The 72,089-nt window shown below is 40.8% G+C and overlaps 1 protein-coding gene across 1 annotated transcript; it reads right to left on the minus strand.

Moving 5' to 3' along the window:
- Positions 1–15,211: 15,211 nt before the first annotated feature.
- LOC147450144 (uncharacterized) lies at positions 15,212–54,200 on the minus strand. Its single transcript, XM_086520419.1, has 3 exons — positions 53,849–54,200; positions 53,493–53,719; positions 15,212–15,238 (listed from the first exon to the last, which is right to left on the minus strand). Exons 1-3 carry the CDS (start codon positions 54,198–54,200, stop codon positions 15,212–15,214), a joined length of 606 nt encoding a protein of 201 aa, XP_086376545.1.
- Positions 54,201–72,089: the final 17,889 nt, after the last annotated feature.

Genomic DNA, 72,089 nt, shown 5'->3' on the forward strand with positions numbered 1-72,089 from the left:
TGATCATTAAACCGTTTACTTCCAGGTTTCAGAATTCCGATCCAGTAAATGCCGATGGACCAGATTCCGATCAACCAACATCCGATGAACCACACTAGATGACTGCATATTGAATTATGTTTATGTGAATTGAATCTCCACTCATCAAAACCTTGCCAAGCACTCCTCTTGCCTTCCTTCATGACTTGTTCTCTGTTGAAACCCTTATCAATATCACTTCTAATACCATAGTCACCTGATAGCAATGCTTGTTGACTCTGAAAATCTGTTAATTCAACTGCCTCACACAAAGCAGCTTCTACCACTTTTGGTGTGAACCAGTCAAGGTGAGGTGGTTTACCTTGAAATTTCTTTAACCTGAATCCATTAACTAGTTTGTCCACTCTAGTTCCAAACACATCAGCAACTATAAATGTGCCTTGGCCTAAATCTTCAACAATCTGATAAGGACCCTTATACCTCAAAGTCGATTTCCCTGGGAATGGACCAAGCCTAGAATTATACAGCATCACCCAATCTCCCACTTTAAACAGTTTGAACTTGACATTCATAGCTACCTAGGCTTGTCTTATCCTCTGGATAATCTCAGTGATGTAAGAACTCACCAGACTGTCCTCTTCTAGCTGCATCAAATACTTACTTCTATGATTTACTGACAATGCACGAGACATTTTCTCAGCAGAAATTCTCAAGCTAGGTACCACAAATTCCATAGGTACTACAGCTTCCGACCCATAGACCAACCTGAATGGTGTCATCCCTGTGGTGACTTTGAAAGCAATTCTGAATGACCACAGAGCTGAATCCAACTTCAGGTCCCAATCCTTATGATCATCCTGCACAATATTTTTCAGAATTTTAACCAGAATTTTGTTGCTACTCTCTACCTGTCCATTGGCCTAGGGATGATATGGGGTAGACATCTTGTGTAATAGCATATGAGTTTTAGTCAGCTCATGTATGACCTCATTCAAAAAATGTGTCCCCCTATCACTCACCAACTCAACTGGACACCCAAATCTTCTCATAATGTTATGATACAAAAACTTTGCCACATGGGCTACTTTGTTATCCTTCAGTGCCACAGCTTCCACCCACTTAGTACAATAATCTGTAGCAACCAAAATGTACCTGTTCCCAATAGAGCTAGTAGGCTTCACTGGTCCTACAAAGTCCATACCCCATTTTTGAAAAGGTTCCAGGGGTAGAATAGGATGATCTGACATCCTGTCCCTATTGTCTGGTTGACCAAGCTTTTGACGCACCACACATCTTTTGGCATACTCATGTGCATCTTTTAACAAAGTAGGCCACCACAAACTTGCTTGCAAAATTTTCTTTCTTGTAATGTCTCCTGAAAAATGTCCACAAGCTTGTCCATAATGAGCTTCCTGTAGAACTGCTGACTGTTCAAATTTTGGAACACACCTTCTTATCACTTGATCAATACCCTTCTTGTATAATGCTCCTGCAATCACCAAAAATGGTCTGCTTTTCAATGCAAATTTCTTCCTTTGATCAGGTGAAAACTCTCCTGGCATAACCCCATCAGTTAGGTACACCACCATCTGATCATCCCAAGAATCTAGAACTTCCTGCTGAACTGAAAATAAACATGCATCAGGTAACTGATCATCCTGGAGATTCCCCTGTTTCCAGTCTGCTCAAATAATCTGCCATAGCACGGTCTTTCCCAGGATTATGAATAATCACAAACTCAAATTTATGCAAAAGCAACATCCACCTTGCTAATCTCCCTGTAAGCATAGGCTTCTTGACCAAGTACAACAAATCTTGGTGATCAACATGAAACATCACCCTGTTACTGAGTAAGTAATGCCTGAACTTATTCAATGAATATACCACGCCCAAATCTTCTCTCTCAGTCACAGTGTAATTCTTTTCTACTGGTGTCAACATCGTACTTGCATAATACAATGGTCTATACCATCCCCTGACCTTTTCCTGCATCAACACAACTCCAATTGCAATATACGATGCATCAACAAAAACATGAAAAGGCAATGTCCAATCAGGAGGCTGCAGTATTGGTGCTACTGATAGCATTTTCTTTAACATTTGAAAGGCTATCTCCTGTGGTTCATCCCATTTAAAGGCAACATCTTTCTTTGTAAGATGAGTCAAAGGTGCACATATATTAGCCAAATATCTAATATACATTGAGTGACACTTCACCCAGCCCACAAACCTGTTGAGCTCCTTCACATTCTGAGGTGATTTGGCTTCCTGAATTGCTTCAATCTTTTTGGCATCAATGGCCATCCCATCAGCAGATACTACATGTCCCAATAAAATACCACTCCTGACTGCAAGTACACTTTTATATGGATTCAAGGCCATGTGAAACAGTCTGCATCTTTCCAAACATAAATTCAAGTGAACCAAATGCTGATCCTTCTTTCCATACTGAAAAGTCATCTATAAAAACCCTCATAAAATCCTCAAGATAAGGTTCAAATGTCTTATGAGCCACAAAGTTGAAGGAAGGTGGACCATTATTCAAACCAAAACTCATCACTGTATACGCAATGACGGGAGCAAAGCGAGCCCCGAACCCCGACGGCCTCTAAAACACCAGGGACCGAATGGCGCACCTCGAGCCTATCATGGTAAAGAAAACAGGGGGCACCACCTAGCTTCAGCGGCTAGGACGCAAACAACACACCACCATAACAAAGTTTTCATCCAAGAGAGATGGATGCTTGGGAGTAATGATGAAGAGGAAAGGGAATGAGATCAAGTGAGAGAGAGAGAGAGAGAGAGAGAGAGAGAGAGAGAGAGAGAGAGAGAGTGAGGGAGGGGGTATAGCGGCTTAGTACTTAGGCACCACAAAAGGATGGCGAATCCGCACACCCTTCACACATACACAAGCTCACTCCAAAACACAAGACTAGGTGGAGATTCCGCACCTCACATGGGCAAAACATTGCAAGAAAACATACTCACAAAACCTCAAGCTTTATTTAGAGAATTAGGCGATGAAATGGGGAGCATAGGGTAGGGGAATGAGAAGGGAGAGAGTGGTAGAGCACATGGCGGATAGGTGGGAGTTGATGGCGAAGACTCGCACGAGGATTATGGCCATCATCCTTCATTTAGTTGCCCTTCATCTTCCATAGCCAAGGGTGTAGAGGTCATGCTCAAGACAAGCATGGTGATTGCGGTGATGGTGATGGTGTGGGTGTGTGTGTGTGCACTAGGCACACACAGTGCATAGTGTGTTCTTTGGTGATGTTGTGTGTGTATTTAGTGTGATGGTGACCCCTCTTTATATAGGGGAGGAGGGGGGAGAAATTCTAGAATTTAGAAATGAAGAAATCATTATCTACATAGGCCATGTGACTGTGGGCCCCACTTGTCTGGCTGTGTGTATATGTGCCAGAACAGCAGTCTCATGAGAGAGAGACTAAGAGAGAGAGATGGGTGGATGAAAAAAAGTGAGAGGTGACATGGAGAATAAAGTAATTACAAGAGGGGAGAGAGGGGAGTGTGTTCAGAGGTGAATCTGTGTGCAGATGTGTGTGAACACAAGAAAAATCAGGTAACCACCGGGTGGGGATGGGTCTGTGGGCACCTTTTTTAGTGAAACTGAGTGTGTGTGAGTGTGGGGGAGGTTATTTAGCTACAAGACAAGAGACATGGAGCCCTTTAGAGAGGGAGGGGGGTATTTGGGTCATGGGATATGATAGGAGAGAGAAAGAGGGGGTGGGGTATACTATTTTGGAAGATAGGGTAAGTTGCATGTGAGTTATAATGCATTATTGGTGAGATGTGGGGTAGCTTGAGGGGAGAGAGAAAGGAGAAAGGACAAGGGGAAGAGAGAGGGGGTTGACCTTTTGAGTGGACGAGAGGAAAAGGGGCACACGGCGGGGCAACAGTGAAGAAAAAAGGAGGCAAGGTGGGGATGGGCTACTTTTTTCTTACTTTTTCTTACTTTTTCCAATGCCTTTTATCACTCCCTCCCTAAGAGGGGGTTTTCATGGGGTGGGGACGAGAGAAGAGGGGTATGGGAGCTTGGCTTGTGAAAAGCCCCCATCATTAGCCCTCCCCTTTTGGCTAGAGGCATTCATGTCTCTAGCTCATCTGTTTGATCATTATCGTCGGAGGTGGCGGCTGATGGTGTGTCCTCATCTGGAATGTCAATTGGTGGAGCCTGGTCAAATCGAAGAAAATAAGGTTTAAGTCGCCAACCATTTACCCTGGTTTTATGAAGTTTTCCATCAGCCTCCATAAGCTGGTAGCTTCCATTGGCATAATTTTTCCTGACGATGAAAGGACCTTCCCATCGGAGTAGGAGTTTCTTATCCTTGCGCGTGTCGAAGCGATTGTCGTAGTGGAGCACCAACATTCCTTTCTTCAATTCTTTTTTCCGGAGATGCTCGTTAAAGCTAAGCCGTCTATGCTCTGCTTGTGCTGCATAATAATTTATTGCTTCTTCTCTGTCCAGCTGCAGTCTTTCCAAGTTGATGATGTGATCTCTCAAATGCATGTTGGGCTGTTGAAGATGGCTTGCCATTACTCTGAGACTTTGTAGTTGCACTTCAATGGGCAAGATTGCTTCCTTACCAAATACTAGATGATACGGTGTGAATCCCAAGGATGTACGAAATGAAGTTCTGTAGGCCCATAAAGCTGGTAGTAGATACTTATCCCAGTTTCCAGGATGATTGTTTACCTGCTTGGTAATAATTTTAGAAACCATTCCATTTACCTTTTCAACTAGGCCATTACATTGAGGGTAATATGGTGAAGAGTGCTTCCTTGTAATGCCCAGTTTCTGCATTAATTCTCCTACCAAGTCTGCTCTGAAACCTGGCCCTCTATCAGAGATGATCTCTAAAGGTTTGCCAAACCTACAACATATGTGCTCGTAGATAAATTTAGATACCTCTACCGCTGTGATTCTAGTGGTGGCTGTAGCCTCTGCCCATCTAGTCATGTAGTCGACCCCATGATAATGTAGAATTTTCCTGAGTTGGCCCTAGGTAATGGCCCAATGGCATCGATACCCCATTTTTCAAATGGGCCATATGAGAGAATAGGTGTCTGTGGTTCAAGCATAAGTGACCTAGTGCCGGCCTTTTGACACAACTTACATGTTTTACACCAGTGGTGTACATCACGGTTGAGGCTAGGCCATATGAAGCCTGCTTGTAAGATTTTCCTACTTGTTATGTCTAGGGCGAAGTGACCACCACAAACCCCGTCGTGACAGCTAGCAATTACTCCCGTGATTTCCTGAGAGAGAGGGACCTTCCTGAGTATTTGGTCCTTACCCTTACAGTACAAACCGTCATTGAGGAGTCGATACCTTGTGGCCTTCCGCGTCAGCCATTGCTTCTGTCCCTTTGTTAAATCTGATGGGCATTCCCCTGTTTCCAAAAAATGCATGATGTCAGGCAAGGCATCACTTCCTTGAAATAGAGGGAGCTTTAGTTTTATTGCTCCAACCACCACTTCCTGTAGTCTTTCACTTGCTAGGGCATCTGCTTCTTGGTTTTGAGCCCTTGGGATATGGTGTATTTGAACTTCTTCAAACTTACCCAACAAGGTTTTTACACCACTTGAGTGAGTCCTTAAACTAAGATTCTTGCATGTCCATGCTCCATTTACTTGCCTTACCAGAAGTAGAGCATCCCCAAATACATTAAGGCGTTGTACACCTTGTGAGACGCACCATTGTAGACCCTTGGTTAGTGCTGCATACTCAGCTTCAATGTTAGAATGTGAATCTAACAATTGGCCCAACGAAAATACCTTTGTCCGTTTGTCATCAAAGACCACTATGCCTACAGCTGTTTTGTCGGACGCTTGCTTGTAGGGTCCATCAAAGTAGAGAGAGTATGCTCCTTCTACCATCGGTGGTACTGGAGGTAATCGGACTTCTCCTTCCTTAGATTGCTTCTCCTTCCCTTCAAAGACTTGGTAGGTCATGAGTCCCCCAAACTTGCCCTTGTCGTTCTTTCTACCTGTACCGTGTAGTCAAACTCTTGCAGACGAACTAGCCATTTAGTAATTCTAGCAGACACATCCATGTGTTGTACAACATAGGGAAATATTTCATCCGTGGTTAGAATCACAAATTGCTTAGGCAGCAAATATGACCTAAACTTTGTAGTTGCAAAACTAAGAGCTAGGACTAAGTGTTCCACATGGGTGAAACCTTTCTCTCCTGCTGTCATCATTCGACTAGAGAAGTAGATTGGCCTCATGAAAGATGTCGTCGTATCCTTTTGGAGTAGCACAGCCCCCAATGAGTCATCACCAACACTTGAGGTGACATAGAATTTTTCATCCCACTTAGGTGGTGAGATAGTTGGCAGAGTGGCTAAGACCTCCTTTACCTTGTTGTAGTGATGTTCGCTTTCCTTGTCCCAAGTGAAAGTTGATCTTTGAGTGAGTTGTTGCAGTGGTAGAACAAGTTGTGATAGTAGATGTATGAATCTACTTAAGTACCTCACCTTCTGTAGAAAAGAGACCAGTTGACGTGCGGTCGTTGGTGAAGGTAGGGCTATGAGTGCGGACACCTTACTTGGGTCGGCGTTGATACCTCTTGCTGAAATTTCATGGCTTAGTAGAATGACTTTACTCTCCCCAATGTGACATTTATCCACATTTAATTGCCCACCTAGGCTCTGCAACCTGGCCAAACCTTCAGTTACCTTTTCTAAATGTGAAATACGGGAGCTATATATACAAAAATCATCAATGAACACTCTTATGGATGTTCTAAAGAATGGTTGAAAAACATATGTGACATATCTTTGGAATGTGGCAGGTGCATTTGTGAGACCAAATGGCATAACCTTGTATGCAAAACAAACCCATGGCGTGATAAAAGTGGTTTTTAGCTGATCTTCCAGGGCTATGCATATTTGAAAGTATCCAGAATAACCATCACAGACGGTATAGCATTCAAAACTCGCTACTTCATTCAGAATTTCATCCAAGAAAGGGAGAGGAAAGTGGTCTCTCTTTGTAGCTGCATTTAGTGGTTTGTAGTCAACACAGACCCTCCACTTACCATTCTTTTTAGGTGTCACCACTACGGGTGACACCCATTCTGAGTTTTCTACAGGATAGATGCATCCCGCCTCCAACAGTTTCCTTACCTCAGCCAAGAGTGCCTTTTCTTGTATGACCCCCAGTCGTCGTAGCTTTTGCACAACTGGTTTTACCCCTTCCTTCAGCTTAATATGATGTTCCACCACTGTAATGCCTGTGATTCTTTCATAGTTGTCAATGAACAGGTTAGGAAATCCCATCAACTTTGCAAAAAACTATCTTTCTCCTCAAGTGTTAATTCCGTAGACAACATACCCTTCAACCTACTTCCTCCTAGGCCAGGTGATTTGCTCTCCTCTTCATTGGGTTGCCCTTTTGGTGATGGATCACCAGTTGTGCTTACCCTTTGTGGATCCTTCATAATGATACCCATCACATCAATGGAATTGTCACTTTCTTCGGTGGATGTGGTCTCCTCCTCAGAACTGGAAGATTCGCTAGTGGTTTCATCTGCCGATGTTTCCATATTCATTTGCTTCTGCTTGCCAATCCTCATGTTGTAGTAGATTGTCTCCCCTTTCTTACCGGTCATGCGTAGAAGGCCAGTACCCCAGTCCTGTTTTGCCTTCATGGCCATCAACCATGGCCTTCCCAAAATTAGTGGATAGCCCTCCCCCTTAGTAGGCATTACAAAAACATCTACCTCTACCTCAGTGTTGAAAGCTTTGATTTTCATGGCACTTACCACACCCACACACTTTACTTTTGCGTGTTTGCCATCTTTGCCTTGCATGGAGAGAGCCTGTCAACCTCGAGCCCTAATCGAAGCATCATAGCTTCACTCATTACACAGATTTGTGCACCTCCATCAATGTAGGTGTTTCCAACCCTCTTTCCTTTTATGTTTACGTCGACAATTGGAAGGATGTCATCCATGTTGCATCCCGAAATTTCTCCGGCTACCTTTGTTTTGGAGCGTCTTGTACTTACCATTTTAGACCATTGTCGCCTTACTTTTGGTGCAAGATGTAGCAGCTGTGGCCATGTAATCTTCGGTCCTTGCTCTGCCACATCCAATGTTAGATCATAGGGCTTAGAACTTTCCCCTAGCTAGAAGTCGGTGATGCCCAATTTCCGTCGTGGCCTGGATGGCCTCTTGCTAGTTTCTCCTCTCATGCTTCTCTCATCATCTGATTGTGTAGCTTTCTCCCTCCTAGCTCTTTTCACAGTCATGGCTTCAAGTGGTTCTAAAAAGGTTACCTTCTCCTTACCCTTGTCCCTCTCCTTTGCTCTGGGTGGATCCACTACTATGGCTTTTCCTTTCTCTTCTAGCCTTATGATGTTTACAGGGCGATCAGGTGGTGGGGTTGGTGGAAGAGGTGGGATGGATGCTTGTAGTGGTCTCTGGGGTGGACGTAGAATTTGTGTTGGTGGGGGTGGTGCTCGGGGTGGGGGTGTTCTTTCTCTAGGGGGTGACAATTGGTTCCTCCTACCTCCTCTATTATAGTTTTGTCGTGGTTTGGGACAGTAGTACATACCGTGACCGTCTTCTCCGTAGTTGTAGCAATGATACTCCCTGTTTTGTCGTCATGCTCTTCCAGGGTCTTGATCTCTTTCTTGACTCCTCCCTTGTTGTATTAAGTGGACAGACAAATTTTGCAGTTGGTCAGTAATATGGGCCAACATATCTTGTTGGTCATCTCTTACCCCAAGAGCCGGTGGTGGTGGTGGAATGGTGGTTGTCGTAGTTGCTGGTCGACGCGATGTTTCTAATTCTGTTGACTCGGTTTCTTTGGCTTTCATTCGCAGCTTCTTGTCTTTAAGGCGAGCAATCTCAACGGCTAACTCGTACGTAGCCGGGAATCTACCTTTCACCTTCTCCTTGAGAAGAGGCCATAAGCCATGCGTGAACCGATCGTTTTTTAGAAAATCGGGTGCAGCTTCCCCCCTAGCCAGTGACTCAACCCACCATTCCCACAAATCCACAAATTTGGACTCATAGGTGGCATATTCTAAAAGACCCTCCTGCTTCAAGTCTCTCAACTTGTCCCACAAATTTTCTGAAGTGGTACCTCCCCCAAAGCGCCTCTTAAAAGCGGTTTTTAAGGGTTCCCAATCATCCTTGGTTTCTTGTGGAAGTGCATTGTACCATGATCTAGCTTCTAGCTTCATGAGATGCTTAAAGATTCTAACTCGGGATTCATCCGTATCTTTGTTGCTCACTACACATGCTACTTCAAAGTCATCTAGGAAGTCTGTTACCAAATCCTCCCCCTTCTTTCCTTTAAATGTTGGAAATGCTACGCTTGCCATGATTACTGAGAGAGAGCTAGAAAGACACACTGCTTAACTTGCAAAAGTTTTTTTCTTCTTTACAAGGAGGCGTGTATACCCTCTTATACTAGGACATAGATTAAAACTTCAAACGGTACATTGCCTTGTACCAAAGGTAAGACAAATGGTTGATCTGATGCCAGAACCTCCAAAAACCGCTCCCCACCCGGCATGGTGTCAATGACGTGCTGGTAGTGAGCCTTCAAATCCAGTATTACCTTGATTGAGCGTACACGTGTTGGTATGTGTGATCTGTCTTGAGGTAGGTTGTACTGATTCATGTGAAGCTTAGAGGTGCTTAGTCACTGTCCAAGCTTGTGGGAGAGGGTGGTGTTCTTTCCTGAAACAAACTCAGTAGATCCCTAGTTTCTCTAGTGAGAGTGTGAGACAATGCTTCCGTTATCTGTGCTGCAGCATCAGGTGCGACTTGAAAACTGACTATGATAATTACCTCGGTGACTTGAGTTACCCGATTCTCAAAGTAGAATAGTGTTGATTCTTTATTGTGTAGAGCTCCTTCCATTTTGTTGTTGTGGGTTGGTTGTAGGTTGCGGACATGGTTTCGACTTTCTCCTTCTTCTTCTTGGCACTTGGCCTATGTATATCCACTGGGTTTGGCGTGTTGGTTGACTCTCCCAGTGCAAATCGATTACCGTTACGCCTGGCACTTGAGCTTCGATGGAGATGCGGAGTTCGTCTAGTTGTGCTTGGAGCTCTTCTTCTTCTGTCGTCCAATTAGCAAATCCTGCTAGCCATTCATCCATTCACAATAGTTTAAGGGTTTCAGTCTTGTAAACTGAAGGGTTTCATGAAAAGATCCTCAGTGGGGGCACCAAATGACGGGAGCAAAGCGAACCCAGAACCCCGACCGCCTCTAAAACACCGGGGACCGAATGGCGCGCCTCGAGCCTGTCATGGTAAAGAAAACAGGAGGCACCACCTAGCTTCAGCGGCTAGGACGCAAACAACACACCACCATAACAAAGTTTTCATCCAAGAGAGATGGATGCTTGGGAGTAATGATGAAGAGGAAAGGGAATGAGAGAGAGAGAGAGAGAGAGAGAGAGAGAGAGAGAGAGAGAGAGAGAGAGAGAGAGAGAGAGAGAGAGAGAGGGAGGGGGTATAGCGGCTTAGTACTTAGGCACCACAAAAGGATGGCGAATCCGCACACCCTTCACACATACACAAGCTCACTCCAAAACACAAGACTAGGTGGAGATTCCGCACACCTCACATGGGAAAAACATTGCAAGAAAACATACTCACAAAACCTCAAGCTTTATTTAGAGAATTAGGCGATGAAATGGGGAGCATAGGGTAGGGGAATGAGAAGGGAGAGAGTGGTAGAGCACATGGCGGATAGGTGGGAGTTGATGGCGAAGACTCGCACGAGGATTATGGCCATCATCCTTCATTTAGTTGCCCTTCATCTTCCATAGCCAAGGGTGTAGAGGTCATGCTCAAGACAAGCATGGTGATTGCGGTGATGGTGATGGTGTGGGTGTGTGTGTGTGTGTGCACTAGGCACACACAGTGCATAGTGTGTTCTTTGGTGATGTTGTGTGTGTATTTAGTGTGATGGTGACCCCTCTTTATATAGGGGAGGAGGGGGGAGAAATTCTAGAATTTAGAAATGAAGAAATCATTATCTACATAGGCCATGTGACTGTGGGGCCCACTTGTCTGGCTGTGTGTATATGTGCCAGAACAGCAGTCTCATGAGAGAGAGAGACTAAGAGAGAGAGATGGGTGGATGAAAAAAAGTGAGAGGTGACATGGAGAATAAAGTAATTACAAGAGGGGAGAGAAGGGAGTGTGTTCAGAGGTGAATCTGTGTGCAGATGTGTGTGAACACAAGAAAAATCAGGTAACCACCGGGTGGGGATGGGTCTGTGGGCACCTTTTTTAGTGAAACTGAGTGTGTGTGAGTGTGGGGGAGGTTATTTAGCTACAATACAAGAGACATGGCGCCCTTTAGAGAGACAGGGGGGTATTTGGGTCATGGGATATGATAGGAGAGAGAAAGAGGGGGTGGGGTATACTATTTTGGAAGATAGGGTAAGTTGCATGTGAGTTAGGGTGCATTATTGGTGAGTTATAATGCATTATTGGTGAGATGTGGGGTAGCTTGAGGGGAGAGAGAAAGGAGAAAGGACAAGGGGAAGAGAGAGGGGGTTGACCTTTTGAGTGGACGAGAGGAAAAGGGGCACACGGCGGGGCAACAGTGAAGAAAAAAGGAGGCAAGGTGGGGATGGGCTACCCCGCAGGCATGAGGTGGCCTATTTTACCTTTCTTATATATTTACATAATCATACTTTTTTTTTTTCTTACTTTTTCCAATGCCTTTTATCACTCCCTCCCTAAGAGGGGGTTTTCATCGGGTGGGGACGAGAGAAGAGGGGTATGGGAGCTTGGCTTGTGAAAAGCCCCCATCAGCAAATGCTCCCCACTCAGTGATGAAGGTTGTCTTGTGTTGGTCTTCTAGATCTACCTTAATCTAATTGTAACCTGAAAAACCATCAAGAAAGCTATACATCTCATGTCCAACTACTGCATCCAACAAAGCATCACAAAATGGCATAGGGAATGGATCAGTAATAGTTGCAGCATTTAACTTCCTGTAATCCACACACACCCTCAACTTCCCATTCTTCTTTGGCACAAAAATAATTGGTGACAACTATGACACTTCATTAACTGGCTTGATGAATCCAACTGCCAATAACTTATCTATTTTCTGCTTTACTTGCTTTGCAAAATTGGGGTTCATTCTGTATCTCTGTTGTATGATTGGTTTACCATCCTCTCTGAGATTAATGTGATGTTGATGTAGTTTAGGATCAATGCCCTTTACCTGTGAATAATCCCAAGCAAATACATCTTTATACTCCTGCAATAGCTGAATCAAACCTTTCAAAAATTCCCCTTCAGCATGGATGCTAATTCTGACCATCTTGGGATCTTCTTCAGTTCCCAAATGAAACTCTCTAACTTCATCCTCTTTTACTCTGTTGGAGGTACCAAACCTTTTATCATAGATTTTTTCAGCCATTACCCTTGCTTCCTTCTCCTCTTGATCAATTTGCTCTTTCTGAGGCACCTCGGAATGCCGATCCATCATCTGCAACACTTCTGATCCAGCAATCTCCTGGCCTAGAACTATTTCTACTTCTTCCTCACTTTGATCTTCAACCTTCTGTATTATCCCTTCTACATCAACCTCAAAGAGAGGCACAATAGTGGGATTAGCTCTCAAAAATTCCTCCTCTTCATCATCTTCCACTGCATTTGCCAAGTTATGGTCTGAGCACATAATGGTTTAGTCTTTGGAGGGATTTGTTTTCTTCCCTGCATTGATATAGTTACTGACTGCTTCCCCTTTTTCATCATGACAACATTTTCTCCCCAATCCTGCTTAACTCTAGCTTGTCTAAACCAGGGTCTTCCCAACAGCATCTTGTAGGAAGAATTTGAATCCTTCATTCTAAGTACCACAAAGTTCACAAAGAAAACCATACCTGCAATTTCAATTGCTTGCTGCTTGAGAATGCCTAAAGGATGGACTCTCCTCTGGTCTACCATCTTCACTTGAAATGGTGCTGGAGCTAATGTTCCTCCTAACTTCAATCTTCTATAAACCTCCTTAGGAAGTATATTCACCCCTGATTCTCCATCCAAAAGCACCTCTTGAAATAGAATGCCTTGAAACATTACTGCCACCACAGGTACTACAAAATCCACATCTGCTGGATCAATCTGCTGCAGCATTACTTCAGGATTTTGGTTTGCCAACACTTGGTCTTGCTGACCCTGAAGCTTCTTCAACAATTTCTCTTTAAAGGCTGGAACTATACATAATAATTGATCTAATGACAATTGCAAGGGAGAGTTCACCAGCACCTCAAACCAATCTTTGTCTTCTTTTGTTGGCATCAAACCTAGCTTGTCAGGCTTATGCTGCTTCTTGGATACCTCCAACTCTTCATTCTTCTCTTCTGCATATTGAACCTGCTCTCTCTGCACTTTTTCATGAACCTTATCTTTCACATCTTTCTGCTCTCTCCAATTAATTGGTCCCTTAGCTTTTGCTCTTGTGACTGCCAATGCTTCAACTTCTTCCACCTGACCACATTGGTAACAATCACAATACCATCCTTCTTCATGTTCCTTATGCTCAGCTTGATGTACTATGACTGGCTCTGGTTCCTGCTGCTCCTGAATGTCCACCAAAATAACATTGGCCTGAGCTGGTTGATGATGCTATGGTTGCTGCTGCACTCCCTGTTGGTCTGCCTGACCAGGCCTCACAATGGGCATCCCTCTTTCTCCCCTGTGTCTAACCCATAATTCACAATTAAGACCAACCCAATGGTCTAGTGATCCACAATAGACACAAGGAATCACTCTATCTCCTCTTCTCTGATTATTGTTTTTCTCTCTCCAAGGAGGTCTTGGAGGTCTCGGTGGTCTATAAAATGGTTGTCTTTCTCTAAATGGAGCTACCTGATTTGCTGCAGCTTCACCTCTACCTCTTCCTGTATTTGGCTGCTCTCTATTCCTGGGGTTAATAAACCAACACCTAGAGGTGGCATGTCCTTCTTTGTCACATATTTCACAATACAAATTAGCTTTGGGTGCCAACACTGAATAACCAATGCTCTTTAATTTACTCACCAATTCCCCTTCTTGAGTTGCTTTATCCTTTTTGGACTTCTTCTTTGTGCTTTTCTTCTTCTTCTTTGACTTTTCTTCAACATCACTTGACTCAGTGTCATCATCTAAATCAGCATCTTCATCAGTTTCATGGGCATCAGTGGAGTCTGACTGATCATCAGAATCCTCATCCTCTTTGGACCTGCTCTTCATTTTGGGTCTGCCAAGTCTTTTCTTGACTCTAACTGCTGCATCAACTAGTGCAGCAAAACCTGTACCTATATCCACACTTGCCACAACATTCTTTAAATCTTTCCTCAAACCTGTCAAAAAATATCCTGCCAACATCTCATCAGTGGGTCTCTCATTGCCCTGAAGTCTCTCAACCAAAACTCTCAACTTTTGAGCAAAATCTTTTACCACCATATCCCTTTGTCTGATCACCCTGAGTTTCTTCAAAATGTCTATAGGAGTCTTCTCCTTTCTGAATATCTGTAAAAAAGCTTCTTTCAAATCATTATAGGTAGCAAAATGAGCTATACCATATTGGTTAAACCAACTCATGGCTTTGCCTTCTAATGTAGCTATAAGTTGCTCCATATTTGTTTGGTCATTATGCAAGGCCTGATAACCACTAGCCTGCCACTTTGTTTCAAACTGGGCAGCATGACAATCTGCATCTTCTTTGAACTTTCCTCTAAATTTGGCTGCTTTCACTGTAGGGTTTGGATGTGCCAAGGGAGGATTTCTGGGTGGTCTCCTAGGTCTTTGCCTGGTAGCCCCCTGTAGTGGGTCGAATTGAAGCCTTCTTCTTGTCCCTGCAAGTCTTCTTGTCAAGGCAAGTGCTCCAACAAATTGCCTCACGTGCCTCCCATATGCTCTCACAGAACCCTCAGCCCCTTGGTTCAATAACTCCTGTTCACTGTCACCGAAATCCTCCTCTCCATCAGAGGCATCATCATAATGAAAAGGATCAATATCAGGGTTTTCTGCTCGTGCCCATGCCCTCGTATAATAAACTCTGGCTACTCTCCTCTCTTGTTGTAACATACATGATTCTCCACAGATTCACAATAGCAGGATCGCCAAAGTGTTGGGGTTCTTCAACACAAACAGAACTAAAGTGTTGACAACATGTCACACACACTAAAGATAGAGTAAAAACAAAGGCAAATACATTCAACTCATCAGCATTTCATCATTCATCAACTTCCGACACAACAGACTGCAGAACAAGCATGAAGCATAGAGCAAGAGACTACAAAGTTGATTCATCTTGGTCCACAGATAACTTCCATTTCAACCCCAAAATTACATTCTCGTGTGAACCAACATGACCTTTAAATAGGAACTTCTAGCAGTTATAGCAGTTACATCCGATTGACCAAAATCCGACTAAGTGTTGATTGATCAAAATCCGACTTGTCAAAGTCCGACTGACTAAGTGTTGATTGACTAAGACATAAGTACAGTAATGGTCTGGTGTAGGGTCAACAGCTTCTAACACTCCCCCCCTCCTTGTTCATGTCATCCCCGACATGGTTGTTGAGCTGCTTCTTCATCTTAGGCTTTCTCTCATCTTGAGCAGTGACTCATATCTTGCATGTTGAGCTAGTAGCATCAGGGCCAAATATATCTGTGCTGATTGTGAAGAAGCCGATGTAGAAAGCTTCTTCAAAGGCATGGAGGTGATAGGATGGCAAAAACATGATCCTTTTATACAATGCATGTATCACCTCCTTGGAAGGATGACTAGACACATCATATGCACATCTGTATGTATCTTGAAAGAAGAAGATATTGCCTGTCGCCTGGCCTGGTTTGAATGTCTCGAAGACTGCCAAAAGTGTTTTGCAAATCTTTCTCATCATAATGCAAGATAGGGCAGGCGAGCCAGTGAACAATTTGATGGCGCCCGTTAGGGTTTTCACCATGTACTGAACACATATTCTCTCGCCTGCCTTCAAGCCTGGCAGCTTCGAGTAATTTAGCCAAGTAGGTTGGCTTCTTTGCAATAGCTCATGGGCCTTCCATGTCCGCATCCTTGGTAGAGGGCAGAAACTTAGGTTATCTTTGATGACTTTAGGTGCCTCTACCAGATGGACTAGATACTGTGGATACTTTGTTAGCCATGCCTTTCTCCACCTGGGTTGAGAGTCGACTATCAACTTTACCCCTTCTGGCTTGGAGATGTCTGCTTTGTACAGTGGCACTGTTGGCTCCTCTCTAATTCTCTTGTTGATTGTGGCAGCTTCATATTTCATCGGATATGGGAGAGAGGGCTGTAGCCATTCACGCCGAAGGTTGCTGGCATCTATCTTCTGAATAGTCATTGCTTTAAAGACCCTCTGCTCCCATTCCAAAGCTTCTCTGGCTGTGTCTTTGACTGCTGCTTCTATTGCCTTTTGCAGCTTCTCTTCTTCTTCTTGTGTCAAATCTTGTGGCTCTTGAGAGGGTCCTACAAGGATTTCCTCTTGCATGGTGGTGTCCACTGGATCTGCCACATTCTCTATGTCTATTCCCCGGGGAGGTCACCTAATAAAAATGTAACCTATCATGTGAGTTCAATAGAAGGGTATTTAAAGTTCTTGAAACTTACAAAAATATATATATAGAAGGGCATTATTTTTTCAAATTTGAAAAAAACTTACATATATTTAAAGAAAAGGCTATATTATATTCCTAAAAAAATTCACATATAAGCGGTTTTACAAACATGTCTTGAATGCACGTGATATGGTAGTTTTACACATAGTGAACCCCCCGAGGTCTATTCCCTCCATGGCTACTGGGCCAATGCTAAATTGTTGCTCTTCTATTTGCTGCCGGCCTTTTAGCTCTTCTATCTGTTTTTGAAATGTCTTCTTTTGTGCTTCAACTTGCTCTCCCATATTCACAAGGTCGTTCAAATTGGCATTTATCTTTTCCGCCTCCTCGAGCTTTGTCTTCATGGTTTCTAGCTCATTCTACATTGCTTTGTGCTCTTCTTCCATGCGGGTTTGCATGACCATTGACCCCTCGGCCATCACCAGCCTCTGCTGTTTTTCTAAGGTTAACTCCTTTTGGAGCTCTTTCATTTGTTCTTCATAAAGCTCCGTCTCTGAAGTGGTGTGAGTCGAGCTAGCAGCTCCGACTCTGGCAGGATATGCCCGTAGCCGTTGGATGGTTTGATCTTTGACTTTAATCTGGTCTTTTAGCTCAATGACCCTCATCCTGGCTAGCTTCCTACTCTATCTCTGCCTTCTCTTTGGCATTCCTCATGAATTCCACTTCCTTGGATTCTTCACCAAGTTGTAGGGTTAGGTTGTCCCTTTCCCTTTCTGCATCTGTCAATGACTTGCTGAGTTTTCCGTATTCTTCTTCAGCTCTTTGAAGTATCTGAGCTGCTGCCTGATTCTCTCGTTCCATATCCTGGCATCTTTGTAATGTCATGGCCAGACAAGCTTGCAGCTCTTCTTCTTTCTCTATATGCTCTTGGTTCTGTCTTTGTAGTGTGTCTACTTCGGATTTGATAAAAACTTCATTGGCTTTGAGATTAGCAACCTCACTTTCCATGGCCAATGATTTTTCCCTAAGCCTGGTTAGTGTGTGCATCACCACATCCCAATCATTGGTGGGTGGCTGTAGGTCCACTGTATCACTGGCCATCTCTTTTAGTTCCACTATCCGCAGGCTCTGCATCTGTTCTTTGGGCCTTGTGCTTGCCAAGTCAAATGCTACTATGGCTACCTCTTCTCTTGAGTATCCCGTAGCTAGTAGATCACAAAATGTGCTAAACCTTCTTTCCTCTGGATCTATCTTTTCCTCTTTCTGTTCATCTTCTTTTTGCTGCTCTTGGTCTTGGCTCTTTTCTTGCTGAAAATCTTCTTGTTCCTCCTCCTTTTGTTGGGTTTGTGGAGGGCTACGAGAAGGTGGTGATGGCGGTGGGCTGGACTCCGGGCTTGACGGTGGAGTTGGTGGCTTCTTTTTGAAGTCCCGGTCCGCCTTGGTCTTCCGCTCTCTTTCCTGGCCTTCCTACTCTTCTAGCAGTTGCCGTCGTACTGCATCCACTTCTTCTTCTGTAAATGGGATGTTAGGGATGTTTTCTGCTGTAGCATCCAAAATCTCAAAATTCTTAATGTAATCTTCAAATCTATCTTTGTGCACTCTTCGGGATGATCGCGACATGGCTTCCAAGGAAGGCTTCCATAACTCACTCAAATCTCCCTTGAGTGCTCTTTCGGCTCTGAAGCTTTCCATTAATCTTTTGAGCCATGCCGCATTTGTGATTTTGTCTCTTTGACCGGAACTTGTACAGTTTCCTTCTTTCCCTTCTTCAACTCAAGCTACTCCTCTTGCACGATCTCTAACCGGTGCTTCAATATTGTGGCAACTCTGGGTGCTTTGGGCTGTTCATCCTCTTTATCTTACTTGAGCCTTAGCCAGTCATTCTGTGATGGAGGGTGAGGCCATCTTCCCTTGGCGTGCAATGCCCCATAAACCACTTTTGTTATTAGCTCACCCGGCACAATGTAGGTTGGGTTCTTGTTTCCCATCTTCACAAGATTGTCATGGATGTAGGTAGCATAGTTGATCACCTTTGGCTTGCTCTTCTGCATTGCCCAGGTGAAGGTTAAGGCAATTGCTCCAGGCGTCATTCTGTACTTCTGTGGCCGCTTTGTACACATGTGGAAATACTGTTTATACAGCTGGCTCATGATAGCCACTTTAGGGTTTGCAATGTCTTCAAAGGTGTAGTTGCTCTTCTTTTCAGAGTACACCTTGACTTCATCTCTTCTTTTGGTTACACTATCCCCTTTGTTGGAGAGGTCTAGTGCTACTGCCACCACTCTCTCTGTGATTACAATTATAGTGTCCGGCTTGCCCTGCAGATCCGTGACTCTGGCCACTCCATCTTCTTTGATTGTAGTTACGAATTCCCACACTCTTTTGATGTCGATTCCTGCTGGCACAGCTTTAAAATAGTTATGAAGATCTATCTTCTCCAGGTACTCTGCCATCTTGCTTCTGACAAATTCATTGAGCTCCCGAGGTAACATGGGTAGCTCTATTGCATTTCCTTCAGTATCTTTGAACACACCTTGGTAGATCTCCAAATCATTTGACTCTAGCGAGTCCTCCTGAATCCATGTGCTGGTTGGCTTTAGAGTTCCTTCTAGGATGACAAATGGCTCGACTTCTTCCAAGTAATCTTTTATTGTCATCCTCTTCTTTTTTGCCGATGATTTTGTGGTTGCCATGGATCCTGTTGCACTCAGTAGTCCAAAGTTAACGTTTTTTCCATATCAGCTTGAGAAACTGAGTTTTAACTATCCAAATGACTTGAAAATTGAAAATAAAACTTAAAAGGAACTTGTAAAACCATGCATGTGCTCAAAGTATCCTTCTGGACAAAATTTATCATTTAGACATGCTATGCGTAGGATGTCTTTTTGATTAGTTTTTGGTGAAACTTGACATGCAGGTGGTCCTTGGCCTGTGAAACATGGCTATGTGATTTGAATTGGGTTTGGGCATCAAAAAGTGCATATCTAGACAGATTCAGGCTTTTAGGCTCACAAATTGGTAGGATGTCCACAACAAGTGGAAAATGATATTCAAATGGGTTGAAATTTGGTATATGAGCTTCTTGCACTATGGTAATGGCTCCCATGATGTCAATCTTTGCATAGAAGTTCAAAATTGAGCTGGAGACATCCTACACGTAGGATGTCTTTTTCATCAAAATTGCTTGAGATTTGTTGAGTGGGTAGCTCTTGGCATGTGGAACATGGCCTTGCTCTTGGATTTTTATTTGAACAAGATTTGGTATTGGTAAGACCATGTGTAGTGTTTTTGGGCTCAAAAAGTGTATCTTGGAGGTATTGGGGGCCAAAAGTGATGGGAATGGCTTGAAACTTGATATATGAGCTCTTGAAGGTGATATGAAGAGATCTGGAATTGAAAAACACCATCTGTGGGCCAAAAATGTCATTTAGACATCCTTCGCGTAGGATGTCTATTTCATCATTTTTTGCATGTGACCACACAGATAGCTTGGAAATGTGCCCATGAATGTATTGTGCAAGTTTCATGTGATTTGGACAAGTTTTGGTAGGTCTATGCTCCATTATTGCCTGTATGCCCTGACTTTGCGTTTTTTCATGCATATGAGGTCAATTTTTGTCCATATGTGATGAAACTTGGTGGCTAGCATGTAAAGGATATTCAGAAACTTTGTGTGATGAGAGATGTTGGGGTTGGTGCCCAGAAATGGCCTTGAGACATCCTACGCGTAGGATGTCTCCTGATGAAGATTTTGTGGAGACTGCTATTGGTGCCTGCCCTTAGTCTCCCTGAGTCCCTTTTAAGCCCTATTTCAACCAAAAAGTTAAATAGATAGAAAGTAACTCCTTGTGTGAATTTCAGAGCCTCCGAGCCGTTTTCTGACCTTTGGAGTGCTTTTCGGCGATGAAATTTCTTGATGTTGGTCTCCATAGCTTCCCTTGGTGATCCTTGCCATATGGTTTTTGTCGACTTTGGCTTCAGCGGAGCTCTGTTTGGCAATTTGTCACTCTGGAAGCACCCGTGGTTGAGTTTTCATGTCTTCGATGACTTGTGGTGGTCTGCCACCATAGGAATTGGTTGTTGATGGTCTAGGAAAGCCGCTCGTGAAGTTTGGTGGCAAACGAACATGCGGTTTGGCCGCGAGAGCTATTTGACGCTTTGTGTGTCTGATGCCGTTTTTGAAGTTTAGTGCCACTTCTGGTCACCTTTTGGTCATGTCGGCTACATAGACCTGTCGAGCATGTCGAGATGCTCCTACCCATGAATTTTGGTAGCATTTGGGCGCCTTTCCGCCGATTTCCCATTTGGTGGCCTCTTGCGGGGCTCTAGGAATTAGGGTTTTTCCCGATGGTTTTCTACTACCTTTGATCATCCAAGACTGGTCTCCTATGCTAGGGTAAGCCTTCGATGAAGTCTCATTGCTTTTGGGTTAGCCGTTAGGTGGCCACTTCTACTTGTAGGTCTCTACTGCCCGCTTTCTATGTGAACCCTACGCTAGTTTTCGCGACAAAACGACAAACATGCGCGAAAAGCTCAAGGTAGTGAGCCTACCTCTCATGTCTGAATCCTGTCGGGTAGTCGTGCACGTCGTAGAAGCTGCTGGAAGTTCCGTTCGCTCTAGGTGGCAGAAGCTCTCTCTCAAAAGTCAATAGTGGAAATGAGCTTAAAATGAAGTGAGAATTTATTATAATGGGGGTCCCCGAACCACTTTTCATGAAATTTTACATGTGCTCCCAACTTCTTGCGAGATGCGGTTTAGGCTCAAAAATTTCTTGATTTGGACTCCATTTGCCCAGTTTACGAGAAATTTGACGTTTCGGTCAAAATCTGGCCAAATCACGCTTTCTGCTCAATTCTCATAATTGCACCCCCACTGTACCATAGATTGTCCTATAGTCACTGATCATCCCTATATTTTTTGTTTTTCATTACGACCGTTTTTCACCTGCTTTTGTATTTTTGAATTTTTTCTGCCAAAAATTAGTAAAATTTTAAAAAAATAGCAAATCAAATCCAAAAAATCCCCAAAAATCATAATAAATCAAAAACATCACCGCAAAACACTATATACACTCACATGAAATATTTATGGTTGGATTTCTCTGTTTTACCAATATTTTGCCCGAAAAATGGCTATTTTTACTTATATACACACACCTAGGGGCTTGATTTGCTGTTTGGCCCCATAGACTTGAAGATTCATGCTGTATAAGGGCATATGTACTTGGGTTAGTCCGGAAAATTTTGCAATCAAATGACAACCCTTAAAATAGTCGAAAAACATGCCCTTGTTTGCTTTTTTTGCAATTGGGTCCACATTTGAGAATGCTTCCCCCCCTCCTAGCCGAAGTCCTCCCGGACGACAAGGTATCACCTCAGTGTATGTGCCGTGCATGGTTGAAAACTCGTGCTAATGCTTGGCGGTGTAATGTGGCCCTATATTATGCATACTCGGTCCATGCATGGAAAAATTAATGATGTGCAAGAGAAGGGTATAAGCAAGATGCTTATTGGCATTCGCCGTCGAGGTTTCCTGTTGGTTGTTGATTTGGTCGGCAGATTTTCTTTGCAAGAAAAAGTTGTAACTCTACCGCTCTTTGTTTGATCGTTTTTCTTGCAACAGTCGCGAGGTTTGCCGCTACTGTCGATATGGCCATAGTCGTCTCCTTGGAGAGAATTTTCGTGGCGGATTTGGCCATAGACTTTGTCTATTTTTCTTTCCATTTGTAGCTTTGCCTTGCCGATTTTTGTAGGATTATTGCTACTGTCGCGATTTTCATTGTTTTGCTACTGATTGGCACCCACATAAGTCGGTTTGTCGGATCCTTATGTTGTGTTTGTCTGCCTTCCGATGTTGCTTGTATTGAAGGGAGTTCCTTTTGCTTCGGTTTTGGGATCCAAATGCGAGTCGTATTTAAGTTGTTGCTGAGCATTTTCTTTGGGATCCATATCTTTTTTATTCCCTTGGTTTTTGGTTGAACCGTCTGCTTCGGTTGACTTCTTTTGTTGTCTTGTTGTTTGTCTGCCATGTCATTTCTATCCTTCCTCACCCATACTTGTTTTTCTCGTGTTGCTAACCTTGATTTTTTCACTGCGGTCGGTGACGTTTTATACTTGTAGTGAACATGGTTGGCAGTTCCCTATTTTTTAGCCTTGGGTATCATGTTGTTCTTCAGTGGCACCCTTCCTTTTGGCTCTTTATCCAGTGATTGCATTGCTGGCAGCTGATTCTTACGGGGTTGCTGAGCAAAGGCTACCACCTATTGTTCTTGTGCATGTTGAATCTTGACTGCATTCGCATTCCAATCTATCTGCACATTATACTCTTTTTGCCAAGGTTGTCCCAACAACATGGGGTGTTGTGTGCTCTCATCCTCAACCACATAAAACTTGTGTGGGTAAATATATTGATGTATTTGTACATGCAATATAATCCAGCCCAATGATTTCAGCGAATGTGATGTACTACTTTCTAACACTTGTGGAGTAGGATGTAGTTGACCTTTGGGCTTGATCTGTTTGTATAATCTGTAAGACATTAGATTTGCTTGAGCTCCAGAATCAAGCAATGCCATCGATTCAACTTGGTTGCTACCCACTTTGACTGCAATTATTGGCTCCACTGTGTCTTCATCAAAACGCGTTAGTCGAATGGCATTGATTTGCAACAGTGATCCACATTGTTGTCTTTGTCGTAGAACTAGTCTTTTTGCAATGCGTTCTTTTGCTTCTGCTTGGGTTTCTTCTCGTACCTTCTGTCTATCCTTAATCCGTTGTTTTTCTTGATGGATTTGTTGAGGCATATCCTGTGTTAGTGGTAAATGATATTTCTTTAATAGACATCCACTAATCCAATTTGGCATTTCTTCTCCTGCTAATGTAGAAAGCTTGACAACTCCGCTTTGTGATAGGTCACTAATCACAAAGGGTCCCATCCCTCGCTTCTTAAGTTTCTTGGCATGTTGCTTCAAGGTATAAACAAGTACATAATCACCTGTTTTGAACTCTTTCGTGCGCACATGCTTGTCAAAAAACTCTTTTTGTCTTCTCTTTTTAGCATAGATTGAAGCTACAGCTCGTAAGAAAAGTTCATCTAGCTTTTCAAGATTATCTATTCTTGAAGAGAGCTCATGCCCTGTCCGTTCTAAGCTTTTTGCTACTCGTAGAGTTGGAAATTAAAACTGTATAGGTAATATAGCATTTAGGCCAAACACCATGTTGTACGGTGTCGATCCTATTGATGTTTTGTAAGCTACCCTGTATGCCCATAGTGTTGAGTATAGCTGTTGATCCCAGTCTGTCCTTAATTCTGATACAATTTTAGTGAGAATCGTGCATAGTGTTTTATTTGTGGCCTCAGCTTGTCCATTAGCCTGTGGATGATATGGAGCAGATTTTCTATGTATGACCATGAATTCCTCTAGTAGATATTCAATGATTTCATTAAGAAAATGTGTCCCTCGATCACTAACAATTTCTATTGGTAATCTGTATCGTACGAAGACAATCTCATACAAAAATTGTGCAGTGGTTCGTTCATCTACTTTTTGTGTTGCCTTGGCTGCCCATTTTGTGAGATAATCCGTAGCCACAATGATATATTGGGTATGGGTGCGATATGGAGGGGGTGAAATAGGCCCCACAAAATCAATGCCTCATTTTGCAAATTCCCTTGCTCCCATCATTGGCCGTAGTGGCATCTCATCTCTCTTTATCCGCACCTTGGTGCGTTGACAAGCGTCACAACGCTTTACAAACTCTTCAGCATCCATATGCAATGTAGGCAACTACCAAATTTCGGTAGTTTATTTGTCAACCTAGAAAGAAATTTTTAAGACCTTTCTTCTACCATAGGTTGGTTATGAGGGAAAGAAAACCTTGGATGTTTCTCCATGCCAATATACAATCCCTATGGGGAGAATTATGTTAAGTTCTAAGCTATAATTCTAGTAAAAATTCAAGTTGTTCTGCCAAAAAAATCATAAAATTCTTATATCCTTTTGTAGACATGGCCTTTTTCATGTTTATAAAAGTCAAGTGTAAGTACTTAATGCTACAAAACAATAGAATGCCCTTCAAAGACTAGTTTCCATGTCACAAGCAAGTTATAGACATAATTTCATACTTGAGCATGTGCTGAATAAGAGAATAATTTTAGCCTTCCAAAGGTCCCCTCATGGAATTGGGACTATTCTAGTGTAGTTTGACAACTAAAACTAGCTTTATATGTTAACACCAAGAAAGTACGTATTTTTTTGGCTTCCTAACTCAGTTAAATCTCATTGCTTGAACTCTATCTTGAATGTTTTATCGTGCAAAAACTCTTGGAAATCTTTTATTCTCCATAGTAACATTGAAAGCAAGGTTTTAGGTGCTGTAATTGCGTCTATACCATGTAACTTGATAATTTTAGTGGATCTACGTGGAAAGTTTGACATTATTTGAGGTTTTAAATGCTTATGTCTCAAGAATGAAAATAGCAGAGTTTTCTCTTCAAGCAATTTTGAATATTTTTGTGTTTGTATCATGTAGTTTGATACTTTTAGTGGATCTATAGGGAAAGCTTGACATTATTTGAGGTTTGGAACGCTTATGTCTCAATAATGAAAATATCAAAGTTTTCTCTTACGCAATTTTAAATATTTAAAATAATCATATTATTGTTGCATACCAAAGCCCTTCTCCTTGCCACCTTGAGTCCTCAATGGAGAGGGTAAAGCAACGTATCACTTTCTAAAACTCACAGAAACATCAAAAACATATTTTTCTTTGTATACAATGATATACTCAAGATGGCCATATCAAACACATAGAGCTTGCCGTTATTTTATGTACTTGAAAGTAAAAAAAAACTCACATGCAGCTTTCAATTATCAATAGCACAATTGTGGAAACATTACGTAATATGTTCTACAAGGTCACTTCATTTTTTCTTGAGCTTAGAAAGTCAATTTCTTCAAAGCATCAACCATAGTCTTAGGAGGGTTAACTTGATGAATAGTTAATGATAGTGGTAGCTTCTAAAATGCAAGGTTATATTTTTAAAGGACACTCTAATTGACATATTTAATCATACCAAGAGGGTTTCTTAAATACATCGTCTAATGAAAGTAGCATTTAGTTTAAATCTGTGGAAAAAGGAAACTTGAGTGTCCTGTTTTGGTACCAAACTACTGTAAAGTGAGTCCCATATGGAAGTATGGTGGAGAGTTGGCACAATGTCTTTATAAGAAACAAGGTGAGGAGTCACAACTCATGAAAACTTACTGATGTTCAATGGGGATGAGAGTTATAGGGAGTAGGTCCGGATGGGTACTTACAATCACATGTAATTTTTGTTTTGCTTTAATGTGAAAATATATTGTCTATTAATCAGAGATAATCACAAATGCCTTATATGTTATAGAAGGTCCCACTCAAACAACATGGTGAAAGGCTCACATTGGAATTCAAAAAAAAAAGCCAAACAAAAAAAGTAAAATAACACCAATAAGACAAACAGACTCATTGAAAGTCTAAAACAACAAAATATTCGTTTTTTTACCATACTCACAATTGCGAGAGGATATGATTTATTGATTTAGAAAAGAAATTACAAACACCCTGAGCAATGTGCTCCTTGAGAGGGAATCATTTCCAAAAAGGGGACTATACAAATGTGCAATAGAAGATTGACAGAGAGCTGTTAAGTATTACCACTCCAATAGCTGATGCAACGAAGTGTATGTTTCCATTTTCTGGCATTAGGGGCAACCCCTCTCTTTGATCCTACTAGACAAATGAACTCAGTGCTCTCACTTACAACATCATTGAATTGAGACATAATAATGTTTTTCTCAAATACGCAAAGGCTCCAGGTTTTACATCTCTATTTCAGACAATAGTATCGAATAATTTGGATGCTTACTAGTTACATTATGGAAACATTGTGATAGACAAGAAGCTTTGGGTTGTTTTCACCTATCAAATGTGGATCTAGGGATTCTACAATCACCCATGCTTGCAATTTTAAGGCATGTGCCATATTGCAAGATATACCTTGCATTGCCGCGGTTGGTGATTCTTTGATACATACATATATTGTGTTTGTTAGGACAACATATTTTTCATGTCATTCTTAGTGGATAAAGAAACTTCATTGTATCTTTCTAGTCCAAACCTCAAGGGGAGGATTGTAAGGTGTGAGTTTTTTGCTACAGCCACTAGAGTGTGAGTCAAGGAGAGACAAAGGTGGAATTATCCCACATGTATTGGTGCAAAGTTGTAGAGCTACTGAGCTCATGAATAAGAAAACCCAATTCCATTTTTAATTGCATCTCCCTTGCTTATGGTGAGTTAGTGATGCCTTAGCAAATACTCAAGATCGTGTTTATGAGTCCAAGTTAAATGATCTTGGGACCTAAATTGTTTGAGTGATAATCTAGCCAACACACACACACACACTCACTTGTGTGTGTAATGTTTCTCTTTCATCCACCCTAGCTAGCACGATCCCATTCCCATCATCAAGGTATTTTAAGTTTCTAATTTATTTTGAGATTATAACATTTCCTAGACTTAACTTTTCATGCCTAAAGGACTTTAAGAGAGTTTGTTTGCTGATTAAATTTTGTAAGAATTCACATCTTAGGCTCACTTGCAATGTTTGTGTATCGACCAGTTTCTCATGACATATTGGGTATACTAATTTTAGAAATCTTTATCATTAGGAAGAGAATGGGGTATAGAAGGGCCTCTTTATTTGATAGTTTAAGGGAGTCAAACCTCTAGTATTAAAAAAGTAATCAAAGGACAACATTATATTTCAAATAGGCAAAATTGATAGTTTATTTGAGTTCAAATTTCTCCCCCCAAAAAGAAATTTAAAGTCTAGAGAGCAAAACCATAACATATCCACGGAAATAGCTCGATATGTAGATCACAAATCTATAATCTTCACTCAAATTGGAGATTGCATGTAAGAGTTATGGAAGGCCAAAAATCATAAAGTTGTCCACCGCCTTACTTGGGGGGGCAAAGTGTATCCTTTGACTACTCTTACACCTCTCTTACACACCCACCATTCTTGGACACATGGAATGCACCTATTCGTCAAAATTTTCAACACCTCCATAATCTCATGGAAAATAAATAGGCCCTCCTAGACCCCATCCTCTTCCTACTCTCCTTTTTACAAAAATTGCAGTATCACCTAGGTGTCTAATATGATGTCAAAAGGGTTGATCAAAGGCCATGTGTTGCAGGAAAATAGCATGGGCTCAAGGAATCTTATGATACAACACTTTGTATTGAATAACATTATGAATATGACACATGAAAAACATTAAGAGATAAAAATATCCCTTCTTTTTAACTTGCAATATTGTTTTTACCGGAATCTGACTAATGATTGTGTGTGAGAGAATTGAGTTGACGGGTAGTTCCTTGAGCTGATATTATAGAAAACTTAAGCATGCTTCCCAAGAATTACTTGTATATATGTATCTGTGTATGTGCTATTTGTAGCATCCATGTGTTGAGAGAGAGAGAGAGAGAGAGAGAGAGAGAGAGAGAGAGAGAGAGTTAAAAGTTACATATTAAAAATCACACCTACACATTAAACTTCTAGTAGCATGACATGTCAGTAGATGATGGAAGTTATGGCACTCCCCACCAATACAACCAATCCCACACCCTAGTTCATGTATGAGTATATTATATGTCAATATGGCTATCCCTTGGAGATCATTTTGGATTAGGGGGCTCATTTCATAAATGATACTATCTAGATAATGATTGATAAATTTTCTCTATCAAGTATAAAATCCACACCGTATTATTCAAGATACAATGTATAGGTTGAAAGTAGTAACAAGACCATCAAGTCTATTCTAACAAAGGTTGTTCAGAAGGAACCCCATAACTAGGATGAGAGTCTTCAGATAGCTTTGTGGGAATATCGAACAACATACAAGATTACCACTGGTATAACACCGTTCAAAATGGTGTATCAAAGAAAGTGAGTCATGGTAATGGAATATCTTTTTCCCAATCGTAGACTTGTAGTAGAACATGAAATGGAATATAACTTGAATATGAAGAAGAGACTGGATGAATTACTGAAGTGAGATAAAATCAGGCAAAGAGTGATGCTAGAATATGAGTCAATCTAGCAAAGAGGGAAATATTGGCATGAAAAAAAGTTGAAGGTGAGGGAGTTTTGAAAAGAAGATCTAGTATTGCTATATCAATCCAAGCTAGGACCCAAAAACCCACAAAAAAAAAACATTAGTTAAAACCTTATGAGGTTGATTGGGTCTTCTCAAATAAATTATTCAAGGTATCTAGATTTTTGCTACTTGGTGCATATAATGGGGCCAAGATAACACTTTTTTATTTAGCACTAGAAAACTCAATTATTAGATGCACCAAATTAAAAATTGAGGTCATGAATTTATTCTTGATAGGATCTAAACAAAGGTAACAAGGATTCTTAGAGTAGTGCAAACTCATTAGGAATTTGTCTCAAAAACATCATCATTAGAGTGGACCACTATCTAAAGTAGCCATAGCACCAGAGTTTGAAGTGGCTAATGGCTATTAGAAATGCATGGAAGACCAAAACCTCTTGGGAATCAAGACAATAGTTATTACAAGGACTGGTGATAGATGCACATATGCCAATTAAGAATGGTTGTTATCTCCCCAAGGCACAAGAGGAGTGGGTTGTTTATTACTTGAATTAGAGCTAGCATGCAATCAATGTGTGATCCTAAGAACATTTCAATTCTTTTTGTGCATAGACAACCATCTACACAAGGGCCTTTTGCATGCAACCATTGTGCAAGTGATAAACCCTATCCATGCTTGGTTTCCATCACCAAGTTTCTCTAGAAAATTCATGTTCTCAACCCAAGGCACTTCTTAGACTTCAAATATAGTGAAAATCGCTCCCAAGAGCTCCATATCAATGCAGCTAGATTAGCAACATGATATCTAGAGCTTGCATATGCACTCCAGCCTTCAACAAAACCAGAACAATGCACAACCATTTCTTATTGGAGATATGTAAGTAACCATTGACGGATGAAGAGAAGTTGTTACTCAACAACTAGGGCATGACACTCCTATAGAGACTTTGCTAGAAGTAGCACAAATATCCATTGAAATGTCTATGATAGAGTAGGTAGTAAACACTTTTAATTTCACCACTACTACAATAACCATCAATGGAAGGCAAAATTAGTTGACTACTATAATCATTTTTCATATTTTCACAATACAATATGATTAGAAAGCAAACCTTGTACAATTGATTAGATCAACAGTTTTCTAAATGAAACATAAAAGACAAAAAAAAAGAGGAAATCAGGTGGCCAAGAATAGTCTCAGAAGCCTTTCAATAGAAATCGGAACAATGACAAATTGGACAAGCATTTTGGAAGAGCACTACAATAGTGATGCACCCCCATCTACTCCGTCAAAAGTTAAATTGAGGTACTTCATATTTTTAAGGCTTCTATATTGGAAGTACTTAAAATTTCAACACCTCTTAGATCACATGAACATACTCAAGAATGTTGCTCACACCCTTTGGGACCTTATGTGAAGAAGGGACTCATTGGGGGTGAGGGAGAATTCGACAACCTTGAAATGTCTCCTTGCATCAACCACTCCATGTGGAGGCCCCAATGTAAATATTGTGATTCCTAAAACCACATTTTAACCAAAGATGAGCTTGATTGAGTGAATGCCTCCATTTCCTCTATTTACACACCAATAGGATACATGAGATTACTAAAGAGAGATTTCACAAAGGCAAATAAAGGTGGAAGCATTCAATTGTATGGGCTAAAATCTCATGATTAGCACAAAATGTTACAGGTAATTGTCCAATGTTTACGTTGTCACTCATTGAGTTTACATCTTAAAATTTTTCTATAACTAAAACAATATCTTCTCTTAATATTTTGACATTCTAGTTCATTGTGCCCATAAGTATGACTAAAAAAATATCTTGTCTTAATATATTGACATTGTAGTTCATTATGCCCGTGAGTATGTGGGTGTTGTTACCATATACATGTGGTAGTGATGTGTGAACACACTAGGACCGTTGGGGCATTTTTTCCCTCTTTAGAAGGTTTTTTCCCCCGTTCATTGTATATAAGCCCATCACTCTAGGGCTATATATCTTTCCATTGCACACTAAGTAACACACTATCTATTTTGTGCCTTCAGCTTCCTTCGTCTTCTCCAGGTTGTGTGCGTTTCTCTGCAACCCTAATTCCAACAATTGGTATCATAGCAGGTTGCGTCCTCTCGAGCATAGTCGCCAGCAGCTCCAGCACACGCCTACTCATTTTCTCCGATTTCAGTGAGCTTTGGTGAGCGTTTGCAAGTCGACTCAAATTTCTTATTCGGGCTCATTTCGGCCTTCGTTTCCACTATAGGCAGTACGGCACAAGCTATTTCGTCATTTTGTGCAGAATTTTTGTCAGTTTCGTTTTCTGCATAACACGTACCTTACAGTCTTCTATGGTTTTTCTATATAGCACGTGTTCTTCCTGCCTCGTTTCTCCTCTTTTCGAACAGTTTTCACATCAGGTGCAGCATTTACCGTGGATGACAACAACACAGATGTGTTAAAGATGTTTGCTACTGCTGAGGATAGATTGTATGGGGACAATTACCCTATGTGGGCTTACATTATGGAACATGTTCTTGTGTCAAAGGGCGTCTAGAATATTGTGCAGGGCATTGATGTACGTCCTGGTTCTGAGGATGCAGGCGATTTTGAGGATGTGGCAAGCCTTGCTACAAGGATTGCTGCTATTGGAGTTGTTTTGACTACGACATAACAATCTCGTTTGGATGTAAAGGATGCGCAAGCTCATGCACTAATTGTGTTGTCTATGAAGCGTACCATTGCTCCTCACATTCATTCAGCAAAATCAGCAAAACAGGCTTGGGATATTTTGGCTGGCCTTTATGCAAGTCGCAATGAGGCTAAAATTGCTTTGTTGCATAAAGAGCTGGAGTCGAAGATTATCCATGAGGAGGATGATATGGACACTGCCCTTGTTGGTGTCAAGGATATCAACGAGCAAATTATTTTTGTAGGTGAAGTCATTTCAGATAGTTCCCTTGTGCAGACTGTTCTTGATGCCTTACCGGATTCTTACCAGACTTTTGCTAGTACTTGGAGACTTATGACCCAAGGAAATCTTGAAGTTGTCAAGTTTGATGCATTATGCACATTGATATTGCAAGAGTTGCTTTCTAGAAAAAGCAAGACTAGACAGTGTGCAGTTGAGCAGGCTTTTATTGCTTCTCACAGAAAGGGTGGTAGCAGCAATGCAACCACTTCTTATGGTTTTGGTGCGAGTGGCAAAACTTTGGTTCCCAATGCTTCTACTGGCATCACTTTGTCTGGCACTTCTGGTGATAAGGGCAAAAAGAAGATGCATTGCTATTATTGTAAAGCTAATGATCACTTGATTAAGCAGTGTCTTAAGTTCAAGGCCAAAGAGGCTAAGAAGAAAGAGGGTGGTTACACTACAAACGCAGCCACTATTGAGCCTTCTATGAAAGGAGATTGTGATGTTGATGCAGAATGGGCTTTTAGTGCAGAGTGCACTTACAATCATGTTGTGCATGATGCATGCATGTCAGTTGCTACAGATTCACATGTGTGGTATTTCGACAGTGGTGCTACCAAGCACATTACCTGACATCATAAATTGTTCACCTCTCTCGAGTCTGTCCCTCATGGGAATTCAGTCACTTGTGCCATCAGTGCCTCTTATCCGGTTCAGGGAGTTGGAAAGATTGTGCTTACTGCTGTAAATGGCAGTTCTTTCAAACTTGTTGATGCACTGTATGTACTTGGGATCAAGAAGAATCTTTTGTCTGTATATGCACTTGCTAGACTTGGACTTGTAGTCAAATTTGTGGATGACAAATGTACAATTCATGATCTCAGTTTTGATGGATGAAACTGTTGCATTTGGGCTTTTGAGCCATGGGATGTATAAACTCACTTTGTATGACAAGTGTGGACAAAATTTTGCAAATGCAGTTGCTGATTCAAGGGCTATTTTAGATGCAAAACTTTGGCATGCACATTTTGGTCATCTGAATTTTGCCAGTTTCCTACGTTTGCAAAAATCTGATATGGTTGCTTCTTTGCTATCTCTTGAAGCACCCGTCAAACTTGTTTGCGAAGGCTGTATTTTGGGTAAAATGCGGCGTTCTAAGTTTCCAAAGGATGGTTCAATTAGGGCCACATGCAGGTTGCAGCTTATACATAGTGATGTTTGTGGACCCATGCAAACTCCGTCCTTGGGCAATTACCTGTACTTCGTGGCTTTCATTGATGATTACTCTAGGAATGGTTTTTCACTTTAAACGAAGGCCAAAGTTTTTATGTGCTTTAAACAATTTTTGGCTATGGCTGAAAATGTCTTGAAATTTACTATGGGCGCCCTCCGTTCCGATCGAGGGGGGAGTATATGTCTCATGAATTTAATGCATTTTTGCTAGTTCTGGGATAAAACACCAATATACAGTGCCTTTTCAGCAAAATGGTGTTGCTGAGAGTAAAAATAGGTCCCTTACGAAATTGGCACGATGTATCGTCAAAAGTCAAGCTTTGCTGCATTTTGTTTGGATTGAGGCCATCATGTGTGCCACTTATGTACTAAACAGGTTTCATACGGAAGCTTTGCAGCCTATTACTCCATATGAAGCATGGCATCATAGAAATCCTTCTATTGAGCACATGCGTGTTTTTGGTTGTTTGGCATATGCTTTGGTGCCACAAACACAGTGCAAAAAATTGGCTGATAAGGCTGTCAGATGTATTTTTGTTGGTTATGGTGCTGAAAGCAAAGGTCACAGGTTGTATCATCCACAAACAAAGCATATTCTGGTTTCACAAGATGTAGTGTTTGTGGAAGATTCTGTTCAGTCTCCTTACTATCATGTACTAGAGAGTGTAATGTAAGCTCACAAGACATTTATGACACTTTGTTGCCTCTTTTCAGTGGTGGAAGTACGAATGTAAATTCCAATGAGGAAAATGTAGAGCCTATGGGGGTTTCCAAAAATGTTATAGATCAGCCTATTACTAATGCAGATGTACATGATGTACTTGATGAGGAAAGGGCTGAAAATGAGCAGGCTAGAGGTATGCCAAAATGGTTGGTGCATACATTACGTGATAGTAAATTGGATGCACTTTTGTCTAGTCGTACTCGTTCAGGCACTCACCATGCATCTTATGCATTAGATTGTTATGCTTTGGCTGTGTTTAGCTTACATGATGTTGAGGAACCTCTGTCTTTTGATGAAGCACAAAATTCCAAAAATTGGATGGCTGCCATGCAATCAGAATATGATGCAATTACATAAAATGACACATGAACTTGATGTGATTTACCTCCTGGCAAAAAGGATATTGGTACAAAGTGTGTTTACAAGTTGAAATGCAAGCCAGATGGTGAGATCGATTTCCATAAGGCTCGACTTGTTGCAAAGGGTTATGCACAACAAAAAGGTATAGATTATGAAGAGACTTTTTCCCCCACTTTTCGTATAACTATTGTATGTTTTGTATGTGTATTGGCAAGTCATTTTGGTTGGGATGTACATCAATTAGACATTGTTACTGCTTTCTTGAATGGTGACATATTTGAGGAAGTTTATGTAACACAACTTTATGGTTTTGTCAAGAAAGGACAAGAGGACAAAGTGTGCATATGTAAGAAGGATTTGTATGGGTTGAAGCAATCTCCTCATGCTTGGTATGAGAAAGCTGAAACTCATTTGGTCAAACAAGGCTTTCGTAACAGCCCAATAGAAAGCACATTGTATATAAAGCATGAGGCTGATGTACTTCTCATTGTGGTTCTTTATGTAGATGGTTTGTTGATCACTCGACCAAATGAGAGACATATTACTGAGCTTAAGGCTGATTTGAATGCTACTTTCAAGATGAAAGATTTGGGACTATTACATCATTACTTGGGTATACAGTTTATGCAATATGATGGTGGTATTGCCTCGTGTCAGAAAAGTTACATAGAGACATTACTATGTAATTTTGGACTGGAGGATTGCAAAACTATTTCTACTCCCATGGAAACATGTTTGAAGTTGAGTCTACATGATTCTATGATCCTCCTGATGTCACTCTTTACCAAATTGTTGTTGGCTGCCTCATTTATGTATGCAACATGAGGCCGGATATTTAGCTTGCAGTCTCACAGCTGCACAGATTTATGCATAGCCCAGGGTCTAATCATTGGAAGGCTATCAAGAGGATTTCTCGCTACCTTAGTGGCACTTTACATCTTGACTTGTTTTATCCTAAGGGGGGATCATTGCCACTAGACTTACATGCTTTTTTCAACTCAAAGTGGGCTGGTTGTTTTGACACATGAGTGTCCGCAAGTGGTTTTTGTTTCATGCTTGCAGTTCATGTATATCGTGGTTGAGCAAGAAGCAACCTACTATAGAAACTTTGAGTGGTGAGGTTGAGTACAGGTCAGTCTTCACAGCTACGGTTGAGTGTGTATGGATTAGACTCGCTGATTTGGGTGCTGGACAGGACACTGCCAACACTATCTTCACTAATAGTCAGAGTGCATTGGAAGTTGCAAGGAAGCCAATTTTTCATGCTCACGCAAAGCACATTGAGGTGCATTACCACTATGTCAGGGAGAGGCTCTCATCAGGAGAGATGAGCTTGGATTATGTGCCAACACAGTACAACCTGGCAGATCTTTTCACAAAGGCACTGTCTCGTGAGAAATTCAAAGATTTTTGCAAAGCTTTGGGCTTACTCCCCTTTGTGGATTGATCATGTCCTCAGGGCATAGCACTTCCCTTTACTCATGTGCCAGCTCTCATTCACCGCATCACTCCACGGGAGATTTGTTACCATATACATGTGGTAGTGATGTGTGTGAACACACTAGGACCGCGGGGCATTTTTTCCCTCTGTACGAGGTTTTTTCCCCCGTGCATTGTATATAAGCCCATCACTCTAGGGCTATCTATCTTTCCATTGCACACTAAGTAATACACTCTCTATTGTGTGCCTTGAGCTTCCTTCTTCTTCTCTCCAAGCTGTGTGTGTTTCTCTGCAACCCTAATTCCAACAGGTGTAGGGACAAGAAAGTGAGAAAAGATATTTTCAAACTTGGCAGGTTAGTAAGGTACCTCATATCTCCATTCCACTAAAATTTTCTATAAACACTCAATTCTCCACATGAAGTTAGTGTACTCTTGTGGGTTATCTTGTCGATTTGTAAGCTTCAAATAAATAGAAATAGATGCCATCTCTACTACTCAAATGCTTGCCATGGATACAATGCATGGCATTGAGGATGCATTCCCTCGATCCAAATTTGTTAGTCAAGTCCATTTCTTGGTTCATGTGGTTGAAGAGATAGCTATATATGGAGTAGTGCAAGCACGATGGATTTACTTCCTTGATAGATTTTTAAAAACTCCCAAAGATTTTTTACAAGTATGGTCCCAACCCAAATCATGCATGACCAAAGGATGGATTGTGCAAGAGGCATTTGTATATATCTTAGAGTATTTGTCTTCTATTGATCCCTCTATGCCTTGGATATGATCAAATGAGGAGGATGCAAGTATGACTTCACACTTGCCAAGTGTAAAGGGAAACTTAATTATCATGGACACGGATCTACATCAAGTGATCGACAACTTTTGCATCCTCACTACAAATATATTGTGACCAAATGAATGGACTTGCGGACAATGGAAAAGGAAATGCATTTACAAGAGAGGGAAGCATGGAATCAAGCCTCGGAGGGTTCACCTTTTAGACATGTTAGTTACCACAAGAGTTCAAATGAAATGGTTTTTTAATTGCTAAAATTTAAATTTTTTAACAGGATTATATCAACAAAAGGGGTTCTATAATTGAGTTTAGAGAAAACCCATAAGTTTTTTAAGAAAAGAGGTCATTTTAATACCTTAATCATGTAAGTAAAGAGGTTTTTTTAATACCCTTTGAACGCACGTTACATGAATAGTTTCTTAAAAGTGCACCCCCCAAGAATCAAGCTCATGGAGACAAGAGGAACCCCTCAAATCCTTGACACCTTGCATGTTTTCTGGATCGCATTAATCCCAAGTGGATCCATGAGAAAATGACCAAATAAAAGTCACGTAGAGATGCCATCACCAAGACAAAGAATAGGAGTATGTACGAGGCTGCATGCCAAAGGTAGATTCCTAATATACCTAAACCATATTGTAGTTCTTACTTGAATTTATCTCTATAGTTGATTGTATAATGTTTTCTATTCTATAGTATTATCTTTCCTTTAGCTCTATGTGCTCAAAGGGTTGACACTTTTATACATGCCACATTAACGAGTGTCAAACCACCATGGATTTCGCATCATGGATAACTTTGACATAGATATTTATGATGCCAAGTATAACCACCATAGATAGTGATGATGACTATTGAAAGGATACTAAAGGTCAATTTAATAACCTTACATACCTACATATTTGAGTGCAAGTGGTTTAAAAATGTGTCTAAAAAACAGGAGAATGGAATCTACATGGTGGACTCTAGTGTGTGCATCACACATGGAGGCGTGACAATTTAGGATTTCTAGGCGATTGTTGTGAGCAAGTGAGTGATTACCAAGTTTAACTTTATTTGTTTGTACCATTTAATACCAATGTGAATCACTTTGAGCTTCTCCTCTATAGATCATCTATATTTAATCAATCCTCCAAGTTTACCTCTATTTGTTTGTACCATAATATCAATGTGAATCAATTTGAACTTATCTTCTATAGTTCATCTATATCTCATCAATCCACCACCCAAAACTTTGGTTTATAATTCTAGTAACACATTGAGAAAGGACCAACTTCTCCTCTAATGAAGTGGAGACCATCATCGACCCCCTCCCAACTACTACTTTGAATGAGGAGGATAGCGAGGGGAGAGAGATTGATAAATCAAATCTCACCCGTCAATCTTATCAAGGAAGATAATTGTCATGATAATGATGATGAGAGGAGAGATGAAGAATTCAAATATGATGAAGCCAACACATCTACAAGTGATGATTCAGCTTCTCTCTTTGTTGATTTAGGAGCCATGGGTTTGGATTTAGATGATGCCACTTGTAGAAGATGATTCATAAAAATTATCTATATTTTATTCTATGATTTTTTTTGTCTTGTTGTCTCTCTCTCTCTCTCTCTCTCTCTCTCAAAAAACGCAGCCGTTTTTTGACCTAGTAGACAGCAGTCCACTCTTTTGATCATAACTTCTTCATCCAAACTCCGATTTGGGTGATCTATAGCCTCAATCGAAGAGCACGAAGTCCTCTACGCATTGATGTAAAGACAGAAATTTTCAGAGTTATGGAAGGCATTTCTGTAGCAGCATTTCCGAAGTGAACAGGTTCAACAAAATTGATTCTCATCTCCTATTTTACATACAATGTCTTCCGGCACTCGCAAGGGTTCTTCTTCTTCAACAAGGTCCATAACCATTGTGGAAAATGATCCAAAATCTCCTAAGTGTGGAGATAGCAACACAACCACCCAACCAACGACATCGGAAACCATGATCATGGCGTACTTGGTATCATTGTAAGAGACCGTAAACAAACAAGGCGAAGACTTACGAGCACTTGCAATGGAGAATGGCACACTAAGGGTACTTGTGGTTGAGAATGAGAATCTCAAGAGGACACTTGAGATGCAAAAAACACGTTTGATGCAACTTGAAGAGGAAGTCAAGGAATGTAAACGCTCTCTTGTGGACTTGAATGCTTTGAAGGAGCGGATGAGCAAAGTAGAGCATGACCATGTATTGAAAGAGGAGAAATTTGACATTATGAGCCGGGATGTATGCGACATGAAAAATGTATGCACAAACAAGTCTTGGGCTGATGTATGTGGTAGCAATGTGGTTTCTAATTCCTCACTCATGCAAGCTATGGTTCAAACAAAGAATGTTGAGAATGTGGATGTGGAGGAGTTGAAGGAACGGGAGCGACGTTCCAAGAACATTGTTATTCGTGGAATTCCCGAAGAGAAGTTAGAGACACCTCCTTCTCTTGCCATTGTTATTGAAGATTTCTTCAAAACCCACTTTGGCATGTCCGGAGTTATGGTCTATGGAGCACATAGAGTGGCGAAGCAAGGAGCTCCTCGCTCAGGAGAACGGCCAATTTTATGTACCATGCCGGATGAGACCAAGCGAAAGATTATCCTTGATAATAGTTGGATCTATTTGAGGGATACAAAATGTTTTGTATGTGAAGATCGCACTATTAAGCAACAAAATATGCGTCGCAAGGCATATGAGGAAAAGAATAATAAAAACAAGGAGATCTCTCATGAAGAAAATGTGCCCAAGGAGGAGGCAAGTCTCTCAAGCAAATAGGGATGCGTGACCTATGAGACCGAGTTACAATTGAAAATATGCTTTTGGAATTGTAATGGATACCAATGGAATGCGGGGGTTGGCATTGATGAACTAACAAGCAAAGCCGATGTTGTACTTCTTGTTGAAACTTGGGAGCATGATACACAAAGGATTAACGGCTTGGAGGATTACAATGTACATTCATTGATGTGGTCAAACAATCTCAAGCAATGAAGAGGACAAGGAGGGTTCGCATGTATGGTTAAGAAAGGATTGGAAGATTTTGTATCAATTGTGAAAGATGACAAGTACAAACTTTATGTATGGCTGAAAATTATGACACCAAAAAGAGCACCCATTTTTGTAGCCGGTTGCTACATTCCTCATCATGATTCTCCCTTTTATGCTTGCATGGATAGAGATCAACCATTTTCTGATTTGGAAGAGGACATTGCTTATTTCAAAGGTGAAGGTGATGTTATTGTATTTGGGGATATGAATGCTCGCACAAAAACATTGCAACATAATACTCAAAAATTTGATATTCCATACATTTCAAGGGAGTTGGAGTAAGTTCACTTGTATGATCGTACTTCAATGGATGAGAAAGAGCCGGATCACTATGGAAAGTTACTTTTACACATGTGTAATAGCACGGGTATGCTCATTGCCAATGGTATATCTTTGTGGAGTGGAACCAATGGATTTACATGTAGGAGACATAATGGGGATAGTGTGATTGACTATATGCTACTCTCTGAAGCCATCATGTATCGCATAAAGAGTTTTATGTTTGGTCAATGGACCCCGGAATCCGACCATCGCACCTTATGTATTGACCTTTCATATGGAGAAGCAACTAAGCATGATAATCTCAGCCAAAGGAAAGAGAAGTTATCACTATGTATGGATTTCAAACGGGCACCAAAGTACATTGAAATGGTTGAGCAAAAATTATGGATGACAAAGCTTCAATGTGATGCACCATTGGAAACTAAATGGGAAGCTTTCAAGAAAGCTATTTGTTCTTGTGCGGAAGAATGCTTTGCCATAAAGCATCTCCATGGTATCAACAAAGATAGATCACGCAAAAGGTGGTTTGATAAAGAATGTCAAGATGCTCGAAAGTCCTTGATAAAGCTTGATGCAACTATGGACAAAGACAACTATCAAAGTCATTTGCATACATACAAGGCATTGATTCAAAAGAAGAGAAGAAAATGGGAAGTAAAGCAACAAGAATTTCAAGTCCAAGAAAAGGCACATGCATGTGGAAGATTTTGGAGAAACTTGAGAGGCAGCGGGTTGAGAATTTTGGTAACTTGAGTCTAGTGGATATGTACACACATTGTAGGCAATTATATGAGCAAGCAAATACTGAAAAATGCCATTTTATGGTTCACTCCCATGTATGCCGTCTTTTTTTACTATTGAGGATGTATGCGGTGGGCTTGAAAAGTTGGCCACTCGCAAAGCGGGAGATCTTCAAGGTATCAAGCCGGAGATGATCAAATGGATGAGAGATTTTACCCATGAGTGGATGTGTGATATGTTCAACCTTGCACTTCAACATGGTATGCCTTATGATTGGAGTACTAATTGGGTTAAGCCTTTGCATAAAAGAGGGGATGTAAAGAATGTAAGCAACTACCGGACTATAATGATTGGGTCTCTTATGGAAAAGTTGTTTGGGTGCATAATGGAGATGAAATTGAGTGATTGGGCTGAAGAGAATGACAAGCGTGCAAAGGGACAAGCGGGTTTTCGTCGATTCCATAGCAGCGTTGATCATCTTTTCACTCTTCGTGTTCTCATGGAGGAAAGTCGGTTGAAAGGCAAGCGATTGTATTGTTGTTTTGTGGACTTTAAGAAAGCCTTTGATATGATTCCACGTAAAAATTTGTGGAGAAGGATGGAAGAACTCCAAGTGCCAAGTGAGTTTATGCTTGCGGTTTCTCGAATCTATGAGAAGGTGATTTGTCAATTGCGCATGGGAAGAGAAATTTCAGAAATTTTTGTAAGCACTATTGGGGTTAAACAAGGATGTCCATTGTCACCAACTCTCTTTGGTCTATGCATCGATCAATTGGAACAAATGGTACTTGACTTTATGCAAGAAGAAGGCATTGAAGAGGTCACTATTTGCAATGCGGTAATCATGCTTTTGTTGTATGCGGATGATGTAGTGCTTCTAGCACACACTTTAGAACATGCACAAAAGCTTATGGTTGTCCTTGAGAACTTTTGCTTGCATAGTGGGCTGATTGTAAATGAATCCAAAACAAAGGTTATGCTTGTGAAAACCAACCATAAGGAGAAGCCATGCATTGTGTACAGCAACGAGACACTTGAAGTTGTTGAGAGCTTTAAGTACCTTGGCCTTGAGGTTCCATCCAATCACAAGTGGAATGAATGTGCTATGCCTCGTTTGGAAGCGGGAAAGAGAGCATATTATGCATTTGAGAACATGTGTAATGCGGGAAACATCAAGTGTTGGATTCTCAAGAAGTATCTTTTTGATGCATTGGTGACACCGGTTCTTCTTTATGGAGTTGAAGTGTGGGGCGGGAGCATCCCAAAGTCTACTTGGAAAGAGTTTGAGAATGTCCAAAAGCGTTTTCTTACAAACTTTCTCCAAGTTAAGACACAAACACCATATATGCTCTTACTTCTTGAGTCGGGATCTCTTCCAATTGAGGTTATGGGCATGGAAAGGGTTATGGAGTACATGATAAAGATGCGTCAAAACCCCTCACATCGACTTCCTACAATTGCATGGGAAGCAAGCAAAAAAGTTCAAAAGACGCATAAAAGCAAGATCTTGAGCACGGGATGGATGCAAGACATAAAGAAGTGGTTTGGGAGATGGGATGCATTACACTTGCTACATGATGCTTCAATTGACTCTCAAGTGAATGAAGCTTTTCTACAACGCCAATGTATTACGGCATGGGAGAAATCCGGTGGGTCACGCTTCATACATTACACCACCTATATTGCCCCCAACTACAAAACCATCTTCTTCGCTGAGAGAGGAAACCGTACTCACAGTTACATGCTTGAGCCTATTCCCTTGTCCGCGATACGCACTATCGCAGCAATTCGGCTTAGCTCCCATTTCCTTCGATGCGAGATAGGGCGTTGGGGCAATGGAGAAGAGTCAAATCGATTGTGCACATTATGCTCACTGCAAGTTCGAGAGTCTGAGTACCACACACTACTAGAGTTCTCAGATTTTGATCACATCCGAACTTGCTTCTCTCACATTTTTAGCCATAACTTAGACCTACACACTTTCCTCTCCCAGCCAAAGTGTGGGCTCTCCATTGCGACTCTCATCACTACAATTTTGGAGCATCGAGAGTCACTCATCAACCATACACATACTACATCACATGTAACTTTGGTCCCATAGGTCATATTTGACCTCCGAGGACGATAATAAAATCTATCTATCTCTCTCTCTCTCTCTCTCTCTCTCTCTCTCTCTCTCTCTCTCTCTCTCTCTCTCTCTCTCTCTCTCTTATCACCACAGTTTTGGAGCATCGAGAGTCACTCATCAATCATTCACATACTACATTATGTGTAGCTTTGGTCCCATAGGTCATATTTGACCTCTGAGGAAGATAATAAAATCTCTCTTTCTCTCTCTCTCTCTCTCTCTCTCTAATTTTATCAAGGATGCTAATTTAAGTTGCTTCTTGTAATTCAATAAAGATTGACATTTCTATTTGTAAATTTAATCCTTTGTATGTGATTAATATAAGGATTAGACTTTTACCATTTTCTTTGTCCATTTTTATTAAAAAATAACATGCTCAATAATTTATTTTTGTAAAATAGGAAGAGGTACTCAAATTTGATTTTTTAGATGCAAAGCGTTGCACAATAATGGTAGAGATAATGCTACTGCTTATAAATGCAATAATAAAAACAATAACAGGCATGGTAATAGGTGCGATAATGCTATATTTACAAAAAATTCCCTCTTGCCCCCCCCTCTCTCCTCTTTGGCCACCCCATTTTGGACTCTCTCACTAAAAAACATGCTTAAATTTCAAGGCAGCCTCTCATACACTCTCGTTTTTTTTTTTTGCTTGCACAAACAGGTTTGCGACATTGTATTGTGCTTGATTACTTGCATGAAAAACTCCTCCACAAAGTCTTACAATAGCGCTTCTATGTTTCCATAATCTTCCTCTTTCAGAAGCTCGAGTTGTGCCTTCCTAAATTAATATAATACCTTCAAAGATAATGTGGAAATTTACGATGTGTTCAGCTCTCAACACCTATTTACACAATGTGGAATGTGCACGGGAATCCCTTCATCCACTATACTTTGGTACCATGCATTATACGACTTAAGATGGATGCATGGGCCTTGCATCATGGACATATCTCATCACTTCCAAAGCTCCTAGGAAAGCTTCTTCATACATTGTAGGTGCTAGTGTTCTAGGTATAACTCTCAATACTTCTCTCTAGTCACAACTGGCATCCCTTTCTTGGTAGGGTGTGGCATCTATGACCCTATAAGGGTCATAGATCCACTTCTCATAGGATCTTGTTCTGACAAGTAATTCCCTCTCATCCCCGGATGTGGAGATCATGGTGCTCTTGACCTTGTCATGTGTGTGTTTTCTACATGTGTGGTTGAATCTTTGTGACTTGATCCATAAAGCTTACCTCTCTTTGGATCGGCTTTCTATTGGCCACTTGATTCAAGTAAATGACAAAGATGGTTCTATACCACATATGTCTACATATGCGTATCTGTACTCATTGTCTACCAAAATAAGTGATCCCCATAAGACTATAAAGTTTCCAATTTGGTAGTACTATGTACCAAAGTTGGTATTGTGTAATATAAAAGATAACATATGGCATTATCTGACTCCACACGAACCTTATAAGAAAGAAAACATGAAAGAACAAATACTTTATAAGAAAGAAAACATGAAAGATTTCTACTAGGCAATACCAAAATGGGTAGTATTATACATAGCGTTTGGAAGTATAAAGTACTAATTTTGATAGTATGGAGTACCAAAATTGGTGTTGAGCAGTATAAAAACTAACATTTGGTTTTATACTTAAAAAAATACAACAAAAAAGATTGTTAAATTTTATAAGATAGACAACATGGTTGATTTGTAGTAGACAGTACCAGATTTGGTACTACTCGACAAACCATTTCGTAGTATATGGTATCCAATTTGGTAGTATGAAGTACCAAACTTTGGTGTTGAACAAAACAAAAACCAAAATTTGTATTTACACAACAAGATTATCTGACTCCTTCACAAGACAGCATGCAAGACTATATAGGCTTGACCAATGATAGATGACAATGACAAAAGAACAAAAATATGGTTTTAGTTCATGTAAATCCAATACAATTTGTACACACAAGGGGCTAATTCTTGCAGGCATGCGGATTCAAACCATGACTTGCAAGGTGATTTGGTCCTTTTAGAATAAAAGCTCTGATAGAGTGGCTAAGTTAGATTCTTCACCTGCATATTCACTGCCCATAGAAGTTGTATCTCTCACAGCCTTACCTCCTTCTAAAATTTCAATCTTATCAATCTCCATCCCCCCCTTTGCATCCCCCCCCCCGCCGCCAATACTTTATGCCTGTCCAGTCACCTTTGTTGTCCATTGTTTCTTTGAATCCTCCTCCTCTCCTTTCTCCTTCTTGCCATCTTTGATGCTTTTCCCCTTCTTGTAATTACCTCCCACCATGTCTGCTTCTTGGATGATGAAGATGAAGTTGAGACAACTGACAAGAGGTATTACTATAAGAGTCATTGGGAAAGCGAAACTAAAAAGACCGTGGTAAGAGTGGGAGGCTCTGAATAGCCATACACTACACTCATAGATCATGTGTCAAAGATTAACCTCATTTCAAAGAGTCTATATCAAAAAGGAAAATAGAAAATTGATATAAATCATGGATGGATGATTTTTGTAGCAAATAATTTGTGGGGGGAGCTATATGGAGCTTGTCCAAACATAAGGGTGACTATAGGAGACATGAAAGATGACCAAAACTTCTTTGCACAAGAGATGTCTACATATCCTCTTATCCTTGGAAACCATATATCACTGTTATTTTTATGGAAACAAAGGTGATGAATGATGGATCAACTTATGGTAGGCCCTAAGGAGTAGGGATGGGAAGGGTTCAGTCCAATTCTGTACTATTTGTGGACCATAAAAGAAACTGTGACACTCTTAGAGAGCAATCCTTGCCAAAGACAAACAAAGAATTCAAGAACTATAAGGAGATGAGGGGTTTGGCTATTTATCATTGTAGAGCGGGATTGCATTGTTACAAGAAGATAAATGTTCTTGCATGATATATATGCAAAGGACATGTTTTCTACACATTTTGTAGGATTAATAGACTATGGATCTATCTTTTTTACAGAGTGTGAGGACTTGAAGCAGGCTGAAATACGACACAAAAATAGTGTACATAAAGGGATAAAGAACAATGGTTTTCTAGAAGATGATGAATGTATTATAGGTGTGTCCGATGAGTTTTTTGAGTTTTTATTTGTGGATACTATGTGAGACTTGGTCTTTAGCGGATTGCAATTTACATGTTGGAAATGATATTGTGAAAGTATGCTCCATATAGATATACAAAGTCATTGGGGGTTTCAAAAATGTTCAAGGTGTTGATGTACAACTGGAGACCAAGTATAAGTATAAGGCATTACCTCTACCAAAAGACTGTGAGGATAAAATGGAGCAAGCTGCTTTGCAGCCTAGTCTTTGTGACCCAAGCAAGGTTGGACATAAGTTTATGCAAGATACTTTGAAGTAGCTTAAGGTTGATTGCAAGTGTTGGGGTGTGTGACACATCTGCACAACCACAACCCTCTCTGCTTTGGAAGCATACACATTTGACATCACCGATTAGGTAATTAGATGCCCTTACCATGGGAGGAAATATGGAAGGATCAACATACCCTCTCTCATGAAGCTTAAATGAAAATTCCTTTTTGTGTTTTGTAATAATTTCTTCAAAACATATTCTTTCAACCTCTATCAAAATGTCCTTGGTAAAAGGGAATGGCATTATGGAGGAAATGTTAATGAGCCATTCATGATGTGTTTGGTAGGTTAATTACAAAGAGAATAGAGAGATAGAGATATTGACACTAATGCTAATAGAAAATCATGACTAGATTGATAGCAAATACTACATGAGAATGGTGGATACAAAATAGGTGCAAATGATGGATAAGGAGAGATACAAAGTGACTACCATAGGCTTATTTTATAGAGTTGGAAGAGGGCATCTAATGAACTAATCAGTATGTCAAATCTACAGGCTTCCAAGGTAGAGAGGGTTCTCATTTGTGGTAGTGAGGATGTGTCACACACCACAACAAGCTTCCCTGTGTGGGTCATAGTAGCAACCAAAAGTACAAAGTTATCCTCCCGAGAGAAATTTCAACTAGGTGTAGGGCCAAAGTAGAAACATCCTTCCATAGAAATTTTCAACTAGGTGTAGGATCCAAATACGCATATGCCTTGAGAATTTGACAGGAGTATATGGCCAATTACACCTAAAATTGGGATGCAAGGGTTGGTCTTGTGACCCCAAAACCAAATATGGGTGTGTATCTTGTAACCACTCTGCCAAAGTCATTTTCTTGTCAATAATGCAACTTATGCAATACTTGAGCTCATTGAAACAGTAAGCCTTGGCTGCCTTAGCTCTAAAGAGGTCTGAATCAACCTCAATGGGGCTCAATAAAGAGCTATGATTGGGACCTCTTATTGACATTGAAAGAATTATAGAAAACAAGCTTTCATGCATATATTTACCTAGTCTAAAATTTAATGCAGAACCAACTCCAAATGACTATTAATGCAAGTAAAATGCCAAACACACTAATACAAAATTGGAAGTTCTCAATTAGTGAGCTTATTAGGAGAATGCTAAATAAAAATTGAGCTCCTAATTAACTACAAGGGTGGTGGCTCAAGAGACAAACTCAAGAACATGTCCACACTATTTAATTAAGTGCTAATTAGAAGTTGGAAAGATGATAATAGAGAGACTAGTAGGCCTAGACGTGAACCATCGGCTTTAATACTACATGAAAGGGAATGGTGTTATGGAAAAAATGTTAACAAGTAGTTGATGATATTTTTAGTAGGTTAATTACAAAGAAATTAGAGAGGTAGCGATATTTACACTAATGCCAATAGAAAATCATGATTGATTTGATAGAAAATACTACATGCAAATGGTGGATACAAAGTAGGTGCAGATGATGGCTAATGAGATCAAGATGGTGGGTATCTTGGAGCCTTCTTGTGCTCTATATCCAAACAGTGGTTCAAAGTTCCAAAGAAAAATGGTTTTCTTGTGGGGTCACTTATAAGTAAAATCACTTAATCACGTGCATTTGAAGGGTATTTAAAAAATCCCTATACTTACATGCTCTAAGGTAATAGAACAATCCGTTTTTCTTGAGAAACTTACTTTTTTTTTCCTACAATGAGATAAAAACCCCCATTTGTAAATATAATTATAATTCTTTTGCTAGTAGAAACCCCTTATGTTGAACTCGTATGCTATACTAACATACCTATGGGTGACCCCCCTAAGGATTCTTTACGCTTTATCTAGTATATGCAGCCTATGAAAAAGGTTACAATCAAGAATGTGGATACATGGCCAATCATACATAAGTTTGTAGAGGTATTTGTAAGAAGGGCAATATACTATATGGGGGATTTGCACTCAGGGTATGAGCAGTTCCAACTAGCTATGGAAAACAAGGACTTCACTACCATGAGGACACCTTTGGGTTTGGTGAGGATGGGCAACTTACCTTAGGGAGAAACTAATTTAGTTGCACAAATGATGAATGGTATAAAAAATTTCTTATGCCACTTCATATCTTAAATTAGGATGTCCTTTCTTGATGGTGTGTCAATCAAAATATGTGATGTAAGTGATATAGATGTGGCTCTGGACTCAAGGGTGTGCCACAAGTATGTGGAAAATCATATCAATATTCGTGATAAGATCTTGTTAAGGTTGGAACAAGTGAGCCTTACCTTGTCTATGCAAAAGTTATTGTTTGGAGTGAATGAAGTTCCTATTGTGGGACATATGTGGAGGGAGTCTTACCAAACGCCAAGCAAGATTTTTTGAGCAAAGTAAAAATTGAGCAAAGTCCATAAAGAGAATTGCAACAACCACAACCAATAAAGTCATCTAAAAAATGAAAAAATGCTAGTCGTTTCAAATTTACTCTTCAAGCAATGCAATTTTAGCCTCATTGTGACTTGCATAAAGACCAGCGAAAATATCACAAGCCTCTTTGTTGTAGATTTTGCTGAACGAATGTGAGGAGTAATAGTGCACTTCACAAAAAATGTAATCAATGCATTATCCTATGCATCTTTTACATCCCAACAAGATTGTTCTTCTGTAGGCAAAACAAGTCTAACAGTAGCAATCCTTGCAGCAAGACTTGCAACATCCTCAACATTGCCTACATCCTCAGCAATAGGATTTACATCAATGCCTTGCACAATATTCTAGACACCCTTTGACACAAGAACATGTTGCATCATGTAAGCCCACATAGGGTAATTGTCCCCATCCAATTTGTCCTCAAACATCTTGAACACATCTAAATTGTTGTTGGATGAAGGTAGAGCCCAATAAGAAGAAAGAAACCAGGGTTGGAGAGGATGTATATGACGAGGTTGGAGAAGTTGGAGCTAGGTTTGGAGAGGGGTTGAATGCTCAAAGAGATTTTACATTAATCTAGACATTTCATTCAATTGGAAACGGGTTGGAATGATCCATTCAATTCTTTGCCATCACATGTATACATTGGCAAATGTCAAACCAATGATTTCACTGATAATAAAGAGAAACATAGGCGTGAGAATGGGGATGAAGGAATTTCAAAAAGGTCCATGAGGGGTGAAGGAAGAAACGACAAAGTGCCTCCTAGATCAAATTCTCTCAAGAAATGCATATACTTGAGGTAAGGCAAAGGGTCCAGCTTACAAGATCCAATCGATAAAGAGGTAGCGACAACCCTCCCTGGGGGTCTATGTACAAAATATACAATTTACACTTTTATGCAATTTTCAATTATACATCAGAGTTGAGGAATCATTTGCATAGGGGAGGATTTCTCAGCGCCTGACCAAGCATGAAGTTTAGGCCATGATCCGGATTGCATCCAGAGGTACCTAGAGTCTAGTGCTACCCCTGAATGGGTGTTATGAATGAAAGCATACTCAAGAAAAATATAACATTGTGGAGGGTGAATATATGTGTACACCGCATTGCAGGAAGAGAAAGAATATAGTGGAGGGTGAAATAGAGTGCACAGAGACATGAGAAGATGACAACAGAGAATCTTTAAATGCCCATCTAAATGGAACATGCAACCATGCATTAATGCAATGACTGGGTATACCATAACATTAAAAAAAAAAGTTCATGAAAAAATAGCTAGCAGAGCACCAAATTCTCTGTAGGGATTGACCGGTCCACCCATCCACTTCCGCTCTACTATGGAAAAAGAGAGTTTCACTTTGTCGGGAGCGAGCTAGAAAACCTCCAACATAAGCTAAGCCAGACATAAGCTGAGGCCGCTTCACCTCCCTTCATGAACCCGAGCTCTGAAATAATCCCAAGTACTAGTAGGTGGTAGGGTATCAGCACCATCCATACCAATTTAGGTGCCATGCCTCTTCAATGGCCAACACGGAGTGTTTAGACAAATCCAAGGCAAAATCCGTGACACGTTAGCCGTGTAGGTCATTAAACCCTTGACGCACTAATTGTGTAGATGAGCCTAGCAAAAAGAAGAAGACCTAGGAAAAATCCCTGATGCAGCAAATCCGTAGGTCAACGACCCTTTGGTCTAAGGATAGCCGATGTAGGTGATCCTAGTCTTGTAATGACGCTGCCATGAGAAACATAACACATGAATCCAATCACAATAGCATTTCTCGTATGCACAAACAATCTTTTCCAAGCAGTTAGGTTGTATAGGGTCTCTACCCTTACACATCTGCCATAAACCACCCAAATCACTTCATGATCCAATCCCAAAACCATAAATCATAATCCAATCACATCACACAGGCGAGCAATCCACCCAACATGGGTGGGGCACCACCAATCCTGCATAACCACTTTAGAACATAACATGCCTGCAAAATTTTCGGCAGCATTACCATATCCAGAAAGAAAACCCATGAGGCACACCGGCTTACACCATAGAATATCAACCATAGTCCATAAGGGAATCTCAGGCCTTAACCATGAATCATAATCACATTGAACCAACTCCCACACTTGGAGTTTGTTACATCCCCTACAATCAATCGAAGTCCACACACATGTGACCCTTAAGACATGATTCTTTCATGCATAAAAAGATTTTGATTAGCAACTAATCATGATATAAAAATCCAATTTTTACCACATCCAACCATGCAAAGTTGATGCATCACATCTGCACTTCACCCCCCTAGAACATATAGCTAGTTTTGACCTAGGAAGGTGGAAAGCAATCACAACCATGTATATGATACATCCACATCAATCCATGAGTTACCATACATCACATGATAACATTCCATCACCATAAACATGATGCAAAACAGCTTCGACCTTTAGGTCAACCACAAACCATAACATCACACATATGCAAAAAACAACTTTTTAGCAAAAAGCATATGCAATTGCAAGTACTAGACCTCAAAAAAATGCATCAAGCTCATCTCCATAATATACAATATCACTCTATCACATAGCTTTACCCATACAGTACTCACACAACAAACGGTAACCCGAAAAGAAAGCCACTTTAATCATATTTGCCTATGCGGTTCGGGATGTTTAACCATATACTCTCACATAAGTTTACGGCCATCTAATAATTGAAATCAACTCATCAAAACAAACCATAAAACATATAAAAAAGATCTCGATTAACTCTTGACGCCATATGGTACCCCTCCTAGGTAGCACCCCTTTGTGTGTAGGTAAAACCGGTTCTACAGCGATTAATAACTCGCATTTCCGAGGTGATAACGAAGACCTTAATTCATTTATCATCAAGCTTTTCAATTTTTAAAGTGGTTTTGCCCATCCGGTGAATCTATATAGTGGTTCTCCAGGAGCCTCTAGTCAAAAATTTTGGTTGTGTAGTCGACAACAAGCTATTTTTTGACCATATCTCTTAGCTCGTGCATGTTTTTCACATGAAAACTAAGAGGGAAAATTTTCTAAATTATGTGTTTTATCTCTGGTATAAAGGGTTTGGGATGATTCATAATGGTTTGTGGTTTTTATGATAAAAACAGTGTTCCTACCGCCTCTATGACGTGAAACAAAAAGCGCTTTTTATGAATGTATGTGATCATAAACACATCATGTGCATAAATCAACGTATTAAACATGATAAAATAATCATGGGGTAACTTTGTATGCACTCGATTGATCCATACATGCACTCGTATGCGAGAAAAACAATCACCGAGAGGGTGATTACTCAGTAAAATGACATAGAGAGAGAGAGATGATGGCTATGGAGTTTAGAGCTTTTCAGTGAGCCTTAGAATCGATTAGGGGCTGTTGAAAGGCTTCTTTCTTTGCCACAAGAGAGCGTTGATGAGAGCTACGTAGAGGTATCTTCCACAAAAGCCATGTTAATTAAAAAATAGTATTTTTGGCGAGAAAAACTTGTTTCCGACATAAGGGTAATAGCCAAAAAGGTAGAAAAAAGGAGAAAAGGAAAGGGGGGGGGGGGGAAAGGGAAAGAGGAACTACACCAGAGTCCACACCAAACGCGTTTCGCTATATTATCTCATCAATGGTGTAAACAAAAAGGGAGGGAGGAGGGGGTTTAAGTAGGGAGTCAAGGTTCAAAGACCTGTACCAAGTACCATAGTTAGGGAGGAGAGGCTAGTTTGGAAGGTGAGTAATTCCTCTTTTAATGTGGGGGGTATAAGAAAAAAAGGTGGGAAAAGACTTCTAGGTGGTGGGAAGTAAAAGAAGGGAGTACAAGTCACTTGGGGGCTTATTTTTAAGGAGCGCCTTTGTAAAGGGTAGTCAATCAAAATTTAAACGAGCCCTGTGTGAAAGTTAGAAAGAGGTATAAGGGACAAATGAAGGGAGGAGTTAGTGGAGTAAGTGGAGGGGAGGATAGCAAGGTTAGGTAGGGTCGGGTTTAAGGGAGAGGAGGGTGCCGAGATTTGGATCATTAAGTCAACATATGATTGGTTTGGGAAGGTGCGTGAGTTCGGGATCACTATTGAGAAGTTTAGTGAGGGGTTTGTCGATGGTGTGGGAGAGGTTACGTGTGTGGGTAAGGGGGGAGAACGGAATTTTTACAATGGTTGGTGAAAGCTTGGTGCTAAGTGTTTTCTGAAGTAGAGATGGTCTTACCTCATAAGAGATAAAAAGGAAACAAGCTTCCAAAAGGGAGGGGGGATAGACTTTATCTCTGAGTTTTCTATAAAAGAGGTTGTGAATAGTGATGAAGCCTGCAAGAGAGCTTTCCCAAACAATGTACCTTTTGAGTTCTGCAAGGATGAAAGAAATTTTTTGGTGTGTAGGATGCCACGACTGCCAAGGAATGTAGTTGTAGGAGTTGAGGCTTTTTTGATGGCAGTGTGAATCAAGAATACCGCAGGTGACAAAAGTGGGTCCTTTGAAGAAGTGGATATCCAAAATGAAAGCCTCTTGAGAAGATATGGAAGAGGTGATTCTAATATGCTCTTGGAGAGGATGTCCATAGTTTTGAAGGATCTTACTTAAGCCGGAAGTAGGACCATCCCAAATACCGAAAGCATCATCGATGAATCTTTTGAAGTAAAGAAGGGAAGGGGAGTCGAGTAGTTTCATGCCTTCTTCTAGGGAACAAAGGAAAAGGCATGTGTAAACCACTGCAAAATTTGATCCCATTGTTGTGCCTTTGGTTTGATGCCACACTTCGCCTTTGAAAGAGAGATAGTGGTGATTTAGCATGAGAGAGGCTAGGGACACAATGAAATGCACTTTGGGTTAAGGGAAAAAACTTTGGATGGAATTTTTGAGGGCTAAGAGTCCCTCCATAATGGGGATGCTATGATAGAAGGACTCTACATCAAAAGTGAAGAGGATAATATTCGGAGTAAGGGGGGTGGATATAAAGTCCAAGACAAGGGAATGGGAATCTTTAAGGTGTTGGTTTTTAGATAGGAGGATAGGGTAGATTTGTGCGTGGAGCCATTTGGAGGCATTTTCTAAAATATATCCCTTATAAGAGCAAATAGGGCGTCCTACAAGGAATGGTTTATGGATTTTGGGTAGGAGAAAAAAGGGGCAAGGTTTTGGCTTAACTAAAGAAGAGGAGAGGATGAAATCCCTTTCGTGGTTAGGGAGAAGGGGGTAGTTCAAAATCATAGCGGTGAGGAGGGAGGTAACAAAAGCTAGAGGAGGGGAAGAAATTACAGAATAGGTAGAGGTGTCCATGAGGTGACGAAAGGCTTCTTTTTCATACCAAACTTTGGAGAGGACAACGGGACCAAGGTTTTTATCCGCGGGTTTGATTATAATGCTTCGGTTATTTCTTAAGGAAGATAGGGCATTATTGAAAAAAGGTTTGGTGTGAAAAGGAGGAGAAAAGGAGAGAACAGAATTGAGGGGAGTGAACACATTATTAAAAGCTAAGTTTAGAGCGGAGGAAAGTAGAGGTGGATTCCAAGTAGGATTAGGAATAGAGAGAGAGAGGGTAGAGGGAGGGGAGGAGTCCTTAAAAAACATTCGAAGGTGGAAGATTCTTTTAAAATTAGAGTAGGATTTAAGAATGGAATCGGGAGAGGGTGGGGTAGAAGGAGGGATATAATTGAGCCCAAGACCTAGGAGTTTATGTTCGGAGGAGGAAAGGGGGTGACTTGAGAGGTTGTGAGAAGAGAGGTTTGTAATTTTGTGCTCAAGAGTGAAGATAGAAAGATTGCTTAGCATCAAAATTTTAAAAAGGTGAGGGTTAGTAAGAGGAAGCCAAAATTTATGACACGTTTTTCTAGAGTGGGAGGGATGGGGGAGGAGAGGGAAAGTACAAGGAGGAGGGATCCAAAGGTGAGGAAAAAGAGGGCGTTTTGAGAAAATCAGGTGGACCCAAGAGGTAGGGTGCTGTAGCCCTATTTCGTCCTCCTCCATTGCATGTTTTTTGAGCCTTTGGGGAGGCTAAACTTTGGATGTAGCGGCTTGGTTTGGGGCAAGCGGGAAGGTTTGGCGGAAGGAGTAAGGTTGCGGGTTTCATCCAAGGCCATAGCCGTGGGAGAAAGGGTTAAAGATGAGGTGGAGGAAAGAGGAGAGGGGGAAGCCATAAAACCGATAGTTTTGGGTTTGATGTGGTCTCCGAGAGCCGTCGGCTAGCAATAGTCACCCTGTTGCCCACTTTCTGCTAACTCTCTGTTGTCGACGTCGATGCCGATGCTGCATGCAGGTGTTGACTTTTTGCGTGCAGGTGCAGGCGTCGGCGTCGACAGTAGAAAGTGGGCAACAGGGCGACTACAGCTAGCCGACGGCTCTCGGAGACCACAGCAAACCAAAAACTCTCAGTTTTATGGCTTCCCCCTCTCCTCTTTCCTCCACCTCATCTTTAACCCTTGTTCCAGCGGCTATGGCCTTGGATGAAACCCCCGACCTTACTTCGGTGGATCATACACCCGCCCCCTCCCCCTTTGCGGTTTCCCATAACCTAAACACCCCGCCCGTTGATGTAATCGCTTTTCCTGGCTTCGTCTCGGCGGCTTGCCTCTTAAACCCTCCCTCTTCAAACCTAACCTCTCCAATGCTAACAACAAACATCCCCATTACCTCGACTAAAAAACATTGTTTAGTCTGGAGGAGATTATGGGTCTCACCGCTAATCTACCTATAGAGGATCTCGAGCAACTCTCTATTCCCTCCACCAACAACCGCGGCAAAGATAACCCCGCCCTTTTTTCTCATCCCGGCTTGGCTAGCCCTTCCACACATGGCTTTACGAGTTCCTCCTACCCAAAACATGGCGGTGTTTTCTCTAAATTTACTCAAAGCGGAATCCTCATTAATCCCCCCCTTACCTTCCCCTCGTCATTCGGCTCCTTCTCGGCTAGCTCTTCAAACCTTTCTCCCTTTTCACCATCCCTCCCCATCCTACCCGCTATAGAGAAACCCTTGGAATTCAACAAAATTGTATCTCTTTCTTTGGAGGAATTTAAAGCCCTCAATATCAAACTTAACAAAGCCAAATCCCACCTCACGCACCTTCAAAGCCTTCACGCTAACCAAAAGGCCCCTCATAGTCTTTGTATGAAAACCCCTCGTCTTACCTTGGAAGACATTCATGCACAAGCGCTTTTGAGCGCTAAGCTAGAAGCACTAAACATTCAATTCCAACTAGTTTCCACTAAGGCATACATCCAAGCCCAAACTTTACTCATAAAAAATCTTCAAAAAAGCTTTGATGACTACCACGATATTGTGGAAGAGAGGCTTCTAGAACTCCCTAAAAAACTTGCACCCATCTCCTTCCCTAGGGTGCTTCCCTCGGCTTGGGCCAACCAACTCCTTTTTTGGAAACAAACTTAGCCTCTTCCTTGAGCATGGTGGCTCGTAATGCTAGGAAGAGGTCACAAATCTCTCTCCAAGAAGAAGTGGAATCCCTTCCCAAAGAGGAAACCGTGGGTGAATTGGTGCATCACGAGGTCACCACACAAATGAAAAGCTCCTCTCTCCTCCTCATAAACTCTCTTTTCCCAAACGCCCTCACCACACTACCCATTCCAAGCCTCCCACCTTCCAATCCAAACCTTCCAAACCATACCCTTCCTTAGCTAGAAATTCCCATGAAGAATCCACTCATCAACCATTTAAAAAACCAAAACCCTCCTCCCCTAATTTATACCCTCGCCACTCCACCCCCTCTTGTAATCTCCCCATTTTAAACACTCCAAGAAATCCCTCTCCCTCTTCTAGCAACCCTTCTCCCTTACCCTCTCTTCTCCAAACTCCAAACTACCCACTCAGAACTCCTTCCCCCAAACCTCCCCTCTTGCCCTAAACCAAGCCGCTACAGCCAAAGTTCAGCCTCCCCAAAGGATCAAAAAACTTGCAATGGAGGAGGACGAAATAGGGCTACAACACCCTACCTCTTGGGTCCACCTTCTTTTCTCAAACCCCCTCTTTTTCCTCACCTTTGGACCCTTCCTCCTTGTACTTTCCCTCTCCTCCCCCATCCCTCCGACTCTAGAAAAATGTGTCATAAATTTTGGCTTCCTCTTAATAACCCTCACCTTTTTAAAATTTTGATGCTAAGCAATCTTTCTATCTTCACTCTTGAGCACAAAATTACAAACCTCTCTTCTCACAACCTCTCAAGTCAGCCCCTTTCCTCTTCCGAACATAAACTCCTAGGTCTTGGGCTCAATTACATCCCTCCTTCTCCCCCATCCTCTCCGGATTCCATTCTTAAAGCCTACTCTAATTTAAAAAGAAGCTTCCACCTTAGAATTTGTTTTAAGGACTCCTCCCCTCCCTCTACCCTCTCTCTCTCTATTCCTAATCCTACTTGGAATCCACCTCTACTTTCCTCCGCTCTAAACTTAGCTTTTAATAATGTGTTCACTCCCCTCAATTCTGTTCTCTCCTTTTCTCCTCCTTTTCACACCAAACCTTTTTTCAATAATGCCCTATCTTCCTTAAGAAATAACCGAAGCATTATAATCAAACCCACGGATAAAAACCTTGGTCCCGTTGTCCTCTCCAAAGTTTGGTATGAAAAAGAAGCCTTTCGTCACCTCATGGACACCTCTACCTATTCCGTAATTTCTTCCCCTCCTCTAGCTTTTGTTACCTCCCTCCTCACCGCTATGATTTTGAACTACCCCCTTCTCCCTAACCACGAAAGGGATTTCATCCTCTCCTCTTCTTTAGTTAAGCCAAAACCTTGCCCCTTTTTTCTCCTACCCAAAATCCATAAACCATTCCTTGTAGGACGCCCTATTTGCTCCCATAAGGGATATATTTTAGAAAATGCCTCCAAATGGATCCACGCACAACTCTACCCTATCCTCCTATCTAAAAACCAACACCTTAAAGATTCCCATTCCCTTGTCTTGGACCTTATATCCACCCCCCTTACTCCGAATATTATCCTCTTCACTTTTGATGTAGAGTCCCTCTATCCTAGCATCCCCATTATGGAGGGACTCTTAGCCCTCAAAAATTCCATCCAAAGTTTTTTCCCTTAACCCAAAGTGCATTTCATTATGTCCCTAGCCTCTCTCATGCTAAATCACCACTATCTCTCTTTCAAAGGCGAAGTGTGGCATCAAACCAAAGGCACAACAATGGGATCAAATTTTGCAGTGGTTTACACATGCCTTTTCCTTTGTTCCCTAGAAGAAGGCATGAAACTACTCGACTCCCCTTCCCTTCTTTACTTCAAAAGATTCATCGATGATGCTTTCGGCATTTGGGATGGTGCTACTTCCGGCTTAAGTAAGATCCTTCAAAACTATGGACATCCTCTCCAAGAGCATATTAGAATCACCTCTTCCATATCTTCTCAAGAGGCTTTCATTTTGGATATCCACTTCTTCAAAGGACCCACTTTTGTCACCTGCGGTATTCTTGATTCACACTGCCACCAAAAAAGCCTCAACTCCTACAACTACATTCCTTGGCAGTCGTGGCATCCTACACACGAAAAAATTTCTTTCTTCCTTACAGAACTCAAAAGATACATTGTTTGGGAAAGCTCTCTTGCAGGCTTCATCACTATTCACAACCTCTTTTATACCAAACTCAGAGATAAAGGCTATCCCCCCTCCCTTTTGGAAGCTTGTTTCCTTTTTATCTCTTATGAGGTAAGACCATCTCTACTTCAGAAAACACTTAGCACCAAGCTTTCACCAACCATTGTAAAAATTCCATTCTCCCCCCTTACCCACACACGTAACCTCTCCCACACCATCAACAAAGCCCTCACTAAACTTCTCAATAGTGATCCCGAACTCATACACCTTCCCAAACCAACCATATGTTGACTTAATGCTCCAAATCTCGGCACCCTCCTCTCCCTTAAACCCGACCCTACCTAACCTTGCTATCCTCCCCTCCACTTACTCCACTAACTCCTCCCTTCATTTTTCCCTTATACCTCCTCCCTTTATTTTTCCCTTATACCTCTTCCTAACTTTCACATAGGGCTCATTTAAATTTTGATTGACTAGCCTTTACAAAGGCCGTCCTTATAAATAAGCCCCCACGTGACTTGTACTCCCTTCTTTTACTTCCCACCTAGAAATCTTTTTCCACCTTTTTTGCTTGTACCCCCCACATTTAAAGAGGAATTACTCACCTTCCAAACAAGCCTCTCCTCCCTAACTATGGTACTTGGTACATGTTTTTGAACCTTGACTCCCTACTTAAACCCCCTCCTCCCTCCCTTTTTGTTTACACCACTGATGAGCTAATATAGCGAAACACATTTGGTGTAGACTCTTGTGTAGTTCCTCTTTCCCTTTCTTTCCCTTCCCCCCCCCCCCCCCTCTCCCTTTTCCTTTTCTTCTTTTTCCTACCTTTTTGGCTATTACCCTTATGTCGGAAACAAGTTTCGCTCGCCAAAAATACTATTTTTTAATTAACATGGTGATGAGAGCTACGTAGAGGTATCCGCCACAAAAGCTTCTGGAGAGCGCGTACATCGTGAAACGAGAGAGAAGATAATAAGAAAGTAGAGAGAGAATATCCTTCTCCTTCTTCTTCTTCTTCTTACCGAGAGAGAAGAGCTCATGGAGATGGTGATGAAGAGCTTGCACCACTCCGTATAATAGATATATATAGCCTTGCGGTAGTAGACAGAACAAACGGCACTGAAAACGGAGCACTCTATGCCAATTTATAAGTTCTGCAGTTGGTGAGAGTGATGCCCAGCTATAGGTAGTGCTAATTTTCAGCCTGTAATAGCCTCCTTCTTCTCAAAAAAGACTCTAGTATTTTCTAAAATCATGGCATAGCTTTTGGTGGTCAACTCTCCCACTTAACATTCAATGTTTGTAGAAAAATTGGCCATCTGAGTAGTATCTGGCCAACTAATGGAAATCGTAGCTAGATTATGCCACACCATAATATCCCGACATAAGTATGACTTTCCCGTACTACCCCGATGTATTTATGATATCGCTTTTTATAAAAATAATTCTCGTAAAAATCCCGTTTGGTCCCATTTTGGCTCCGGGTGATCATTTTAAATCCGATGAAGACTAAAATTAATAAGCACATTGCTTTTCAAAAACACCAAAAAGCTAAAAAATAGAGGATTTTTCTAAAACTCAACCAAACGTCCGTCTAACCTACTGGAACATGAAAACGACCTTGCTTTTTACTTTAGAACCTTCCAATATTGTCAATCAAGCATATTAAGTCAAAATTTGTCAAAATAGATATTGAAAGCTATTATTCTTATTCTTAGAAAAGACACAAAAAATGGGGATCTTATATCCTCCCACACTTGAAAAGTTTGAGGTGTCCTCACGTCGACATGAAATCTAGATAATTTAGTCTCATTACCCATCATGTTCCCAAGTGGCATCTTCCTGAGGATACATTGACCATTTAACGAGGTGTTTAATAATGGTTCGATTACGTAGAGGCTTGGTTCGGCTCTAAAGTATTACTTCGTGATATACTTCAAAGGTTTCATCTCAATATATGTAGATAATAGAGAATCATCAAGAATATGTTGCAGATCAGGTACATACTTCTTGAGCAAACTGACATGACTACCTTTATGTGTGGTGGTAACAAGAGTTTGTAAGCTTGATCATTAATCCACTCTGTGATTACAAAAGGTCCACAATATCTGGCACTTAGCTTCTTACACTTATCCATTGATAAAGAACTATGTTTGGGTTTCACTCTCAAATATACCCTATCGCCCTCTTCAAAAAGTCTGACGGATCATTTTGAATAACTCTTTTGTCTATCTTGAGCAATCTTAATATTTTGTCATATAAGATCGGTTTGTAGTTGCATTTCATCCAACATTTCTTTGGATGCTTGAACTCGTATGAGAGGGTCTATCCATTTGAGTGGAGTAAGACACTCTTGTCCATACAATGCTTGAAAAGGAGACATTCCAATTGAGCGTTGGAATGATGAATTGTACACAAATTCAACCAAATAAAAATATCTAGTCCATTTACTTTGTTCATGCATATCAATAAGATCTGAACATGTCTTCAATGACTTGATTTGTTCTTTTTGTCTGCCCATCAGTTTGAGGATGATAAGCATTACTAAAGGCTAATTGGGTTCTTGTAGATGAGAATAAGGCTTTTCAAAAATTTGAGGTGAACTTCGCATCACGATAAAAAATTATCCTTCGAGGTAAACCGTGATACATGAAAACACCTTTCATGAAGACTTGAGCTATATCCTTAGCCGTAAATGTTGTCTTGACTGAAAATAAATGGGATCTTTGTAAGCATATCCACCACAAGAATAGACTCGTATCCCAGAGATGTAGAGAGTAATGTAATAAAATTAATGGATATGCATTCCGATTCCATTTGTGGAGTAGCAATACGTTAAAGCTAACCGGGGTATCGAATTCGTTCAGCTTTAATACGCTGGCATGTTAAACATCTTGTAATATAGCTCAACACATCACGCTTTAATCCTGGCCAAAAGAAACTCTTTCTTACAGTAGAGTAAGTCTTAATGCATCCTAGATGTCCTGCTATAGGTATATCATGAGCTTCATGTAATATTGATAGCCATTTTTTGGTTCTCATAAAATCTTTTAAGAAGCCACTTCACCCCACAACAACACCCTAGCACAATGACTAGGCTCGCTTTTTCATTGTAAATAGTGTGCGTGCGTTTAGGGTTTTTATCACATTTTTTAATCAAATTATTGAGCAAGTCATTGGGTTAGGAGAAAAAAAAAATTATAATATTACGGTCCTCTTTATATGTAAATATTTTCTATCAAATAAAGGACCTACGTATAAAGGGTTTTTTTTCAAATTTTTTCTATTTATATAAATATATATTCCTAGGTGTGCGTTATTAGGCCTAAGTATGCTAGCTTCCATCGCGTTTCATTCCTTATACATATTTTACATCATTCTATCCCTTAATCTCTACTCACAAAAGCTTTGAAAAAACCTTTGTATGACTTCACCGTAAAAATTCACCAATAACCTTATCGGCTCCGTCATATTTTTTTTCATCCCTCCCAGATAAATATTCACAAGTACATAGGTTTCATCTTCAAATAAATTCCATAAAACACTCAAAGTAGAGAATAATTGAGGGTCCCTTCCCTCATGATTTTCCTCCTTTCATTTTATATTTTTTTTGCCACCATGCATCCCATTTGTCCATTTTTCATAACTAGCTAGCCTATCACAAGTATATATTATATTTGATACTTATCCTATACCATACATGTGTGCAAGCTCCTTGGAAATATTAGGTCATGGTTCATGTATGGGGGGCTCACTTGGAAGACTACAAAGGACAAAGAATCAAATAGTGGCCCACTTCAAGCCTTATTAGGTGCTGTAGGGACAACGTTTTGCTCGAATTTTGGCACCTTTTTTTATCCGAATCTGAGGATGTGTCCAAAAGAGAAAATGTAGCTCGTGAGCTGAAGTATTTTCATAATGTTTTCAGAAATTTTGAAGTCAAGGGCAATTTTACATGAAATTTATGGAAAACTTCAAAACTGCCACCTCATACACAAAAAAATCTTCCTATTTTCTCTCACCCTTCCACATACCTACTCACTCTTACACACTCCTCCCTCTCTTTCCCACACCCAAACCTGCAACTCCCATAATCCTTGATTTCTGTTGTGCCATTTCATGCTTGGCGGTTTGAGCGCTTGTTGAATTGTTTGCCTAAAAAGTCAATTGTAAGAGGGTGCTCGGTGAGAGGGCTCCCGTGACCCTAAGACAATTTGTGTATTGGCACCAAGGTCAAGTTTTGTGTTGTCTCTCTGTTTCTCACCAGGCTTTGTGTGCATCTAGTCTTTAAGGCTAAGAATGAGTTGCTCAAGGTAATTTGTGCTCTTTACCTCTCGTTGGTGTGGTGAATGTTTGTGTTTGGTTTATGTGGCTATCTTGCATTCCCCTACCTTTGTGTGTTTGAGTACAAGGAGATATCGTGCGCGTCCTAGTTCGCATCTACAACTAAGTTGTGCCCCTTTTCTTGTTTGGTTTGTGGATGTGGGTTGTTGTTGTCTTTGATTGTGCTTGCCCAGTCCCAATTGAGCAGCACGGGAGCCTCAAAGGGTGTTTAGAGGCCACTCTTCTTGTTGCCCGCCCCGGACCGCCTCAATGTTGTTGCCCCCACAGAGGAAGGCTTGTGTATTTTTGTGTAGGATCAACCTTTAGCATAGTCATCTAGTTTTCATGAATCACGAGGATTTGTATGATCCTTTAATTCCCATTGCAAGGCAAAAGGTGCACATAATTGTTAGTACTAAGTTGCAATTTCAACATGTAATTCGTAGAATTTTAGGTCCTCTTAGGTTGGCTGAGATAAACGCTTCGATAAATCCTTTTATTCTTCCTCTCATTAGGTACGACCTTAGTTTGGACGTCTATATTTTTGTTTTGTTTTAAGAATTAGGTCATGCATAAACCATGGACAATGGCCTAGGAATAGAGGTTTTTCCCTTCCATTTCACTCCACACATTAGAATGAATATTGCAATTAGTAGAAAGATCCATTTTCAACAACGTATGGTGTTCATGTTTGGTGCCCAAAGAGTAGGAGAAATTCTTGCATCATTAAACCCTCTCATCCTACCTCTTGTTGATGATCATAGATCGTTTGATGTGTATATTTTTTTGTTTGTTGTAGAACAGATTGCAATTTAGAAAACATTACTGTGTAAATATTTTTAAGAGAAAAAAAACATGCATCACTTTGAAATCAATTCAATGGAAAGCCAACGCCAAATCTCTGGATATCCTCTTTTCTTTGGAGAGCCTGGAGAGGATGCATAATTATTTCCAGCAAATTTCAAGATGTCTTGCCGTATCAAAAGGATAGTAACTGATCAAGAACATGTAGAAATGTTTGAAGTGGTCCGTAGAAAAGATGCTAGCACCTGGTTTGACTCTTTGCATGAGGAAGTTAAGGGGAATTACACAGAAGTTTTGAATCGTTTCAAGAAATACTTCTTTGATCTCCAAAATACTCAGAAACTATGGCAAGACATAGTTTCTCATAAGAAAAAAGACTTAGATGATTACTACATGTACAAGCAAGAGTTTCTACGTCTTTGGGATCTATGGATATGAAATTTTTCTAACCCTGGTGATGGTGGAGAATTTCTAAAGAAGGAGAGGTTTATAGCCGGGGACTCTTTCCTAAACTTAAGGTAAAAGTTGAGACGGGTGCTCCTTCTACCTTTGATGCAGCTGAAACTAGGGTTGCTAAGAAATATAGGAAACTCAAGTGCTTAAGGGAAGAGGTTCCCATAGAAGGTCTTAGACCCAAAGGTAAGTCACAAGCATCAACATCTAAGGAGCTTCCTGAGGTAACAGTGGAAGTGATTGAGAAGTTAAATGAATCTTTAAGCAGCGTGTCAATTCACCTTGCACAAGCTGTAGGTCCATAGGGACAAGCAAAGAAGTCTGAAGAGCAAGATCCATGACCTAGGAGAGTCTTGCAATGTTGGAATTGCGGAGAGTCTGGACATGGATGTATAATTGTCCTTGGCCCCGTGGGGAGCCAGGGAGACCTACTTGAATTACCTAGTGATGAATGCAGGTGAAGGAGCTGTTCAATAACCGAGGCTTCTACAAAGGCCAAATGCACCGAGACCACCTCCACAAGGGGTGGAAGGAGTTCCACATTTTCCTATCCCAAATTTCAATGTTGTAGAAGTCACACAATCCAAAGAGGGTGACATTGAAGCAAATGGCATCAAACGTGGGCGGGAAAAGGTAAGGAAAAGGAAGGAGTAACATCACAAAGTGACCATGGACGAGGAAATAAATCAAAGGAAACCAAGGAAGCCAAGAGGACCCGATGCCACATCAACCTTCAAGACTTCTCTCTTGGACATGGTATGTCTCCATACAACCTTATGGAGGACATGAGAGGTAAGGGTCCAAGCATATCATGGCCTCAATTTCTTGCATTGTGCCCACAAGTTAGGAGGGATTTAACAAAGGCAGTTAGCACTAGGAGAAGGACCAAAGAAAATGTTCCTATTGTTAAAATTGCACATGCCCAAATGAATGAGGATATTACACCTCTGCCAGATTGCTATATCAAGGGAAAACTAGTTAGGAAGGGTCTAGTGGATGGGGGTGCACAAATTTGCATCATGACAGATGAACTTATGTAGAGACTAGGCATGCACATTCATGAGCTATAATCAAAGTGAAAATGGCAAATAATAGCAAGGCTAGGTTTTTGGGAGTTTGTAAGAATGTTTCTGTGGAAGCTTTCGGCATTAAGAAGGCTGTTGATTTCTATGTTATGTCTACAAGGGGAAATGGATATCCATTTATCCTAGGTAGACCGTGGCTAATGAGAATGCAAGCTTTGCAGGATTGGGAAAGTGGAAAGTTGATTTGCAAGAATGACAATCACAAGAAGGTTGTCTTTGACATGAAGGAGCAACGTCAAGAGGAGCTCCAGGAGGAATCTTCCCAAAGAGAAAGTGGGGATGATTGGACCGATGAAACCTTGGAAGAAGAAAGCAATGGTAGCACTACGGAGGAGGAGTCATCCATTGAAGTCATGGGTGTAAGTTTTAGGCCAAATAACGAAGAGACAACTTTCCAAGGTTTAAAAGAGGTAGGCCCCCATGAGAACCAAAGTTTGCCTGATGAAGAAATGCTAGATGGTATGTTGTAGACTCTTACTTGGGAGGAAAGAGAGGAATTCAAAAGTGTGCTCAGAAAGTTTCCTAGGATTTTTGCTAAAGATGACACAACTGTACGTGGAGTGGATGCCATTCAACACAAGATCGAGCTAAAGCCAAACCTAAAGCACAAAAGCTACCAAGATTAGGAGTCATCAAAGAGCAAGCACTACTCAAAAAGGTGAGGAATCTTCTAGCAGCAGGGTTCATCTACCCCGTAGAGAATTTTGAGTGGTTCTCTCCAGTTGTGGTCACTCCAAAAAAAAAAGGCAAGTGGAGGGTATGTGTCAATTATCATCCACTCAACGAGGCAACAAAAAGGGATCACTTTCCCCTCCCATTTCAAGATGAGATTCTTAATGAGGTAGCAGGTAAAGAAAAGTACATGGTATGTGATGGCTACTCTGCTTACTTTCAAATAGGTATTGCATCAGAGGATCAATTAAAAACAGCCTTCATCACTCCTTGGGGTTGTTTTGCTTTTAGAGTCATGCCGTTTGGTTTGACAAATGCTCCAACAACGTTTCAAAGATTCATGAACATGGTGTTTCTAGAATTCTTTGGGAAGTCTATTAGAGTATTCATAGATGATTTTTGCATCTATATCTCTAAATCATTGCATCTACAGAAGGTAGAAGAAGGCTTGAAGAAGCTATATGATATGGGAGGTCAACTCAATCCCGACAAGTGCCACATAGGTGAGGATGAAGTGATCTTGCTTGGTCACAAGGTTTCTTCCAGAGGCATTGAGGTAGATCCAGCAAAGGCACAAGCTCTCATTGATCTACCATCTTAAGGAGGTAATTTCATTTATTCAAAAGATGAAATACATGTCACACTTCATTCAGTTGGCATCAGAGTTACTTCACCCCCTCCAAAAGTTGACACAACATGTAGAGTTTGCATGGTCTGATGAGCTTGAAGAGTACTTTTCTTGTATAAAAATGGTTTTGGCAGAACTACCGACGCTCATGCCTCCACGTTGGGAGTTTACATTCCTTGTTAGCTCTAGTGTGTGTAAAGAGACATTGGGTGCGGTATTGTTGTAGCAAGATCCTCATAGCACTAGGATGCGGCCTGTCTACTTTGCTAGCCAGGTCATGAATGCACTTGAAAAGGATTACATAGAAGCAGAATCTATGATGCTTTCTCTTGTCTTTGCAGTGAGAAAGTTTAGATCCTACCTCCTACCAAAACCATTTATCATAATCACTGGCTGAAAACTTGTTTCCTTGGGTGTCATCTCAAATGACACTAAGTCCCAAGATTTCAAAATGGATCATGGAATTGCAAGAGTTCCAATACTCTTTCAGAGTAGGAGAGAGTGTACGTGCACAATTAGCAGGGATTCTCACCTATAGAGTGCATGAAAGGGACATCAAGGTGCCTGAAGTGAAAACCCTACCCTTAACACAACCAAGGCATTTACCTAGTACATTCACCTTGTTCTTTGATGGAGCATTTAAGAAGACTACAGGAAAAGTAGGGGGAGAGCTTGTGTTGCTTGATTCAAATGGTGAGGTTGTTATGAAAGAACATGTAAATTTGCCTGGTTCCACGAGCAACAATGAAGCAGAGCATGGCATACTAATCCATGGTTTGCAGATGTGTGTTGCTCAAAAGATACGGCATCTCATGGTAAAAGGGGATGCACTTATCATTGTGAAGAAAAATCTAGGTGTTTGGGCTTGTAAGAATGAAAGGATAAGGCAAAAGGTTCATGCCATTCGTAAACTCTTCAATCAATTTGAAGAAGTACAATTGTATCATATTCCTAGGAAACAAAATGAAGATGCTGATTTGCTTGCCCAAAAAGCAGTTGCATGTGTTGAGAGTGAAGTGCAGGTCATCATGGCAACAACAGTGATAAAGAAAACAAGGTACCAGGGGATGGAGTCATTGGCTCCCATTGTGAGCTACATTTTAGAGGGTGAGTTTCCAGAGGGCTTCACAAAGGCTCAAAAGCGGAGGCTCATTAAGAAGGCGAGCTCGTATTTGTTTTTGGAAGGTGCCCTCTACCAAAGGGAAAAAGATAATGTTTGTAGGCAAACACCGACAACCAAGGAGACTCCAGCCATTCTTGAAGGTTTGCATGAGGAAGCGTGTGGTGGTCATTTTTCACAAGAACCCATTGCAAAAAATATTTTTCTTGCCGGGTATGTTTGGCCAAGATTGATGTTCAACGTTGGTGTAAAAGCTGCCACAATTGTCAGATTAATGGAAACAAGCATCTGTTACATGGTCCACGTCAGTTAGTCCTTGCAAATGGTCCATTTGAAAAATGGGGCATTGATGCTATGGGTCCATTACCTAGGACTAAAAATGGAAAATTGTATATCTTGGTGGCCATAGACTACATGACTAGGTGGGTAGAATCTCAAAGTGTGGCAAAAGTAAATGAGAGGACAGTTAGCAAGTTTGTGTACACTCACATTTGTTGCAGATTTAGCACACCTTTCGAGATTGTTTTCGATAATGGTCCAGGATTTAGGAAGGGCTTGCTCACAGAAGTTTGTGATGAGCTTCACATACTACATTGGCATAGCACACCCTACTATCCTCAGTCAAATGGTTTGGTAGAGAAGACTAATGGAATCATCCGGAAGATGGAAAAGAACAAGACAAAGCTATGGGATGACTTCTTGGATGGAGCATTGTGGGCCTATCGGACTACCTACAAGGAAGAAGCAGAGTTCACACCCTTCCACCTAGTTTATAGTCAAGAAGCTTTGCAACCCATCGAGCTCAACATTCCAACAATCCGACTTCATGGAAAGGTGCCACAAGGAGAAGAAGCAGCATGGGAAGATCTTCTTCTCACCCTAGTAGAACTAGAATGGAAACGGGAGGCGTCTTATGAATGCTATAAAAGAAAGGCTACACAAATAAAGGACAAGCTCAACAAAAGGTGAAAGACAAAGGGATCAAGGAAGGAGATTTGCTACTAAGGTATGATACTTGCCTTGACAATCGCTTTGATGTGAAGTTCAATACTAGATGGGAGGGTCCCTACATTGTAAAGAAGGCCTACTGTTCACGCTACTATCAACTCATGGATTTGGATGGCAAAGAGCACCCCAAGAAGGTGAATGGGTATCGACTAAATCCCTACTTGAATCGAGTTCTACCAGAGGATCTACAAGAGTATCAAACAACTACAATACCATGTCAGTCTTTGAGCTTAGCACTACGAGATGAAGATTCAATTAAGGAACCAAATATCACGAAGGATCGAAAAACACTCTCATTGGAAGATATGCCTTTTGAGGGTACATGAATGTACCATCATCTAGGGGAGGGCTAAATGATAACCATTTTTTCGGCTCTTATAAAATCCTTTAAGAAGCCACTTCACCCCACAAAACACCCTAGCACAATGACTAGGCTCGCTTTTTCATTGTAAATAGTGTGCATGCGTTTAGGGTTTTTATCACATTTTTTAATCAAATCATTGAACGAGTCATTGGGCTCGGAGACAAAAAAAAATTATAATATTACGGTCCTCTTTATATGTAAATATTTTCTATCAAATAAAGAACCTAAGTATAAAGATTTTTTAAAAAAGTTTTTGTATTTATATAAATATATATTCCTAGGTGTGCATTATCAGGCCTAAGTATGCTAGCTTCCATTGCATTTCATTCCTTATACATATTTTACTACCATTCTATCCCTCAAGCTCTACTCACACAAGCTTTGAAAAAACCTTTATGTGCCACTTCATCGTAAAAATTCACCAATAACCTTATCGACTCTGTTATATTTTTTTCCATCCCTCCCAAATAAATATTCACAAGTACATAGGTTTCATCTTCAAATAAATTCCATAAATCACTCAAAGTAGAGAATAATTGAGGGTCCCTTCCCTCATGATTTTCCTCCTTTTATTTTATATTGTTTTTTCCACCATGCATTTCATTTGTCCATTTTTCATGACTAGCTAGCCTATCTTCTTATCCCACAAGTATATATTATATTTGATACTTATCCTATACCATACATGTTTGCAAGCTCCTTGGAAATATTAGGTCATGGTTGATGTATGGGGGGCTCACTTGGAAGACTACAAACGAAAAAGAATCAAATAGTGGCCCACTTCAAGCCTTACTAGGTGCTGCAGGGACAACTTTTTGCTCGAGTTTTGGCCCCTTTTTTTGATCCAAATCTAAGGATGTGTCCAAAAGAGAAAATGTAGCTCGTGAGCTGAAGTATTTTTCATAATTTTTTCAAAAAAAAAAATGAAGTCAAGGGTGATTTTACATGAAATTTATGTCCGACTTCAAAACTGCCACCTCATACACCAAAAAATCTTCTTATTTTCTCTCACCGTTCCACATATCTACTCACTCTTACACACTCCTCCCTCTCTTTCCCACACCCAAACTTGCAACTCCCGTGTCCTATTTCACCCTCTTCACCATTGCCACTTATCTCACACCTCCATAGCCTTCATCCTCCATTTCTACACCCCTCTGTGTTCCCCTTTCTCTCTACATATATGTCCATATTACCATATCCTCTTCAGCTTTCTAAAGAACTCCAAAAAATCAGAGAAAATCCAAGGTTAACCTCTGCAAATGAAGGATTTTATCATGAATTATCCAAGGTTTCAAGATAACATAGCTTCATCGCTCGACACGTGCAACTTCGCCATGCTGACCGCTTCTTCTACCGATGCTGTAAAGAGATGAATGTCAAGTTCTTCAAAGCTTCAGCCTCTCTTTACAAGCTTATCCCTTCTCTAAGTTTGCTCATCACATATCTCACCCTTTGGTGAATGATTCTGTAAATATTTTGTAGTGATTATTACTAACCACTAACCACTAACCTTATTCTAAAAATACACCCTCTACAATCTTTTAGAGTAGGCACTCCCAAATTATTCACTCAATCCTCTCTTCTTTCACCCCCAATAATTCTCTTCCCTTGAGCCCACATCCATGTGACTCAAAGAATAAGAGAGAACCACCCTCATTTAAAAATAGAAATATCCATAATCTTTGATTTCTTCGAATAAACTTGATTAGGTCTAATCCTAATCGGGGCTTCTAAAACCTATAAATAGAGCCCTTCTCTCCCTTGTAAATCAACACATGATCACACTACACCACACCATTCTCCACACATAACACACCACTCTTCAAGCCTAGTTGTGTAGAGTGTGTGCATTGTGAGCGCTCTATTCCATCACTACACTTAGGTGCATGGAGAAGCTTGAAGTTAGTTATGCCATGTAGAGGAGGGGAGTGATGCCATACTCTTCATCACACTTGTAGCCTGCTCTTGTGCATAAATAAGATTTATAGTTTTGGGTGCAATTGTATGCAGCAACTATGACTCTTATTTCCAAATTGACTTGATAAGTTGGCTCATCAGGTGGTTGAAGGTATATTGTCCTTGAAGTCTGTTGTGACATTTCATGCTTGGTGGTTTGAGGGCTTGTTGAATTGTTTGCCTAAAAAGTCAATTGTAAGAGGGTGCTCAGTGAGAGGGCTCCCGTGACCCTAAGACAATTTGTGTATTGGCAACAAGGTCAAGTTTTGTGTTGTCTCTCTGTTTCTTACCAAGCTTTGTGTGCATCTCGTCGTTAAGGCTAAGACTGAGTTTCTCATATTGATTTGTGATCTTTACCTCTCTCTTGTGTGGTGAATGTTTGTGTTTGGTGTATGTGGCTATCTTGGATTCCCCTCCCTTTGTGTGTTTGAGTACAAGGAGATATCGCGTGCGTCCTAGTTCGCATCTACGACTAGGTGGTGCCCCTTTTCTTGTTTGGTTTGTGGATGTGGGTTGTTGTTGTCTTTGATTGTGCTTGCTCCAGACCCAATTGAGAAGCACAGAAGCCTCGAAGGGTGTTTAGAGGCCGCTCTTCTTGTTGCCTGTCCCAGACCGCCTCAATATCTAAAGTTTGATTCCACCATGATTTGGAATACAAAGACGATTACCAAAGTAAAGGCCATCTCCTTCAACATGAAAGCCTTTGATTTGCCTTTCTTGCTTCTGTGTGCGATTATTTAAGTTCATCAAGTACTGGATTTTTAGGTAATGCGGGTCCTGAGTCATGCTTTCTTGAATAAGGTCAATTAAAGAAGTAGTAGAAGTTGTGATAGCCGCTACAATACTCTTCCGGCTTAAAACATCCGCCTGCCACAAGATTTTTTTTCCCACGTTTATATTTTATTCCAAAATCATAATCTCATAACAACGCCATCCATCTTTGTTGCCGCATATCAAGGTCAGGTGGATGTAGATCCACTTTAGGCTTTTATGGTCAGTATGTAGTTCAAATCTCCTTCAAGAAGATAATGTCGCCATACTTTAAGATCATGCACAATGGACAATAATTCCATGTCATGTGTAGGATAATTTAACTCATGTATACGTAACTTACGAGATTCATAAGCTACTGGTTTTCCTTCTTGAGACAAAACGCCACCAATTGCTTGTCCACTTGTATCAGTGAGCATAGTGAATGTCTTTGAGAAGTCTAGAAGTTGTAGTATGGGAGCATTCACGAAGGTTTCTTTGAGTTTCTCAGAACTAGCTTGAGCATGTTCATTCCAAGTAAACACTTTAACCTTCTCAAGCATATCAGTCAATGGAGATGAAATCTTAATATAACCCTCAATAAATGTACGATACCATCCTGTCAAACCACGAAAACCACATATTTCTCGTACTGATTTCAGTGTAGACCAAGCTATGACAGCTTCAATTTTACTTGGATCAGTAGAAACACCATCCTTGGATACAATAAATCCCAAATATTCCACCTTGTCATTGAAGAAGATGCATTTGCTACGTTTGGCATAAAGTTGATTTTTACGGAGAAGTTCAAGTACTCACCACACATGTTGTTCATGTTCTTCAGTGTTTCTTGAGTAAACTAGGATATCATCAAAGAAGACAAGAAAAAAATCATCAAGATGTTCTCAAAATACGTCGGTCATGAGACGATTAAAAGTTGCAGGAGCATTAGTAAGTCCAAAAGAAATAAGTGTAAATTCATATCGCCCAAAACGAGTAATAAATCCTGCCTTTGGTATGTCCTCCTCCTTGATTTGGATTTGGTAATACCCTGACTTAAGATCAATCTTTGTGAAGCTAGAAGATCCATGTCATCGGTCTAGCAGTTCATCAACCCTTGGTATTGCATACTTATT

This window comes from Adiantum capillus-veneris, chromosome 9 (assembly GCF_014529385.1).
Source record: "Adiantum capillus-veneris isolate H3 chromosome 9, ASM1452938v2, whole genome shotgun sequence".
Classification (NCBI taxonomy): Eukaryota; Viridiplantae; Streptophyta; class Polypodiopsida; order Polypodiales; family Pteridaceae; genus Adiantum; species Adiantum capillus-veneris.

Bases quoted from the DNA above. Each gene is read 5' to 3' on its own strand.
- LOC147450144 (XM_086520419.1), bottom strand. From the start codon at position 54,200: ATGGAGGAGGACGAAATAGGGCTACAGCACCCTACCTCTTGGGTCCAC. The intron at 53,720-53,848 runs TTCTTAAATCCT...TACTTTCCTCCG, and splicing joins CCCACCCTCTCCCGATTCCA to CTCTAAACTTAGCTTTTAAT. The intron at 15,239-53,492 runs GTAATTTCTTCC...CTTGTTCTGCAG, and splicing joins TGGACACCTCTACCTATTCT to TCTGTTGTGTCGGAAGTTGA.